This window comes from Hippichthys cyanospilos, chromosome 20 (assembly GCF_059441005.1).
Source record: "Hippichthys cyanospilos isolate Australia breed blue-spotted pipefish chromosome 20, RoL_Hcya_1.0, whole genome shotgun sequence".
NCBI lineage: Eukaryota > Metazoa > Chordata > Actinopteri > Syngnathiformes > Syngnathidae > Hippichthys > Hippichthys cyanospilos.
Window position 1 is genome coordinate 13,639,231 of NC_142388.1, and position 72,089 is coordinate 13,711,319.

General features: G+C 38.1%; 1 protein-coding gene across 3 annotated transcripts; it reads right to left on the reverse strand.

Moving 5' to 3' along the window:
* Positions 1-3,569: 3,569 nt before the first annotated feature.
* Positions 3,570-55,600, reverse strand: cd2ap (CD2-associated protein). Of its 3 annotated transcripts, none has more exons than XM_088403747.1 (19): positions 55,285-55,599; positions 45,016-45,173; positions 39,501-39,669; positions 38,839-38,939; positions 37,564-37,690; positions 34,395-34,531; positions 32,693-32,780; positions 32,501-32,595; positions 29,788-29,886; positions 25,611-25,664; positions 23,745-23,781; positions 21,164-21,226; positions 19,251-19,398; positions 19,017-19,126; positions 15,758-15,873; positions 12,438-12,518; positions 9,744-9,934; positions 9,271-9,334; positions 3,570-6,144 (listed from the first exon to the last, which is right to left on the reverse strand). In XM_088403747.1, exons 1-19 carry the CDS (start codon positions 55,286-55,288, stop codon positions 6,103-6,105), a joined length of 1,884 nt encoding a protein of 627 aa, XP_088259873.1. In that variant the 5' UTR covers positions 55,289-55,599; the 3' UTR covers positions 3,570-6,102. The 3 variants fall into 3 exon arrangements, with proteins under 3 accessions (XP_088259873.1, XP_088259872.1, XP_088259874.1); XM_088403746.1 differs by having other exon boundaries at positions 34,353-34,531; XM_088403748.1 differs by lacking the exon at positions 21,164-21,226 and having other exon boundaries at positions 34,353-34,531; positions 55,285-55,600.
* Positions 55,601-72,089: the final 16,489 nt, after the last annotated feature.

Below are 72,089 nucleotides of genomic sequence, written 5' to 3' on the forward strand. Positions count from 1 at the left end.
TCTCTCTCTCTCTCTCTCTCTCTCTCTCTCTCTCTCTCTCTTTCTCTCGCACACCCGCCACTAAAACAGCAACATACTGTATATCCCATAATTCTGCAAATATAAGACACACCTGTGTATCAAACGCACCCTTAAGTTTGCAAATTTTCCATACCATGCATAAGACACACAAACACTTAAGCAACAATGTAAAAACCATAGCAAAAGAAAATCAATCTCATCTTATGTAAACTCTTCTAATTTTATCGTGTTTATAGTTGTGTTATATATTTGGTTTTTGTTATATTTGTGTTTCATATTTCCCACAATTTGAGCGGTCATTGAACACCTCACCCGTGTATTGCTGAGTTTGTTCAAAGCTGTTGTTCCTTTTCTTGCCACACAGTTTCACTTTACCACAAGTTGCATCTGTTTCACTAAGTTTATGCGCATCTATACTACTGCCATAGAGCCACATCTGGCCTTTGTCCTGCACTCCAGATCTCAGTTTCACCCATCACACTCATGCGGACAAGTCATTTTTCATTTACGATCAGTCTGAAAACGTTTTTTTTTAAAGTTTTCACTCCAGAATAATAACCATTTAAAAATCCAATCAACATTTATAGTTACTAATTTTATATTTTAAATGAGCCCTGCACTTGTTGATATGATTATTACTTGTTCATTTCTGTTAGTGTTTAAAAATTCTATAAATATTAAACTGCCATGTCGAGATATTTTTTTATGTTTCAAATGTAATTAGCAAGCAAGAGTACAATTGCTTCTGTTCAACTGCAACAAAAAAGTAAATTAAAGTCTTAAAAAAAGTGAATAGTCAATTGCAATATTCTATGTCAATTCAATTTTGATATGCATGTTTCAAATTAACCAAACCACACGCTTAAGATAGCTGAAATGAAAACAAAAAAGCAAATGCTAAACACAGAACGGCTCGCTGAAATGTATTTAAATTAATTGCTGTTATATGTAAAGGACGCCAGCCAAGGTTGGCCCCCCTACGTTTTTAACACACCAAATCTGGCCCACTTTGCAAAAAGTTTGGACACCCTTGTATTACATGATCCTCTCCGTTTTAGTATTATTCCTGCATGTGAACAAGGTTGGACTCGGATGGTAATTCGGCCTGCTTGCTTCTTCTATTAAAAATAATGCTGCAACAACCCCAGCTAACATGAGCTGCTGTTAGCTGCAACAGGCACTTTACTGCTTAGAGCCAACTGAGGTCCCCCTCTTCTAGCTCGTCCCAATGTGGTAATTATTCTAAGGATACGGCTGATAAAAAAACGCACACCTTTGTGTCAAAAGCCGCCTTAAGTGACTGCCAGATCAATCTTCCTTGGTGTCGAATTAAAAAAGAAAAAAACATTTCTTTAATTTTTAAGATCGTTTAAACTAGGACGCACCATCCATTTGGCCATCATTATTTGGAAAAAAAAAGTGCGTCTTATATTTGGAGAATCAGTTTAACTTACGCATATATAAATACAGGTGACTCTGTGAATGAATGGTTAGCACATCCGCTTCGCAGTTCAAAGAGTTCAAATCCAGCTCGCTCCGGCCTTCCTGTGTGGAGTTTGCATGTTCTCCCCGAGCTTGTGTGGGTTCTCTCCGGGCGCTCCTGCTTCCTCCCACACTGCAGTAAGCCTAAACACCAGATCTGGTCAATTTCAGCTACCCGTCTTCAGTGTTGGAGGAGTTCAAGATGGCCAGTTGAAATGACGTACAGTAATGAAAAAGTTAGAGGTGCAGGTGTCACAAGATCAGGAGGAATATGGCCAGTCAACACAGCAATGGTTTAAGCAGCAAGCCCTCTAGATATGAAGGAAATAATTTAGAACTCATGCATAGGCAGACAAGGACCAACTTCCAGCAATGGGGTAAAGCAGACCCAAGGCAGAGATTCAAGAAGTTTATTGTGATATGTATAGTATTATTGATGATGTATTTTGCGTTCCTTTCACCATACAGTTTCGTTGCACTGCTAACATAAAACAGGCAGTCTTTATTCGTCCTTTTTCTCTCCTCACAGGTGACTATTCTCGACCTCTCTCAAGTGTGCATGAATTAAATGAGACAACCAACAACAAATATTCATACTGAACAGTAAGCAAATGGTCCACAATCAACACAACACAAAATTTCAGCATGTCCATAAAATGCAATTTACAAAACAAGATCAAAAACGATGTATGCAAAGTCCAAACTAATTCACAAACACGTATTACTCACATACATGTAAATGAATGAAAAACTGTCTAAAAAGTACTTAATATGTTATTGTGATTGATAATGCTCTGATGCGCTCAAGGATGAACAAACTGGCACACGTTTCATGCTTTCCCCATATTCTGAATTTATCTCCTCACTTGAAAAAGTTTATTTTCATATATGATTTGTCATAGATGTACTAAGAAATATTCATATTTTTCATTTGGGCAACAGTTTTTCACATTTTCGTACTGCAATTTGCTTTGAAATGACAATGCCCCTTGTTCTACCTTGATTTTTGTTTCATCTTATTTTTTACAGTAAAGGCTATACAATTTATAGCTACTAGCTTCAAAGAAAAGCAGTTGTCCACAGCATATTTTTGGGGAAAGGACATTGGTTTCCCTCTGTTGGTCCCTCTGACGTTGTATGATTGTTTGAACATCTATAGCAGGAATCAATTTTGATTGAATCAAATCATTTTGAATCAAAATCATTTTGAATTGAAAACTGATTCTGAATCGAATCTGTTGTTGGTTTTTGCTCATGTCTTATAAATGCAGGTTGATGCTTAGACTTAGTCCTTTTTATTGCACAATCTTTGTGACTCCAAATATTTCTCTTGGGACCAAAGGCATTAGTCAACGCAAGTCTCAGGGGACCATCAGTTTCCTGTGGTTAAATGAGCACTGGAGTTTACATCAGTGTTCTTGGCTGCTGTTTACATTCCTCCAACTCCAAAACAGCTCTCGGCAAGTTGAATGACATTAATACCATGCTAGAAACTGCACATCCAGACACTTTTTTCATCATAGCCACCGATTTTAATTAGTGTAACCTAATGACTGGATTCCCCAAATACCACCAGTATGTAGACATTCCCACCCACAATAAAAACACTCTTGATCAGGTCCACACTAACATAAAAAGAACATACAGGGCCGCACCCAGTTTCCCAACCAGAAGCCTTGGATCAAGTCAGGTACGTTATATGCTGTGTGCACGCTCTACTGCTTTTATAATTGGCAATGAGACAGAATACAAAGCTGCAAAGTACGAACTGAGAAAGGCCATCGCAGTACCTAAGGTGAACAAGCTGGATTGCGTCTTTTCCACTGCTGACCCAGGGTGCATCAGTTTGCAGCATTGTGAACAATATATCACAGACAAGAGGATCAGTGCCACAGACGGCCTGCCCGATGACCTAAAAACTTTTTACACATGATTCAAGACCTTTAGCCCCCACACAGAAAGGAGGATAGTAGGCCAACAAACCACTAAGAATCCGCCCCCACAAAGCTGCCGGATGAAATAATACCCCGGTAAGAGTACTCATAGAGTATTAAAAACGAGAATGAAACTGTGCTAATGTTTCATGGTTTATCAATACAGAAGGAATGCAGTTTTTGACAGTAAATATATTTATTTTTTTAAGAATTTCTGCTCATGCAAGGATACAACTGATGTAAACAAATTTATTTTGAAATTAAACTCATAAATGTGCAGATTTCTTCGTTTCTTGGTCACTGGAATGTACAGTATACAAAAGTAAAGCACAGATCATAATACAGCAACAGCAATCCCTGATCCCTCTTTCCCACAATGTGATTATCAAATAAGAGCAGCCGTGTCGTCGAAATTCTAAAAGGGAGAGATTGTACGACATGTCAGGCACCAAGGTCATTATTCAGACACCGCCAACTTTGTCAAGCATTCCAGCATGTCAAGTCGATCAGCAACACAAACACAAAAGCTCACAGATGATATGCAAGTAATTCTGTTAAGACACAGGTGGGATTTATGATTTAAAAAAAAAATGTAGTAATAATAATGACAATTAAACTTGGAAGTTGTGGTACACCTTAGCAGGTGTGGGGCAATGTCTCCTCATCTTTCTGCCAGGTATCATTGGCATATAGCTTACGCTAAATGCTATTTGTGCTAACAAACCTCTTGCTAACATATTCAGCAAGCTGCAGCAAATTGCTGTAGCTAAAATTAGTTATGGCACTATGCCATTTGGAATCCATTCAAACAGGAGTTGTGTGTGAAATTGTCAAAATGGAGGAATGACTTACAGCGTAAAACGGTTAAGGAACTGTACAAAGTTTATTTTGTAGTAATTTTGTAAGCTCATTTTTCTCCCCAGTATGCAATGCATACGCGCTACTGTGGTGACCAGAACAAATAAGCGACTGATTGCTTCTTTTGGAGTCTAGAGCCAGTTATAAAGCATTATATTTAACTAAATGCTACAACAGGCATACAATGTTGATTTAATGAGGATTATAATTTCCTATGGCAAAAGTAAGATTTTTTTTTTCTACTGTGTTCCAGCTCTCTAAACAAACAACTTGGACTGTCAACCTCAACTGGAAATACAAGGAATATTAGGGTTATCATGACAAGAATTTAGTCATATTTGGGGAGTTCTAAAGTGTAAGAAAATAAAGTTTTAGTTATGATCATAATGTTGTAGCCTTGTATGTTCAACTTCAGTTGAGTTTCCCAATACAAATGAAATTAGTTGATGTTTTGGTATATCAAAACAACCATGAAAAAGACCAAAATGAACTTTTTTATATTTAAGACTTATTTCATGGCAGGGCTTAGGCAAAAGATTGTGGCTGTTGTTTTGTTTAGGCTGAAGTCAGTATTTTAAAATTCACTTGTTAAAATTACCTAATTCCCCAAAACTCATGAAAAGATGACATTTTTCCCTCCCTTTTTTTCAAAGTGGCCCTAATAACTGCCGTACACAAAAAAAGACAACAAGAATTGTTGAGCAATGAACAAACTTTTACGCATCACTGCAAAAAAAAACAAAAAACAAACCTGAAACCGGTTCTTTTGTTCACTTCGCAACACAAAAAGGGAATAGATGAGGAAGAGGTAGATGGACCACCTAGTGATTTGATGGGTGGTGACCCATACAGAACACGTAAGCAAGCTGGAGATGATCAAAACGAAGCTGGCTTTCTTACAAACATCCTTAGGCACAAGTCAGAAAAACATTGAAAACGTAAGGATGCAATATATTCTTGCATACTTTTCTTTTTCGTTTTTCTTGCTGGTTGCAGCTCAATTTCAGAGAACATTCCCTAAGTGAAAGTGTAAGAGGCCCTCAAGAGTATATTAGTAGAAATTAAAAAATATAGATACAAAATATCCAGATGCAATATTTTCAGACACCGTTGTGGTAAATGTTAAGATCCCATACAACACTTGTTAACAACTTTTTTTTTTTTTTTTTTTTTTCCCGACAGGCACAGTAGTGTTTCCCTGCTTAGGAATGCTAGAAAATGCATACAAGAAAAGACAAATATGAAGTGAGTTTCCTCTGGAACGCTGCAAGGAATGATCGGATTACAGCTACAGCAGGCGCCATGTTGAGAGCAAAAGGAAATGATTTGTGAGGAGGATTGTAAAGTACAATTAAAAAGATTTTTAAAAGTTGTGCTTGAAAAAAAGAGCATGACAATTTGGTGTAGAAATAGGGATCCCCTGCTTCTTATATAGTCAGTAGTACTGAGAGTGAGGCGTATGAAGAGTGCAGGAGTGAAGGGAGGAGAGTAGGAGACAATGACATGCAACTCAGCACAGTAGTTTGAAGTAAGGCCTCGTTTTTTGCGTTGGCAAAAAATATATATATATATATATCATATACATCTGTAATTTCATTACGTACATTGAGCTTGAAAAAAAAATATATGTGCAAAAATTTAAATCTTACAAATACGGGGAGTTTAATTTGTAGATGTGAAAATGATTGCACCCTCTTTCTGCCCATATAACTGTCTGTTGTCCTCTGCCGCCGTTGCCCAAAACTGGCTCTGGAGTTGGTTGCCAGGCTAGCAGCTGGACCTTGAGCTCCATGCCCAGAACTCAGCTTCACGTTGAGTGGATAGCCATCTTTAGCTTATCTAGTTCCATCTGAGAAGACACATAATGCAAAACATTCAGAGCAAAACTTTGGACATATTTTCGTTTTTTTATCCCCACTGTGGAGTGGAGGTATCCTGCTGTGAAAAGATGAAACATTGAATACAGTGATCCCTCACGACTTCGCGCCTCACCTACAGACGGACGAGTTAACTACAAATGCACTTGCCACGAGAGCTCCTCAGACATCGAACTACTGCAGTACACATATTTACTTGAATGGTAAATTATTAAACCATCTACATTAACTGTACTATTATCTGTTTCCATCTGGCGAATTCCAGCTCGAGTGGCTTTAATCTTGCAGAAAGCCACGCTTATATTAGCAGCGTTCTGAAGTCTAATGACAGTGAAGCTTGTAGCTGACCAAACATGATAACAATTCAAATTCCAATTTATTACAAAAGAAATTTAGGTAAGAGGTTTACAACGCTCTGCAACTCAGCTGCTCCGAGTCACCCTACACCGTGCAAGACTTTGAGGAAGCACGGCTCCTCGAGCATGCCTACAAGACACGAGATTGACTCCCAGCGCTACTATGGGAGTTGCGGCGGGAGTAGATTAATCATTGGTCGATGGCAGGAGGGCAGGGCAGGAGTTGTAATCTACTCCCACCTCAACTCTCATGGTCACAATCACGTGTCTTGTAGGTCTGCCCGAGAACTGTGCTTCCTCAAAGTCACACACATTCTGACAGAGATGCGAATGGAGTAAGCTGCAAGAGCATTGTAAATCTCCTACCGAGATTTTTTTGCAACAAATAGGAATTTCAAGTGTAAGATCTAATTGTAATCACCTTTGTTCAGCGACAGGATTCACTTTAATTAGACTGACAAACTGATTGCACTGCTCTCTGCGGTTATATTATAGCCTGCAGCCAAAGGAAATGGGAACCGGAAAGGATAACAGTACACTTACTGTATACGGTTTAATAAATTAAGTAAATGTGTGTACTGCGGTAATATTTGTCTTAAATATGTTAGTATAAATACTTTTCACATTTAATCACATTTTAAAAAATTCAGGTACCCACATACACATGCATGAAAATTCCGTAGGGGGTGGGGGTGTAGGTGTGTGTGTGTGTGTGTGTGTGTGGGAGGGGGGGTTGGGAGGAAGCACTGTATATGAAATTTTAACAAGATTTAAGTGTATGAGTTAAATATAAAAACATGGAATCGGGTAGCCTTAGATTGGACTTTTACAAAAGTAGACAACAAACTAGGGCTGGGCAATCTATCAAAATTTAAATGGGATTTTGATGTTTATCATTAATAACATTTAAGGCTGCAAACAATGTCTTGCCTCATTTTTCATGCATTTGAGCAATTATATGCATAACTCATTAATCTGTAAAATACTTTGTCAATTAATTGATGAATATATATAGATAAATATATACAGTATATTTCTATCACTTCGTTCAAAAACAGTATTGTTTGCCCAAAATTAATGCAAAAAATGTTTTAAAATTTTATTATGATTCATTTACTGGTATAGTCGTCACCAAATTGGATGGCTCTAATCTTGATTACCTTTTCTAAAATACAGTAGATGTTTGCAAATTTGTCTTATTTTATTCAAAACATTGACAATCAGTTTGTTTGACACAGAGCAGGGGTCCTAGCTGTGGGTGTAAAAGCCAGAGTTGCGGCGGGAGTAGATTACAACTCCACAGGGACGTGCCATATAACTCATTAAACGTGACCCCGGCACACGTTGTTGCCAACAGGCAAAGGAGCAAAGACAACGTTCAACAGACTGTAGGAAATCTCTTACCTAGATGTAAACTCTCCATTGTTATCATGTTCGATCATGTACAGATTTGACTTTAATTCAACGTCCGGGCCGCTGCTAATATGTCTGCAGCTGCGCGAGACTTCGAATGAAAGGGCTAACTGCTCACTTACTGTACATTGTATAATGTTTGATCATTTAAGATTGGAGTAAATATGTGTACTGCAGTAATATGTGTCTTAAATAATATGTATAGCATGAAGACTTTACATATTTAAAAAAATATATATATATATATATTTTTTTTTTGATAAGTGGGGGGCGCTATTTCGCGGGTTTTACTTTTTGCGGGGGGGTTCTGATCCCCATTAACCGCGAAAAACGAGGGATCACTGTAACTACATTACAACAGTGTTCGTTTGGCATAATTTTAAGAGTGCTGGCCATGAGTGTCATCTATAAATTAATTGAAGAAAAAAAAAAAAAAAGTAGTTGATAAGAACTCTTGTCCCTGACACACAACCCAAGAATTTTACATGACAAAAATTCTGGTCCATGGCAGAGAAAGAGAAAAATAATAACTTATCGCGATGAGGAGTTTGAGCGCTACTTTCTAGCCAAACCAGGTGAATCAAGCATGGCTGTGCAGGAAGATGGTCAGCTTACTGGGGATCGCAAATGACGGCAGCCTTGAAAGTATTTTGTCGATTTCCGGCATTCTATTTTTGTGAGGCGCGCTTTTCTGCAATGACCGCAACAAAAACAAAACAATGGAGTCGACTGGATAGAAGCAACACAATTCGGATGCCATTTTCTCCCATCACTCTTGAGATGTTTGTTGCAGAAAAACAAACTTAGGGCTCCCATTAAATTGGCACAAATAATAAGTTCAAATTTTAATGCATACTTCATATTCGTCTGTAAATTATTTTTGGGTAAATAAAATTGTCAAGCACTGACCAGTCCGTGGTGATAAAAACATTGGGGACCACTGACATAGGAAAGAAAACCTGAGAGTATTCGCTGGTGGCAAATTAAACACTCTTTGTGAATTGATTTAATAATTGTTGGATGATGATGAATTGTTGGAGCTCCAAAAATGATGTAAACTATGATTCAAACAACATTAAACAGCACCATGTGTCTAAAAATGCCTGCGGTCTGAATGCCAACTGAACGCACCATGTTGTTTACAACCAATTTTTTCTTTAAAGCGGACTATGTACCTACCGCTGTTATGTTTTGATGTTTTGAATAAATTAGTCAAATATGCTTTAATCATGTATATTGTTTTTAACTATTAAATGCATCAACATCTGTCTTTAACTCGTGGGCACAATAAATGCAGACAATCCAGCATGTTATGGGGATCAATACTACCTGCAGAGCAACACGCTTTTGCCTTTCCTCATCCAGCTCTCCACGAAGCTCTGTTATTTCTTTCCTAGAAATATGCAAATATTTATTAACACAGTGCAATCATAAAATCACATAACATAACATCCATAACATTGTTTATGGATTCAATAAGCAAAGTCATAACGCCTGAATTTTCACAGACATGTCAGGATGAAACGCTTCTTATCAAAATGTGAATCAATTTACGAAACAATATAATACAAATGCTACATGTGGTTGAATTGCGTCCTATGTTTTAAATAACCGTTCTTTGCTAGATAAGGATACACGTTGTACAGTACAGTTAATGAACTTACAACAGAAATTCAATTTCTGGAACAGATATCCATCTCAATAGTCCTCTTAAAGAGACAGTAAATAACGTCTAGAGTTGGCAGTCCTTCATTGACACAAGCTTAGAAGTCTTCGATGCTTTAATACTATGTGATAATTACATTTGCTGCGCCTTGAACAGCTCCACAGACAGCAGGAGATCTTTCATCTGACTTCTAAGCTCTTCCATTTGGGATTTTGGATCGTCTCTTGTCTGAAAAGTGCTGTCTGAGTTTGTGGATACTGGGCTGGGTTTGGCCTCGACACTGGCTTTATGGAATGACGGTGAAGGAGACAGATTGTGTGTGGAAGGCTGTGGAGAGAAGAAGGGGAGGAAGAAAGACAAAAGGGACAAAAGAAATACAAGGATGATTTTTGAAAATAACACATTGTTTCTTGAACTATTCAAAAGAAAGAAGTCAAAGGTTACCCGTTAAATGTTGTACAAAAAACATTTACCATAACGAATGGATCATGAACACATGATCCTTCAAAATCCAGAAACTGCAAAAATAGCACAAAAGGCAAATGGATGAATGCAAGACAAAAGGACTCTAAAGATGTCATTTAAGGAACTGATATTGAAATAAAGGCGGAAACTAGATCATTGACCAAGCATGACCATTTTGAAGTAAAAATCATTCATTATAAATTTTTCATCAAATAAAAACGGTCAAGGTAAGATCTGTATGTTAAAGAAAGACTGAGGACAAGGAGCTCATCTGCATCACGTCTGAACATGGCAGCTGGTGTTTTTTTTGTTGTTTTTTTTGTTGTAAATTGTAAATGGACATTGCACTTGTATAGCGCTTTCCTACCTATCTCAGATATTCAAAGCACTCACACTGACAACTCATTCTCTTTTGGAACACATATTAATAACACGACAAGAACGGCATTTTTTCACCTTCGCAATATAGCTAAAATTCGCCCTATTCTTTCTCCTAGCGATGCTGAAACATTAATTCATGCATTTGTTATGTCGCGCCTAGACTATTGTAATGTTCTGTTTTCTGGGCTTCCTGTCAAAAGCCTGCAGTCTGTACAAAATGCAGCAGCATGACAAGGACGAGAAAGTTTGATCATATTACTCCAATTCTAGCTGACCTGCACTGTCTTCCAATACACATGAGATGTGATTTTAAGGTGTTGTTAATTACTTATAAAATTTTACACGGTTTAGCTCCTTCCTATCTCGTCGACTTAGCTTCACCATATATTCCGTCGCGACAACTTCGGTCACAAAAAGCCGGTTTGCTATCGACCCCACGGGCTAAAAAGAAGTCCGCGGGATCAATGGCATTTTCCATTCGTGCGCCAGTACTATGAAATGCTCTACCTATGGAAGTTCGCGCAGCCACCTCAGTAGAAATCTTTAAATCCTGACTAAAAACACATCTATACTCAAAAGCATTTCGTTAATGGGCCTGTCCGCAGTTTTCTTCTTTTTTTGTTTTCCTGCCCCCTTCTCCCGGCTCGGAGAGGGAGCTAGCTAGATTGCGAAGGTTGACTTGACCGCCCCCATTTGGCCCTGCGCTGATCGACCCTCGCGGGTTAAGAGATGGACCGTCTGCGGTCCACTTGGTTGGACTGTAGGAAGGTTCCTGCCCAATGGCTTTGCATGCTGTCAAGTCATCATTGCACTATATAGCACAATATGTTTTCTGTAATCTATATTGTTTACCTGTATTTGTCTGTAATGTGTATCTTTTTGTCTGTATTTGATACATGCAGCATCCACTTCAACCTGTGGGCCTGGAAGGGGGTTCCTCCCACCTGTGGTCCCTTCTGAAGGTTTCTGATTTTCCCCAAATTGGGGTTTTTGAGTTTTTCCTTCCCTTTCTGGGAGCTTTGACAGGGGATGCTGTTGTGTACTGTACATCGAAAAGATGTCTCTGTATGACTTCTTTTTTCAAAATGACCTCTTTTCATCTGTGAAGCCATTTGAGACTTCGGTGATTTAGGGCTATAAAAATAAATTTTTATTGATTGATTGATTGATTGATTGATTGGAGCAGACTGCTTGAGGCAAGGCTGCCATATTGCGCCTACGGCCCCTCAGACCAACCACTCAAGCCAAGGTGTACTTGGATGGATGGGCAGACAGATGGATTTGATATTGAGTCTCTGGGACCATGTTGCTTCTAAAGTTGCTTAACCATTCGGAAAGTGACAGTGTTAACCACCTTATATTGAAAGTTAAAAATGCACTTTACAAGTGAAAGCCCATTTACTATTTAAAAAGCCATATAAGTAGACACTCACACTTTAAGAGTACAAAAATAATACTACTACAGTATATTATGGACAGTATAACAAGGTACAACATAAATACTGTCGCTTAACACAAGCACTTACCCATAAATTACATTTATATTATTTAAGTATTATTATTTAAGCTTATATAGCGTATATTCGAACTAGTACACTTTTCTCTGTAACAATTTAAAAAGGAAAAGCTGACGTAAACAGATCTGACAACTACCAATGGCCAAGGATGAAAAGACTACAGCTGTTGCTCGCTTTGTCTCCTTCGGGGCCCTCCTGTCACCAGACATGCATGTTTTACATGCAGTGTCACATGTCAAGAAAAATGCCCCTCTAACAAATATGACGGTGACATCAATACCAAAAAATAACTGCGAAGTGGACTGGTCGGTCATGGACTGATAGTGGTCACAATCACAGCCAGGGAACTCAGTGCAGTTACAGAGGAACTTGCATTCATCCATTAAAAAAGGTCTCTGACAAAAAAAAACAAAAAAAAAAAAACACACACAAAAAAAAAAAGCGGTTCCAAAAGTAATCAGAATTACCTTTCTGGGTTCTGGAGGCTTTAGTTTGGCACCATCTTCTTCATCAATCTTGAAGGATTTGTCCACGACATCCTTGTTGGGCTGCAAAAGTTTTTTTTGTTTTTGTTTTTTTTTTAAATGACAACAACATTACTATTAAGACTACTACAACTATTAATACCCTGTTTTCCTAATGTGTAAATTGTATTCATATGTTGTAAGATTTTTCTCAGCTTCTTTTTAAATACGTTCTATCATGTATGGCATTAAATCTACAGGTATAATTTTGTTTTCTTATTAGATCGATTATTTTGTTTGAAATTTCAAAGCGTAGAAAAGTGGCGGGGCATCTGACCTAACAGGAACGTGCCCAGCTTCGAGTATCAGCCACAGATTGTGCAGCAATGTGTTTTGCATGACAATCTTTGGTTGTGTTTGCGTCAATTTGAGCATGCCATGTTGACAGAATTGTGCCAGATAGATCTGAAAACTAAAAATCAAAGTCCACAAATGCCTTGACACAAGCAACAGCACTGAACAACAGATGATTAGGAAGAAGAAACCAGTGGGTGTCCTCACCATGGTGAAAGGCTACCATTAAATGTGTGCTTCACCACATGTGGTAGAGGCTGAACATCAATGTGATAATTGTGGAACCATGTTTAAGCTCAGGCAGACATGTACAACACGAACAAACCACATTCAGTTAATACTTAGATCTATTTATACTATTGTGAAGAGCTGCACAGTTAATCGAATTTTAATCGCAATCACGATATTGGCTGCCACAATTACTTCTTCATCCGACCACCAGGGGGAATGTTTCCCACATGTTTGAATGGAAAAAGCATCAGCTTTTCTCACCCTAATATTTTATTCACCTGTGTGAAATGGCATTGAGCTTGTCACCTGATTCCTAACATATAAAGCGCTAGCTGTCAATTCAGACCCATTTTAAAAAATCTGAATATTTGAATGAATAAATTATGTTTGAAATGATCGAAAATGACATTTTGACTGCTAATTGATTCAAATTTGCTTTTATAGTAAATATTGTGCTTGATTATAAGTAGGCTTATTTTTTTCATTGGTTTGCATTCAGCAAGTAAGTTAGCATGTTGCCCTGTGTGCCAATTTTTGCCTTGTCTTGAGGAGTGAATTTGTTTTAATTATTATTTATTTTATTTAGTTTATCATTACTATTTTTAAGTATCAAGCCCTGAAGCCATGTTTATACACTGCTTGTTTTAAAAAAAAAGGGCACTAAATAGACATGTATGACCAAAGATGATGAATAATTGTGATTAATAATCGTGATTTCAATATTGACCAAAATAATCAGGATTATTCAGTTCTCCTTTTACCTCAGGAAAGCATTGGGTCCCTGAGACTCGCAATACTAATAAAGTAAGGGTCCCGACAGAAATGTATGGAGTCCCAAATATTGCTCAGTAATAAGGACCAAATTAGGAGCGGCAATCTTTGTTTCACGACTTGATTTTGAATTTGGTGTCTCAGATTCAAAATGATTCAATTGAAGCAAATATGATTTCTGCTTCAGTCCATTGATGTGCAAAAAATCATCACACAACTTTGGTCTGCTTTGGTAGACAGAATAAAAAGGGAAAGTGTTTTTTTTTTTTAACTTTAAATTTTGATTAAGATACACGTCCAAAAAAAAACATGTGGACAACCGCTACTCTTTGAAGTTAGCTATAAATTTGATAACTTTTACATTATTAAATAAGATTAAACAAAAATATAAAAAATGTTGACCAAATGAAAATTAATATTTCTCAGTGCATTTATGACAAATGAAATGAAAATAGCCCTTTTCAAGCGAACTTATAAATTGTAGGTGCAAAGCATTCAACGTGTGTTAGTTAGTTTGTTCATCTCTAAGCATATCGGGAAAATTATCATTCACAATTGTCACATATTTCATTATTTGGAATGTTTGTGAGTAGGCATGGGACGATATCAGAATCTGACGTTATGATAACCTTGGAACAAAAATATCCCAGTATTGAAATGACAGCTCTAAAATGTATTAATTCAAAATCTTTTGGTAAATAGCAATTTTTGTAGATTATATAACCTTTGTTTATTATAAAAATGCACACATATGTTTTGAAAGATGACCAATTTTAAATTAACTGCCATCGAGTGATAGTAGTTTATTTCATCTCAATCGTTAGTGTGTATTAATAAATAGCACAAGTGGATTCTGTCATTTCATATCATTTGAGAGTCTTGTTTTTGAAAGCCGAAAAACTCCCAGACAGCCAACTTTTTTAATATTTGGACAGGGGGGGTTTGATTGGTTTGAGTTCTTGACCCACACTTACTGCTGGCATCCTACTTTGAACAATATCAAAAATGCTTTATGAAAGTAGCATTACAGCGGTAACCCAAGCCGACAAACTAGGACGTGAATACAAAGAGTATAAGTCACATCGACAGTAGTCTCCCACTGCTGTTTGAAATTGCATTATGCGAATCAAGTGTTTCATAACTTCCCTACAAAAAATGTACCCAGAAGACGCATGTTGATTTGAAAGTGTGCGTCCCATGGCAAAAATCATGGGTCGCAGACGGAGGGACACAGGCTAAATAGAGAACTGTTACCATACCGGGGCAACATTTGCGCTGTGTTTCAGAGTCATTGTTACATGAACTGAAATGCTTACTGTACATAATCTTGCTCAATGCAGTCATTGTACAGGCCAAAAGTAAAAAGCAATCTTAAGATTTAAATATTGTTGTGGAACTTTTTAGGACTTCGGCGAGAGCAGCAAAATAGTCTGTAAATATATTTTTTTTCTTTTTGTCTTTTTTTTTTTAATGAAGCTTCAAAGACACAAGTCTTAATGGAACAGTCTTGTGGTCTGTAAGATAGTGTGCAAAGACAAGTGAAAGAGAATATTTTTAACCTTTTTCTGGGCAGAGTGGCCGCTTTCGACCGATAGTCTAAACAGGCAGAAATGGCCTTTATTACACACACGTTTTTCTATTTTTAAGCCCTTTCAGGATTTTAGAGGTATGAAAGAATTTAAGCAATGGCTGTTACAGATGCTATCTGCCGTTTTGCCCGGCTAGGGAAGGGATGTTGGAAGTACCGGAAAGGATTACGGAAGTGCTGGTAACATTTTGTTGGTGGACGGACAATTACAATTTGGATAAACTTCCAAAAACAATGGATCAACGAAATGGGCCCGCGTACCGATGGGACTATAAATGACGGATCACCCAAAAAAATGGCAAATGCCCACCTCTGATTTCAACACAAGTTTAAGCAATGCATATGACATAAATAATGGTAAGAATTGGTTGGTGCTCACCGATAGTCCTCCACCAAACTGGGCAGGCAGCCTCCGACCAGTAATCTTCGGTCTGTGAGCAGTGGGATGAGACAGCTTTTCTGTGCTGGATGAAACCTCATCAAAACTAATTAGGGCTGTTAACAAAGTAAGACAAAAGAGAAAAAGATGAGAAAAGTAAAAAACAAAAATTTTGTTAAAAGAATTTTTTAAGCTAACATTAGACATGTACAGAAGGAGAATTTTATTTGCGATATGTCCTTTTTTCCCTAAACTTTTGCAAAAACAATTTGCAGCATGGACTTGTCAGACCACATAGCATTTTTCTACTTTGCATCAGTTCATCTTTGATGAGCTTGGGCCGAGAGATTATGGTGCCGTTTTCGGGTGTTAATGACACAAGTGCAGAGAGAGCAGACCATGAGAAGGAGCATGCATACCAGTAATGCTCAATTATTTTTTTTTACTTCCTCCCACATTCCAACAACATGCATGGAAGGTATATCGGACACTCTTAACCAGGGGTGCCCAAGTACGGTCCTTGAAAGCCCCTATCCAGCCTGTTTTCCATGTAACCCTCATCCAGTACACCTGATTCAAATGTTTAATAAGCAAGTGGCCCTAGTGAGGCTAAACTGCTATAGAAAAAGGATGAATATCTAAAACATTAACACAAGAGCACCAGTATCTTCAACACTTTAACCTGAAGAAAAAGGTACAAAACATTGTGCTTTTTTTTTCTAAAAAAAAAAAAAAAAAAAAAATTCCTGACAGCAATTTTAAAAGTTTATAACTAAAAAGTTTATACCTGGTGGTGTGAGTGTGCAATCAAAATTCACACTGCAAAAGCAAAGCAAAGCTACCCGGGGTCAGACTCTAGGGGGCCCACTATTTGAGAATGATTGATGTATACATAGACTAGATTGCACACAGGTGGACCTACTTTCTCATTTTTTGTTTTAAAAAAAAAAAGCATATCATATCATATACAATTTGGCCTCCTTTATAATTGTGCCCAACTTCGTTTTGATACTTCACAAAAAGTTTCAATTATTATTAATAATTAATAATTATAATGTTTAGTATCTATGTTTCATTTGAAGGCTGAAATGAGGTAAAACATTTTCAAAAAGCTCAAAAGGGGTTAAAACCTCCAGAAGCCCCTACATTCAAATCCTAATGAATATGTCTTAAATGATACTCAAGTGTTTGGACAGTCTAAAATCAGTCAGATGACTAAAATAGACAAATATAACCAAGTTTTAAGGGGGCATTAATTGCTTATGTTTTTTGTTTGTTTGTTTTTTACTCTATGTGTCACATTTAAGTTATAAAAATATCAAGATATATACTGTATTTTTCAGACTATATACTGCAACATTTCCCTCATGATTTGAGCCCTGCAGCTTACAGTGTGCATATTTTTTTTTTCTGCTAGCCCCCAGGAGTCAATCCACCGGTCAAGCAAATCTATGTATCTGTTCATGGTGTCAATTTATGGAACAACCATGAAATAGAACTGAAAAGATGTGAATCAATGGCTGAACTCGAAAAGAGTTTTAAAAATAAATAATTAAAAATATTAAAAAATATGTCTAAATTGAAAAAGATTGTGTATAAAATGTGTAAATTTGATGTAAGGTATATATTGTATTTAAATATATTGTATATATTGTATTTAAATATTTATGATTGTATGTATGAATTATCTGCAATGTGTTTATATGTTCAGTAAAATAATCTAACAATTAAACATTGGGAGAAAGAAGAAGATGCTATCAAAGAATTGATTTTGAGTTATAACTGCTATTTAACTCTGCAGTATTCTGTTGGTGTTATGTTGAAAATAATTCATTCATTTTTGTATAAATATGTTGGAGCGAAATATGAAGGCATGCTGAGCATGTGAAGATGAAGCTGTTGGCAGGCAATTTTTTTTTTAAATAACTATAAAAAATATAAAAACTTCCATACGACATCTTTTTGCGTAAATATCTGATGTTATGACCTGTGGCTTACCCATGACAAAAATTGTTTTTTTGCACACTTTTTACTGCTGCGGCTTATATACCAGTGTGGCTTATTGTCCATAAAATACGGTAATTTATTGCAAGCAAAATTTACTGGCTGGATATATAATACACTTAATTATTTAAAAAAAAAAAAAAATCCATTCCACTCCACAGGTTGAGAAGTTACAAGCGCAAGAAAACAAGAACGAGGAAATGACTCAGTCACATGTGCAAATTGGGTGACTTTTGTGTAACAGGACATTGCACCTACATCACGCTAAACTGCTCTGAGTTAGAAAACAAAGACTGTGATTGAAGAAAAGATTGCATTTTTTTGTATCATGAAAACTTGTCAAAACAGCTCTTGCTGAGCTGAAAGGAGTTGTAGCAGCTTGTTACCCCCACATATGTCATCACAGCTAAACTCTGCAATAGAGGAACAGCAGGCCTGTTCACTGAATCGATCTAGAGTTGTTTTCCTAATTAACCCTGTCTCAACTTAAAAAGAAAGGGGTCTGAAAGAAGAGAAGACAATAACAGAACAGTTTTTGATCATTTAACATGAATAAATTAACAAAAATATCACATTTGGTACTGTAACAACTTAGCCTTAAATGAACCTGAGTAAAATGTTCTGCTTTCAACAAAACAAACTTTAAAAGTGTCGAAAAAAAAAAAAAACTTGCACAAGAAAAATAGCAGTCCAATCACTACCAAAGAGGTTGTCTAATTTAGATTTTTTTTGTAACAAGGAAATTTAAACCTGTCCTACATGAGGTTTTAGACATTCACGTTACATTTCACATTTCAATGAAGGAACATAAGGATATTTCTAATCTACAATTAGCCTACTTTTAGCCCCTTTCTTCTTATAAGTAAAACAATGAAAAATTTTAAAAAATTGTTCTGCGCTTCTTGCTTTGTGTCAAGTCTTTCAACATACATTGCTGCAGACTGTATGTTGCTCAATGTCTGATGCTGCAAACCCCAAAAAACTTATAAATGCCTGATGAAACAGTGCCTCTGTAGTAAACTAGCTGCTCTCTGTTCAAGGTATGTCTACGGTGTAAAAAGTGCACCTTAACAGGCCTTGGAAGCTTGTTTAGAAAATTAAAAAAAAAAAGGAAAAAAAAAAAGATTTACTCAGCCCTGCAAACAAGTGAATGCAGTGTAAGCTGGAGGGTGCTGGGTTTGAGTCCCCTTGTGGGCAAATATGTGAAAATGGCAACTACAGGAATTGTTGGAATGTAAACTTAAATCAAACATACATGGCTCAAAAGATTTCTCCCCTGTGTCCGCTGATGGTGTTTTGGGTTTTGGGGGAAGTACCAGATCCAAGTCAGGCTTTGGACGAGAAATATGCACTTCACCATTATGTCTGAAAGTCAAAATAAAAAAAAAATAAAAAAAGTTACAATACAGAAGACTGGGAATAGCACAAGAAATAATTACATCACAGGTTCAGATCCGGGAGAAAAGGAGGAACACCACATCAGACCTACTTCAAATTTGGTGATGGAGTTAGAGGCTTGTCGGGCCGCTTTGGTGGGAGGCTTCCTTGTTTGCCTTTGCCTGGAGGCGGAACTGGCTTTTTGGGTGGGAGTGGTGCCACAGGCTTGGATGGTTTTGGATCTGGCATCGGCTTGTCAACTAAAAAGGAACAAACAGAAATGAATACTTAAAAATGGAGACACTCATGGAAAGAATGTGATTAACGTAAAGTCTGAATGGAAAGAATTGAAATAACTCGAGGTTAGGGTTGCACAATTAATCGAATTTTAATCATGATCAAGATATTGGCTGCCACAATTAATTAAGCGGATCCTTGGCAATTTTAACATTTAAAAAGTCAAGCACTTTTTTTAATGACAAGTCAAATCAAGCACATCGTCAACTTACCACCAGGGGGCGACATGTTTGACATGTCAAAAACCTCAGCTTTTCTCACCCCTCAATACTTTATACATTTTTTATTCATGATGTTATTTAATTGTATACATGTACAGTATATCACATATGAATTGCACTTATACTATTTTGTTACCAATTGTTAATATGTACTGATTTTAAGTTTAAAAATTTAGTTTTTCATATCATATCATATCATACAATTTTGATGTTTTTCCTGGGGTTTTTCACGTTTTAGCTAATTGCCATTGGTTTCTGGTTGTTAGCCATACGATTTCGCCTTACGATCCCAACTGCGGAACGGATTAATTTCTTAAAGCAGGGATCCACTGTATATACCTGTAATTTGACATAGTATGCATCCGTTTTCACATCACAAAAATCCACTTTCATAAAGCGCCGCCTAATTGCCATGGTTCTTTCTTTTTTCCAGTGGACTTTGACACATTATGAAAATGAGAAGATGGCTTAACTTGTCTTTTTTTATTCTGTGGACATGTGCTTTAACAAGCCATTCAAGACAAAATGCAGGAGCAGTGGCATGCATGGATGTCAGCAGGTGGAGGGAGAAACAAAGCGAAGGGCAACCTGCGCTACGATCTCACCACAGTCGTCATTTGGATAAAAAATAATTGGGAGAATATCCAAAGAAAGATGATTAGCAAATCATTTGATTGATGTTTGATGAGATGACGAGGAGGAAGAAGAGCACGCCCGGAGTTAGTGTGGAGAGTGTGGAGTTACATTCATACATTGAAATTGGAGGAGCTATTTGGCATGTCAGATCGTGCTGAGTTTTAGGGCTTTTAGACAAATTAATATTCAGTTGTGTCAAAAAATAAAGCATTGAAACTTCAAATCATTTTATTGTTGCAAAATCAGTTTCAGCATTTGCATCAATGCACACACGTATGTTGGCTCACTGTCATGCCTCACTTCCGCCCCAACCACACTCCCCATAACCACAACAGTATGTTACTCAATATACAAAGTAGAAATGCCTGTAAAAGACACAGACACCATGTGCAGTCATGATCTATGTAACCATTAAAGTCAGGGGTAGACTTGTACTTGCGTTTTTGTAAACTTCACCCAAATTGCAGTTAAAAAAAAAAAAAGGTGGGGGGGGGGGGTCAACTTATAAGGTTGATTTGTACTCAGAGAAATACAGTATGCCTGTTTGGGACATTTACATCTCAAGGCACCATTGTATACAGCAGTAGCCTTCTTTTACAGATAGCAAAACACATAGTGGTCAGTGTAAAAACATGAAACCCAGCCACAGCACTGATAACTGTCTCCAAATTAGAAGAACAGTGATGCCATACAACACATCATCATTCAACAGTTTTGGATGGGCAAAAATCATTGTCACCATTCATCTTTTCCAGACTATACCATCAAATGAATTTGGTTTCCATAAACAGAGACTTTGGTTTAACAGCAAACTAATCCAATAATCTCCCTCCATATTACTACATACAAGGAAAATGAAGTGATTTGGTACCTCTGTCATCTGGCCTGATGGCATGAGGTTTCTTCTCAATGCTGGGAACCTCTGGTTTGAGGGCTGGATTGTAGAAAAAAATATGCAGAATTGTTTAATCTCCTCACATTATTACAAATCTGCAACAAATTGAGGTTCGACTGTTTTTGAAATAAGCAGTCAAGCTTCGTAGTCGGTTGATCAAGTCTTGATCAAGGTTACTAATAAAAAAAAAAAACAAGTGAGAGGGTTGATAATGAAAAAATGCAATCACTCAACTTTATGACAATTTGAAATATTGCTAGATATTTTATTTAATTGTTAATGGATTTTTTTTTTTTGTTTTTTACAGGTCACATAAAATGATAGGCCTTGGATAATGTAGGCCTCGGCCTTGAGTTTGACACCTGTGCCAAAAATACTGTACAGTAATCCCTCGCTGTATCGCGGTTCATCTTTCACGGGTTCGCTGCTTCACAGATTTTTTACAGTGCGGATATTTTTTACAGTGCATTGTGCTCTGAATCCTGATACGCTCAGGGGCTTTACTGTGTTCTAGAAATAAAATATTGACACTATATTTTATTGGTTTTTCACTTGTCAATTTATTACAAAAGGCAAGAGGATCCAAAAGCTTGCTTTCATCTCTCCTATGTCTCTTCTGTAACCACTCTGTGCGCTCAGCTCCGCACACGCTCACATGTTACCAACATGCTAGTAAGCACATTGATTGACAGCTTGGTCGCTGGGAGCCGATCGCGTGACTCGTAAAAATCTTCTTGCTCAGAAAAAGAAAGAGCGCCAACAACTACCCATAACAATGTGCGGAGTCAGGTCAAAGAGGCACAGCTGGGACCGTGAAATACACGAGTGACAATGTTTCCAACCTTGTATTACTATATTTACTAATTACTTATTACTAATTACTTACTTATTATTTACTAATTACTGATTTTGGGCTTTAAAACTGGTTCTGATTTTTGCTTTTAATCTATAGTTCAGTATTGCATTGTAAAATAATAAAAAAATAAATAAAGCTGACTACTTCACGGATTTCACTTTGCGCGTGTTATTTTTGGAAAGTAACCCCCGCGATAAACGAGGTATTACTGTAAATACCCACAAACCAAACTGAGAAAAAGCATGTGTGTGCTATTAAGAAAGAAAGAAGGAAAAAAAAAGAAAACACTGTACTGAGAATAAATGTGCGTGCGGCATGGTAGGTACTACGTTATGTGAGGAAACCAAAAATTGAAGACAAGAGCACTAACATGAACTTCCTGTGCAAAGAGGAAAAAAACTGACCTAGTTTGAGTTTAAGAGAATTCCATATAACCTTAAAACGTTAAGATAGTTGTCAGCGAGAACAAATGGCAAAATTTGACATTTAAAAAAAATGAATCTTATTGATCATCAGAGTCTGAAAGCATATAATTTAACATTGAGCATGTCAAAACACTTTTCTTGCTCACACCATACAGGAAAAAGCACAAAAGCTAGTAAAAGCTTCTTTAAAGGGGGTACTGGACATAATGAGACAAAATGTATTTTAGGAAGCACTACTGGCAGTACTCAAGTTTATTGCTAGTTGACTCTAATGTGCCAAACTCACTTTATGCAACATGTTGCAACAACATTGCAAAGGATGCAATGAAACATCCAGCATAAAAAGAAGCCGCTAGAGACTTGTTTTTGTTTTATTTTAAAAGGAGAAAACTCCTGCAAGACCAACTTGCTGAAGATAAACACATACAGTACATGGATCCCACTCGGGGGGGAAAAGAAAAAAAAACTAGATACAACACAATGACAACTTGAATAGTCAATCATATATCTCATTGGCTTCTACACCGGTTTTTCAAAATATGCCTTAACATGAAACCGATCCTGTCATCCAGGCACATAAAAAGTTGGGGGCCACTGCCAAAAAGGTGAAATGAGATGACAGCTAGCAACCAGTCAGCCCTAACCCTAAATCGGTGGATAAAGATGGTCTTCATTTGCCACAAAAGGGAAGTCACCACAAACTAATGCTACTACCTCCTATTATTATCTATTATTTTTATTTACAGTATGTATTTTTCCTCATGGGGCCAGTATGTCTCTGCCGTTTAAAAAAAAAATCCCCAATGCAATTGAATGGGTATTTTTATAAATTTTCAATTTTCTCTATTCTATCACTCGTGAATAGCTGGTCTACAATTACCACACTGGTTTAAAGTAAAAGCGGGTTCCCGTATAGAGGGAAAATGAAAAAACAATAAAAAGCATGCAAGTACAATGGAACGTAAAAGCCACTGGGGGCGTGGCATCTGCACACATGAATGATCATAAAGTGAGTGTGTCCAAAATGTGTGTGCTTGGAAAAGGTGAACTTGAATAGTGAAACATCTTGCTAATTACTTGTTCTAAATAAAGCCTTGACTGGAATGGAAACTAGCAACATAATAAATGTCAGCAACAAGCAACAAATGCCAACTCTAAGCTCCGTAAAAAAACAAATTATGCACACTTCAAAACCTATGTTTTGGTCCCTTCCTTCACACAACCGACATGATCAAATGTAATGTTATGGAATAAATGACGTATCTGAGGTTCTTACCTATGTGTTTTGATGGAGGAGGCGGCTTCTTTGGCTTCTGAAAAAGGAAATTGAAGCAGTTGAAAAAGTAAGCCAGAGAAAGTAAGGTATACTGTTACTCAATAAGATACAGATTCATTTCATGAAGTAAATAAAAAACAGAATCCTATCACAGAAATACAGTCAATAGGAACACGAAATTCTATTTGGCCTAAATAAGGACATTCTTATTGGATATTTTAGAGTTACTGTACAGCAAAGACAGGTAATCATGTGGCCCAGTTACAAGATGTAAGTACACTATTCACCCCTTAGTTGCACATCTTAATGTCTGCTATCATCAGCTCATATACAACAGAGAAGAAAAATACTAGAAGAGCCATTTCATATACCATGCTGAAATGCCTGGGGATGATTTTCCTTGACTTAGCTTGAAGTTTAACAGAACTAACTAGCTGGGAATTTACTGCATACACAAGTCAGTTACAGTTTCGTTATAAACGTACAGTCTTAGCTGTATTGCAAATGCCTGAGTGACTTGGACAAGTGACTGCTAGCAAACTTGGCAAATGAGAGACCCAAAGGTTTTGTTTGGATCCTTTACACAGCAGAGCAAACTGCCCAATACTTTAATTGTCTGTCCAGCTCATGAGGCTATAAATGGCTGTTTAGATTAATGCAGTGGTTCACTTAAAAGCAAGATTGGAACAGATCCCATCACGTAGACTAGTTTCCCTGAGATCTTTAATTCTAATTATTTAAATCAGAATGTCAAAAACTGTCCATGTAAACGCAGCTTTTGACAATAATTATGTCTGAGGATGAGAACTTTAAATGCACCTTTGGTGCTCAGAAGGAAAAACAGTACAGTATATTACTTTACTTACTTTGAACAAAAACTTTGTGTTAAGTGAGGGTTGCCCTTTGTCACGATTCTGTTCATTGCCTTCATGGACAGAATTTCTAGGTGAAGCCAAAGCATAAAGGGGGTCCAGTTTAGTGGTCTCTGCATTGCATCTGCTTTTTGCAGATAATGTGGTGCTGTTGGCTTCTTCGAGCTGTGATCTCTTACTCTCACTGTAGTGGTTTGCAGAAGAGTGTGAGGCAGTTGGGATGAACATTAGCATCTCCAAATCTGAGACCATGTTCCTTAGTCAGAAAAGGAGTTCCCTCCTCCAGGTCGGAGATGAGGCCCTGCCTAAAGTGGAGAAGGTTACGTATCTTGGGGTCTTTTTCACAGAATGGAATGGGAAATCGGTGCAGCATTCACTGTGATGTATACTCTATACCGATCTGTCGTAGTAAAGAGAGAGCTGAGCTGGAAGGCAAAGCTCTCTATTTACCAGTTGATCTACGTTTCTGCCCTCATATATACCGAAAGAACGAGATCCTGGATACAAGCGGCCGAAATGAGTTTTCTCCACAGGGTGTCCAGGCTCTTCTTTAGAGATAGGGCAAGAAGCTCGGTCATTCGGGAGAGACTCAGTGTCGAGCCGGTTGAGATGGTTCGGCATCAGTTTAAGATCCCTCCGGGAGGAGGCACTGGGGACAACCCAGGACAAGCAGGAGATGACGATGTCTCTCGGTTGTGTGGATGTTGTTGTTGCAAATAATTTTAGCAAGCTGTTTTCAGCTTGCTTTAATATAACAAGCATACCAAATACAAACATGTTTGGATGCAGTTTTGAAAAAGACACCCGCGTGCACCCCTCTTCCAATTCTGAGAACCACAAATACACTGATATACACTGATAACAGTGATAATTATTTTACAATTTTACTTTTAAAAAAAGAATGCTTCCCCAAACATCAGTTATACAATCTTAGGTCTACATTAACATGCTTTCAAAAAGCATATTCTTCTGAAGGACATTGCTGATATCTTACCTCTTCAGAGTCTTGCTTCAGTGAGGACTTGCGTGACCCTCTAGAAATGAAGGCCTGAAATAGATTTTTGGAAAATCAGTGGAGTATACAGTGATCCCTCATTTTGAGACCGGAACCCCCCCCCGCGATATATATATATATATATATATATATATATATATATATATATATATATATATATATATATATATATATATATATATATATATATATATATATATATATATATATATATATAATTTCTTTTTTTTTTTCGTAAATGTGAAAAGTCTTTATTCTATGCACATTATTTAAGACAAATATTACTGCAGTACTGTACACATATTTACTTAAATCTTAAATGATTAAATCTTATACACTAACTGAACAGTAGCTACCACTTTCCATCTTTTGAACTCTTGCGAGCAGCTGCCTGGACATTGAATTAAAGTGAAGCCTCTTATATCATAACAATACACTTGAAATTTCAATGTATTACAAAAGAAATCTAGGTAAAAGTCAGATTTCCAAAGCTGTGCATTTCTCCGTTGCTCTCTATGTAGACACCAAGACGGGAGTGTGCGTTTGCTCTCGGCACGCCTACGAGTTACGTGATCGGCTCCCAGAGACCAAGCTGTCAGTCAATGTGATTACTAGCACGTTCGTAACGTGCGCGTGTATGCTGAGTTTAGCGCACACAGGCGGTTACAGGAGAGACACAGGAGAGACGAAAGCAAGCTTTTGGATCCTCTTGCCTTTTGTAATAAATAGGAATTTAAAGTGTAAACTCTGCGTTTTAATCATGTTTGGTAAGCTTCTTATTACTTGCTCTAGTCGGACGTCCGAGGAAGTGCTAAACGTATAGGCACGTGACTAGACATGGAAGACACGGAAAAGAGAGGGCATACCAGTACATTTAGTGTATAAGGTTTAATCATTTAAGATTAAAGTAAATATGTGTACTGCAGTAGTAGTTCGACTTCCAAGGAGTGCCAGTGACAAGTGCATTTACAGATACCTTGCCTATCTGGCACTTCTCTCCGCAACATAAACCCCCCCCCCCAAAAAAAAATTCGCGATGCACTGAGGGTGCGATAGGCGAGGCGCGAAGTAGCATGGGATCACTGTAATACAAAATTGCAACCACTGAGAATTTGCTTTCTTGGCAATCACTGGGTTCTATGTTTAAGGTAGCCCGGGGCCAATACGTCACTATTTGGTCACCAAATGTTCACATGATGGCCGGGGACAAATTTCATAAATACTGTTATATATGCAACAACAACAACAACAACAAAAATCAGTGTTCTTGTTTTTTTGTTTTTTTTTTAATATGACATTTCCAAGATTTTAAATTAAATTAGTCATTTAAATTGATTAATCACCTTTGATATTTCCACTGCGCATTGACATTTTTTGCATGTGGTATTTCCATAAAGACTTGGCTTGAACAAAATTAAAGGCCCAAAATGTCAGTTGCTTAATACTACAAAGTACTGGAAACAAAAATAACTATTCAGAAGCAATATTTTCTTATAGTCTAAAAAATAGTATAAACAGTATAAAGATGCTAAGTATGATATAATCACAGAAGGTATACGTTGAAAAAAAAGATCCATAATGATTTGATTATATCTAATTTTGGTATTAATATTATCATTGTATTCTTTTAATATAAAAACTTAAACTCATTGCTATTTTGAATTTTTTTGGAAATTACAATTGAAGTGACGGAGCATCATTGAACGGCCGTCACCTCTTGCCTGGCATTTGCTGTTCAGCTGAAGGAGGTAGCTGTTGCTAAAGTGCGCTGTGCCAAGGTGCCACGCTTCACTAAACTGCTCCCCATGGATGCCAAACAGGGAAAATGGAAGCCCAACTCTCCTCCCTTTCATGTATGCCTTGACAATTAATAGAAACTCTAATTACCACTTACAGTAAATGGTTTGCTTGGAGGGAGAAATTAAGGGATGTTTCAAGGGGGCTTCAAAATTCATTTGGGAGTGGTAGAGTGCTCAGCCTAGTGACAACAAGGGTGGTTGGCTGACTCATAAAAGTATGTGAGTTTTATTGTATACTATTTAGAGTTCAGAGTGGCTCTGTGATGCAGTGTGTTAGTACATCTTCCTCACAGTTCAGGGACCCGAGTTCAAAATCCACCTCGCTCTGGCTTTCCTGTGTGGAGTTTACATGTTCTCCCCAAGCCAGCCTGGGTTCTGTCCATGTACCACACTCCAAAACATGTGTGGCAGGTGTACTGAACACACTAAATTGTCCTTAGGAGTGATGGGGTGTATGAATGGTTGTTTTCCTCTGTGTCCCCTGCAATTGGGCGGCAATCAGTTCATTGTCCCCTGCCTACTGGTCATAGTCGGCTGGGATAGGCACCAGGCCTGCAACCCCAGTGAGGATAAGCAGCTCTAGAAAATGGATGAATGGATACTTAACGAGTTCTCTTGCAAATACTTTGGTTTATTTTCACATTCTTTTGTCACTTTGAGTCTTGTTCACTTTCTGCTTGAATTGTGGTGAAATAATACACTATTACGCACTATACGCATTTTTTTCAAATCTGCCATAATTTTTCTACAGTTTTTAAACAAACCCATGACAAAATGTTTCTGGTATTTTAAAATACCCTATGTTCAAATGATCTGTAGACATTTCGCGATAACAGGGAGCTTATGGAGTATAGCAAGCATAATTACTGGCCATTAATTAATATGAACTACACTTCTCTAACCTCCGCACATTTGCTGAATCAAAGGAACAAAAAATGCATTTAAAGATGCCCAGTTTTGATTAGCGCAGTAAGAGGTATTCATGTTGCTATGATTATTATTGTGGTTGGAATTTGCAGTTTGAACTTTTCACACAAGAGGATTTTGTATTATTTTGCCCCCACAGTAGCTGAATAAGAAAAACGAACACCAAAAGGGTGTTGCGGTGCAAACTACGACCATTAATAATAATAACTGCTGAGCTGTAAATAAAGTCAAAATGAAATACAAGATTGATTATTTGTAAGACAACATGGATGCGAGCCGAATGCCTGATAATGGCCAAGATGGTGACCCCCGCTCATTGTGCATGTCTTCAGGGCAAACGAAATATTTTACCTTCGCTGAGCAGAAGCACAACAAAGGCAGATGCTAATGCTAAGGTGAATGCTAATGAAATGTTTTGCTTTCTGTCACTGAAGTGATCAGCAAGTTATTTCGCATAAGCATGGCAACTGCTCTGCTTGTATATTGTAGTGCTCCTCGGGGCATTGTGTTTAAAAGTAAGAAATTATGTTTATTGGTGTAGAATCCCTGGTGTAGAATTACCATAATGAGATTGAATACAAAATTGATATATGGCTATGCTGATTACTAAGATTGATTGATTTTGTTGTATACCTGCTCTACAATGTACTATATTAGAGTACTGAAGTTAAATATACATACTGTTTGAGTGCAGTTTTTTTTTTTTTAAATTGAAAAAAGAGGGGTAGATTTATTCATTTCATATGACCAGTACCCCCACACCTCAACTTAAAATCTCACTATAATTCATTGTTCACAATACAGTTTGTTAGGGACATTGTGAGAGACTGTGAACGTCATACACACGGTAATTTGTTTTGACTTCAGAGATTTTAGGACAACGAGGCAATTGTAATCGGGTGAGACACATTTTGTGTTTTCCACGAAATGGTCTCACTGTGTACAGCGTGCCTGCACTCGTGCAAATAATAAAATCCCTAGCTTATCGTGAGCAATAACTTTTATTTGTGTTGTTTGCTCTCATCCCAGGAAGATGATCTTGCTGCTGACTTGTCATTTTCTGTCATTTTCTAATTCAAAAAGGTTCTGAATCCCAACCACAAACATACCTCACAGTCTAAACAGTCAGTATTAACCAACTCACTAATGGGAATTAGTTGCATGGGAATACACAATACAGAAACATATCTATATTTTTATGACTTTCTTCACTCTGACAGTGTCACTTAAAATTGAGCAAAATTATCTGTGAAAAGAGAGAAATTTAATTTAAAAATTATTAGATTGTAGCGTGTTTAATTTTTCACAGTTCTTAAAAAAAAAAAAACTACAATTCTCTTTACGATTACTTGTAGAGTTACTGAAACTATTAAAAGGAACATTTTCTTATTTCAGCCAATGAACCATTTTTAAGAAACAACACAATTTACCTCTCTTTCGGTCTCAGACAGCAGAATTACAAAGTTGTCAGGAAAGACGCCTTCTTTGCCTCCAACTTCCCCTCGCCACCACCCGGGCTCTCCTGTGTCCTGTCAGAAACCAGCAGAGAGGGGATGGAATAGTCAAAACACTCACATCGGTGCGAGAAGGGCAGAAATCTGAAAGCACTGAGAAACTAAAGTTTTTGCCATCGTGCAGAAGTTCGCATTCAGGGTGCTACCAATCGTATAACACAAGAAATCTTTGTTGAATGCTACAATCCTATTTCTTTGAAGTGCCATAGGACAAAAGGCATGGCGCACCCTAACTTATGAAGCCAACTAAAATGATACCAAAGTCTTACAAATATAGCATTCTCTAAAATGTTTGATGAAATGAACCCACCGTCAAAATCTAACTGAAATGAAAAACACTGCTGAGGACATTTATAACATTTAAAGCTAAGGGGTTGATACAAAATAATATTTATTTTAAATACCACCACCCCCAGTTCTAAGTATAGCATTCTAAAGCATTCATAGTAACATATGTGCATGTGATAAGTGTAAGAATAATGCTGAACGTGGACTTTGAAATGTTTAAAAAAAAAAAGGGGGGGGGGTGTTTCAAGCTGGAAGACACAACACTGATCTTAAACGAAAAAAAATAAAAAACAGGCACAAATAATGTGTCTTTGCACAGTATGCTGAAATGAATGCCACTTGGTGGCAGCATCTTTCCACAGTGATCTTCGTAGCTATAACTATAGCTATAGCTATAACAGACAGAGGAGCTGCTTCAGTGACAGATTGCTGTCACTGTCCTGCTCCACGGACAGGCTGAGGAGATCATTCCTCCCCCATGCCATGAGGCTCTTCAACTCCACCCGGGGCAGTATCAATCAATCAATCAATCAAATTTTATTTATATAGCCCTAAATCACCGAAGTCTCAAAGGGCTTCACAGAATGAAAAGAGGTCGTACAAAGACATCTTTTCAGTATAGGGTACACAACAGCATCCCCTGTCAAAGCTCCCAGAAGGGGAAGGAAAAACTCAAAAACCCCAAATTAGGGGAAAATCAGAAACCTCAAGTAAAAGCTCACATTAAACTCTAAACCTCATACTCTGCACTGCACTATTCACTTTATACAAGCACCTTAATTATACTTGCACTAGACTCCAACGATTCACACTATTCTGTTTACACTGTTAACAAGCACCTTAAGTATACTTCTGTACTGGACTTATGTGTATCTTGTGTATTTTATTTCTCATATTTTATATCTCGACTTGAGGATACTGCTGGAAATGTGAATTTCCCTACGGGGATGAATAAAGTATCTATCTATCTATCTATCTATCTATCTATCTATCTATCTATCTATCTATCTATCTATCTATCTATCTATCTATCTATCTATCTATCTATCTATCTATCTATCTATCTATCTATCTATCTATCTATCTATCTATCTATCTATCTATCTATCTATCTATCTATCTATCTATCTATCTATCTATCTATCTATCTATCTATCTATCTATCTATCTATCTATCTATCTATCTATCTATCTATCTATCTATCTATCTATCTATCTATCTATCTATCTATCTATCTATCTATCTATCTATCTATCTATCTATCTATCTATCTATCTATCTATCTATCTATCTATCTATCTATCTATCTATCTATCTATCTATCTATCTATCTATCTATCTATCTATCTATCTATCTATCTATCTATCTATCTATCTATCTATCTATCTATCTATCTATCTATCTATCTATCTATCTATCTATCTATCTATCTATCTATCTATCTATCTATCTATCTATCTATCTATCTATCTATCTATCTATCTATCTATCTATCTATCTATCTATCTATCTATCTATCTATCTATCTATCTATCTATCTATCTATCTATCTATCTATCTATCTATCTATCTATCTATCTATCTATCTATCTATCTATCTATCTATCTATCTATCTATCTATCTATCTATCTATCTATCTATCTATCTATCTATCTATCTATCTATCTATCTATCTATCTATCTATCTATCTATCTATCTATCTATCTATCTATCTATCTATCTATCTATCTATCTATCTATCTATCTATCTATCTATCTATCTATCTATCTATCTATCTATCTATCTATCTATCTATCTATCTATCTATCTATCTATCTATCTATCTATCTATCTATCTATCTATCTATCTATCTATCTATCTATCTATCTATCTATCTATCTATCTATCTATCTATCTATCTATCTATCTATCTATCTATCTATCTATCTATCTATCTATCTATCTATCTATCTATCTATCTATCTATCTATCTACTGTACATTGTTCTTGCAGGCAAGTGCAACAAAACATTCAAAGAAAAAAATGTCTACATAATGTCAGAAAATTGAGATAGCTTAAAACATCAAGACTTAATGGTTGTTAGGGTTTTCTGAAGGTATGAGACAATACACAATAATTTTGAGAAGTCACAAATTTGAGCAATACAAAGGCATAAGAATAAGTCTAAACATGGAAATATTTTTTGGGACAAATAAAATGGTGTGAAGGCAATTTAGAGGGGCTGAAAAGCCGCATGTGACATATTACTGGCAAATAGTACGTCATACCTGTTTTAATTACAACTTCATGAAGTGCTTTGTATTCTTGTTTAATCAGACATGGTCCTACAGCTTACCTTGCTTATGATAGAGATGATGTCATCCTCATGCAAGGTCAGTTCATCCTCATTTGTAGCCTCAAAAGCGAAGGTGACCTTACAGAATTCTTTAGCTTTGGATACAGAGATTGTGGATCTTCAGAATGGGAAGTATAGAATGCAAATGCACTATTTATATATATATGTACAAAAGGCAGAGGTGTATTTTACCTTTGGAGTTGCTATCTCCATCACCCTTCTGCATTTCTGTGTTGTTTGAAAAGGCAGGCTTTGCAACAGATGGTAATGAAGGGATTGGCTAAAATGGAGCGAAAAAAATATGAAAGATGGGAAATGGTTTATAGGCCATAAATGGACTTCATATGGACAAGTAATAAACTCAAAGAAATTAGCCAACAGAACAGATCATGTTTTTGTGAAAGGTTGTGTTAATTATAGTTATAAAATAGTGTTATACAGAAATACAGTATCTTTCTAAGACCAGGGAACCCAAGTTATGGTCCTTGAGAACACCTACTGTGCCTATTTTGTTTGCCTTCAAGAAACACACCAGATTCAAATGATCCGGATCGTTATCAGGCTTCTGGAAAGCTTTCTGGTGAAGATATTATTTGAATCAAGTGTGTTGGTTGAAGGAAAGATTGAAAACAGGTTGGATAGGGCTCTCGAAGATCAGAATTGCAGACCCATGTTCTTCAGTGAGGCAACTTGAGGCATCCTCAAACAGCTACATATCATGTTTGAATCTATTACATCAGTGACTCATATCAATGAAGTCGAACATACTCTAAATGGTTACATAAGTAAAATAAATCCAAGAAAAATTCACTTATTATCTTGAGTAGCCCATAATAGGATGGCCATTGTCACTGAGAGGCGCTCAGAGGAATAATGAGTGTGTCAGCTGGTACAATATAGGCTCCAGCTTAAAGACCTGAGAGGGATAGTTATTATCAAAAAATGGATGGATGAACTTATGCAAACATAGTTGACACTGATGCAAAGTTTCCTTCTGATCTCACCAAAAGGAAACCTTTAATTGCACTCAGAATATTACTGAGTGGAAAGCCAAGTGAGCAGTAATATGTGAATCATGTGAAGTATTCAATGCCAAATGGAAGTATCAAACTAAGTAGAAAAGAAAGGTTCGAGCAATGTGTGATGGTAGGGTTGAAGTTAAGAGCAGTGTGTTAGTAGTAGAGAGTTAGAGAAGCTGATTTGTGGTGGTAAACATGCAGGCATGTTCAGTGTGACAAAGATAGGATGTTGCTGTAAGAAAAAAAAAGGTTTGAAAAGAAAAAAAAAAATCGCTTCCATACATCAACTTTCAGCGTAAATATCAGTTGTTATGACCTGCTGCTTTATTGACCAGAGCGGCTTCTCCGTGACATTTTATATTATATATATATATATATATATATATATATATATATATATATATATATATATATATATATATATATATATATATATATATATTATATATATATATATATATATATATATATATATATATATTTTTTTTTTTTTTTTGCTCAATTTTTGCGGCTGCGGCTTATATGCCAGTGTGGTTCATTGTCCAACAGTATGGTAATTAATTCAATTAATTTCACGACCATAATATTATTCAGAATGCTGTATTTAGACTAGTGAGGTCGCATAAAACATATTATGGTAAAGAACATTTTGGGGGTGATTTATCCTTTCAAGCAGACATTTTACATTTTATACATCGACTTTTGTGTTGTGTGAATACTAAAATCTGGCATCATGGAATTATTCTGCAGTCAAATTTGTTTTCCTCTTTGTGTGGTTTCTTTTTATGTACCATATAAACAAAAAGAATATTTAGTACTGTAATCAAACTCACATTTTCCTTTTTTTCTTGTGTGTCCAGATTAGGAATACGGACCTTTGATTTTACGGAGCCTTCTTTGAAAATATCACCAAAACCAATACGCTGGATTTTTTTGGGTTGGACAATAGCTCCATTGCCTGAAGCAGATTGGGGCACTGATGGAGTCACTGTGTTCTCCACACCATGTCCATCTGTGGGAGAGATGCAAAGAAAACAGGTAATGTAATCAACAAGTGCAGAACTGCAAGTGTAGAACTGCAAGTGCAGAATGGTGTTTTTTCAATTCAAAATTGCAAAAAATATTTTTTGCCCCTATTATATTGTAGGCTGGTTGCAAATAAACATATTGATTCTTCCACCAGACATGAAACACTAAATAAATAATACATTTACAGTGCCATTTAGTGTAGTTCTTATTCAGCTGCAGCCTATGACATTTCACTTAATATGCTCTGCTTTTATGATGTTCTGTTTTATGATGTTCTGTGGCCAATTCCACAAATTTCACCATGGACCACTTCTAAATCTTATTACTTTGTGATTGCTGGGGCAGTTTTTTCTGTTTTTTTTTTTAGCCTAAGCTACTCATACTTCAAACCTTGCAACTAATTTATGCTTCCACTGCAACTTCAACGTTATCTTTTGCATCTTTCTTTATAACTTCCACTTCATTTATTACATTTAAAATAAAGTTTGACCGACATGCTTTTGTCAGGACCAATACCGATTATCAGTCGTCAAAGAGGAAGCTGACCGATATTATTAATTTGAAGGAATCAAGAAATCTTTATTGTAGTTGAAAAAAACAAACAAAAAAAGTTATTATTATTATTATTATTATTATTATTATTGATCAGCTTAACTGTAGAACAGAGATATCATGCTCCTCTACAAGAAACTGTCAAGATGGCTTCAGGATACACGTCTTCATATCATATAATTTTCTGCTGCTCGGGATCTCTGAATCAACACATAAGCAGGCACAGTAAAAAAACTGTTGAAATAATAGAAAAATAACTTTGTTATAATCATAGTAATAATAACTTGTTTAAACAGACAATATTGCAACAGACTGTTGTCATTTTCTGCAGCTTTTGTGGCTTATGCGCACGCCCCCCACTCCAACACACACACGCGTACAGGAACACTTCTCTCCTCTCAAAGTGCTTAGTACTGTACTGTACTCAACCTCTGTGAAAATGCAGGCAATCACATTGCCTGCTGGGTGTTAGCCTGCATACAGCTTAAGTACTCATTGTTTACTAGCGTAGGTTAGTCTAAAAGACAAGGCAATAAAAGGCAAAGCAACTTTATTTTGACGGCACCTATAATACACATTCAATGTGATTTTCATGGTTAACCCTTCGGAAGAGTCACTTAGCTGGAACTTAAATTTCAGCTTTGAAACATGTTAACTCTGGAGAGCACAGAACTAAATCAGAGTCTGGCTGTGTGGACCACTGTGGAGAACCCATATATGGCTTTCAATAATGATTAGCCATGACTTTTGCAAGGCCAATCAGATGCTGCTAAAGGCACCGCACATATGCGCACACAGAGAAGGCTGCATAACAAAGACATGAACATGTAGTTTATCTGCCATAAGATTATTTTTTTAAAAAAGGAGGGGATGCCAATTTGCACCAATATGGTGATTATCCGTTGATCCCTAGTTAAAAATATTACTATGTATTATACGCTATGCTGCAAATTACTATGTTACTATAATTGTCAAAATAATAAAAGTACATTGTGTACCTTGAGTTATGCCAGTGCTTCTCAAATAGTGTGGCGCAAAGTGATGCCAGGGGGGGGGGCACGGATGAGCCCAGGGAAAAGGATATGTTTTTGCCATGAAGTGTAATTGTGATAAAATACAGTGGTATGAAAAGGTTTGAGCACCTCTGATCATTTTCAAGGTTTTCCTTTATAAATCATTGGTGGTTCGGATCATCAATTTCAGTCAAATATATCATGTAGCACATAAACAGTGATATTTGATAAGTGAAATTAAGTACATAGGATTTACAGAAAGTGCGCAATAATTACTTTAACAAAAATAGGCAGGTGCATAAAATTGGGCACCCTTGTTGTTTTATTAATTTGAATACCTTTAGTGCTAATATTGCCTATATTCATGCAGAGGAAAATTTGTGGTGTGATTTAAAGCAGGAAGTCAATGTTCAGAAACCATCAAACCTGACAGAACAGGAGATGTTTTGTAAAGAAGAAAATACCTTTAGCCAGAATCCAGAGTGCAGACCCTCATTGGAAGCCATAGGAAGCATTTAGAGGCTGGTATTGCTGCAAAAATTGCTACTAAATAATGATGTCATTGATGTATACTAAATATTAATGTCATTTTTATGTTGGGGTGCCCAAATGTATCCTTCCTACTTTTGTTTATATATTTATTGCACACTTTCTGTAAATCCTATGAACTTCATTTCACTTCTCAAATATCACAATGTTTATCTGATATATCATATAGTTTACTGAAATTGCTGATCTGTACCATCAATGATTTATAAAGGAAAATCTTGAAAATGATCACTGGTGTGCAAACCTTTTCATACCACTGTAAGGATTGGCATTTTGTCTGGCATTTTGATGCACTTGGGTTTTTTTTTTCTGCTTAGACAATCCTTTAACCTGTATAACTTTAACCATAACCCTAAACAGTTGTTGAAAGTTGGTTTGTATTTTTTTTATTTTTTGTCAATGTTAAAATGGATACAGGTATACGCATATATTTTTTATAGATAATAATCTTATTTATGGTCGGCGTGGATGGTGGGGGGCACTCAATGTTTTCTCTTTCCTGGGCGGGTGGCTTTGCCAAATATACAATAATTAAGAAGCACTGGTTTATGCAAAAGCATGCCTGTTTTTGAGGATTCAATTAAAACGGGAACAATTGTATAATTTTAGTCTGCATTTTTCTGGGATAATTTTGGTTCAGGAAATGGAAGCAATATTTGCGCCATCCTCCTTATTAAGATGTCATCTTAGCAGATGTCCAAAGTACAGCCTTTAAACCAAAATTGTCTTTTAAAAGAGACAAATAAATAAATACAAAACCTGTGAAAAATGTCAAATGCGCCATTAGATTCAATAGGGCCCCTAAATGTTTGAAAATTTAGTCAGACCTGCTTCTGTGACTGTGTACATTTAAGGGAGTGGCTTAGCCAAAATGTCTCTTAGTTTGCTTTGTGCCTCATACCAGCCTCATCTGGTGTAGAGTCGTTTGAGTCCCCATCTTCTTTCGTGACATCAAGTTCTTTAACAAAGTTGGAAGGAAAGAGTCCTGACTTGCCGTTGACAACACCACTCCACCAACCCTCTTCAACCTGCACACACAGGTAGCCAAATTAAAACTCCAGCTCGCTAGTTCGGCTCAACTATTGAAATTGTTTCTTCATAACCTGTTACTTTGCATATAACTTATAAATAATAAATTGTAAACCCGCGTTCAAATAGAGCGCGTCGTTTACACTCTATGTGAGGCGTTTAGTCGAGAGTTCAAGATGAAGTTCACTTTTCATGCAACAGTGTCACGCGAGGGGAGGGGAGTGAGCTTGCTGTGCTCTTTACAGTGTATCCGGAAAGGAGAGCATTGTTGAGAACTTTCACTTTTCCGCGATGTGGTAGAGCCAATATTTTCACTGACAGCACCTTTATTCTTCTTTTTATAAACTGCGTGTCCCTCGATTTACAGCAATACTTGTCTGCCAAAAAAAAAAAAAAAGTTTGAATGTCGCAATCAAGTGGCCGATACCGTGCTAAATACTGTGCTGTGTGCTGTCAGTGCAGCACTATCGTTAGCTTAGCACAGTAACTACGGTTCAACAGCTGTTAAAAACGGAAGCAAACGCTGCACATACCAGCTGTCCCAAATTCTCCCTTTCTACAAGCTAGGTGAGTGCTCTTGCTTGGTTCCGTTTTGTATTGAAAGATCATCTGGCCGTGTTGGGTAGCTTCTGTGACTGCAAAGCAGCCGCCATGATTCATTCGTGTCCCGTTTGAGCCATTGAACGTTCCCAAAGTAGATAGGCTGATGCGACACGCGACAAAAGTTCAATTTTTTTAACTTCTTGCGTCATGCATAATTACGGGCTGCGCGTCCATCGCATCGCTCGACGCGTCATCGCACTTGTCGCGCGAACTCCACTGACTACAATACAAAACCGCCCGCTCTTCGCGCTTCATCTGAACGCGGCATAAGAAACTTGTTTACTTGTGTGCTAAAACATGACACTGGTTATATGCAAATATCAACATGCTAGCTGTCTGATTTGAACTGTATGTTTCTTTCACCATGTTAACAAGGTTCGTAATAGCCTTATACAACATATTACAAGACAAACAGTTAAGCCATTTAAGAAATGAAGCAGGACTTTGGCATTGTTTTTCCCTTTTAGCATCATCACAAACAACAGACATTTTTGATACAACCCAGTTGCACCTTAGAAATTATGTATAAAGATAAAAAAAATACCTCTTCAGTGATGTCTACAATATCTCCAACTTTTAATTCCAGCTCATCGTCATTCTGTGGCTGATACTCAAACAACACTTTGCACTGTCTCTTCTTCAGCTCTGAGGAAAAAAGGTAGGGACATAGTCAACAAACCGGCTGTGTAACTTCATTAGTTTTTTTACGTGTTCCTACATGCAAAGCCTCTGGGATTTAAAAAGAAAAAAAAAAGGGGGCGGTCTAAGAAACACAACTAAGAAAATGGTGAGAATAATTATGTTTCAGGGCAATTTATTGATCAAACATTGCAGCAAAGACAATTTTTCAAAATGTTGGTAGCCAATCCTACAAGTTACAGTATATGTTTGAAAATCTCTAGCCACCATAAATGAATTAACTGGCCAAGGACAAAGCTATGCAACTGATACAACATGGGTGTGTGAAACCTGTACTAACCTGATCTTTTTTTTTTAAATGATAAATGACTTTCACTTTGTGCCTAAATGATCTTTCCCTGCATAATAGTTGAACACAAGACAGTGGAAGACAATTACATTCAACAAAGTTGCACGAAAATGTCTATCCTATATAGCAGTACAGTCATGATTGCAACCTGTTTGTTTATTCATTAACATTTATATGTTTTAGCCTTGTGCTAAAAAGCTAGAATATGTATTTCTTACTCTTTGTGGCAGCTGATGGTCGTGGCTGGAAACCACCTGTTGGGATACCAATGGTACTCATCCTCTGAACCAAGTTGGCAACATTCCCTATTGACTTCTCTCTCTTCAGAGGCTGAGCAGATTCCTCTTTGGGTTCATGTCTCAGTTCCTTGCCCTCCTGCTTTATTTCCTTTGAGAACCGAATGTACAGAACATGTATAATAAATATAAAATATATTATAAGGAAGAACATTGCATTTGGAAATCCATTAACATAGGTCGGCACATCATCAGCACTGATGGACTGTCCGTCAGTCCATCGCCGACAAACGTCGACGGAAAAATGATGGGAATGCTAAAAAACTGTGAATTAAAATGTCACAATTGCAATTTTCATTCGTCTTTGTAATCATCAGGATAGAGATTACGTCAGATGTCCATCAAACGTCCGTTATATGTCCGTCAGCCCACCACGCCCCTTTCTGCTTACTGACATTATGTTATATTGCTGCATCTTTATATTAAAAACTATAATCAGCCTGCAGTCAGTGTGGCAATAGTCATGTTACAGCACAACCAAGCAGTGGAAAAATAGGTTCAGTTGGTTCAATTTGCTACTTGTCATTCACAGCAATAACACAGCCGACTTTACTGGATGTTTATTTGTAGTTGCCCCCTTTCTTTGTCCTGGCTTCATAAACCAAAACTCATACTGTATACAATCTCACCGACCAAAAGTTTAAAAAAATGTTTAGAGTTAACCGTAATGAGATGTTTTTGTTATTTTGCTTTTTAAATATGTTTTACATAAAGAAATTGCTTGCTGATAAGAACATTGTAGGATGTGTTTCACCTGCAATGTGGTCACTCTTTCAAGTAACCAAAGGGTGCAGAATAAATTTCCCTTTTTTCTCTGATTGACTCTTGGCCATATAATGCAAGACAAACGTTTTTTTAAATACCCTAATTAAAGACTTTTTTATGGTAAATTCAACCTCAGCGATTCTTTGTTTTACTTGTAGTGTGTGTAATACTTGTAGTGTGTGTAATATGTGATATACTGTATGTGTATCAGGCCACTTGGACACAGGCCGAGATTTGAGCACCTCGGTCAGGTCGCCTAGAGGAGGGTGTCTTTTGCAAGACTCAACACACCCGATGACTCTAGGATACAACACTGATGATGTTTCCAAGTCTGTGCCTTAGATGTATTGTTACTGAAACATCTGGGTGCAGAATGACAGTGACACCCAGGAATAGACAGAGAGGGTGGGAAGATGAGCACCCCAACAAGACAAGGAACGATGACCCAGGACAACGGAATTACGATGACGACAGTACAATGCATCTGCGGTAAGACCTGCAAGAATCAGAGGGGTTTAATACACCAGGGCATGAAGAAATGCTTGTCAGTGGCAACGACAACACAATGCACAGAAGTCACTTCTGGTCAGACGCAGGAGGTGTTAGGCCTGGAGGAAACCCACAGTGCCTCAAGCCGCCTAGTGACGTCTACAACCACGGCCAACAGTTCAAATGCCCCCCTAAGCCCCCAAGAAGCAGCATCTCTCAACAACACATAGAGCCTCCAAAGTCAGCAAGCGACAACTGGGATAACTGGCCCAGCGCCTTCAGCCAGACGGAGGATACAGTGGCCCCAATCCTCAAAGAGAATTGTGGCAGCAGTTCAATGAGGATGTAGATTGGGTCTTGGAAGTGACAGCCAAAGGGGACGTGCACCGATGGCTGGAAACAATGACTACCCTCATTGTACACATCGCAGCTGAGTGCTTTGTAACTGAGGTACCTAAGTACACGACATTGACCTATGCTCCAAATCGTGGAGCAGGGAAAATCCAGACTCTCAAGGAAGAGCACAAGCTGCTGAAGAGGCAATACAAGACAGCAGGGGAAGTGGTGAGAGCTGGCTTAGCGAATCTGAGAGCGATACTCAATAAACAACTCATGACTCTGCGGAGGGCAGAGTTTCACAGGAGGAGGCGGAAAGAGAGGGCCAGGAAGAGAACAGCCTTCCTGGCCAATACCTTCAAGTTGACCAAGCAGCTTCTTAGCCAAAAGAGGTATGGCCACCTCACCTGCTCTAAGGATGCCATCAAAAACTACCTCAAGGCCACGTACAGTGACCCTATCAGAGAGCATCCAATGGGTCAATGCAAAGCACTAACAGTACCACCAGAGCCTATATTGGAGTTCAACCTAAAGGAGCCCGGCCTGAGTTAAGTGGAGGAAGTGGTGCGGAGAGCACGGGCAAGTTCAGCACAAAGCCCAAGCAGGAGGAGCCCAAGCATACAAGGTCTACAAGAATTGCCCAAAGCTTAGACATCGGCTTTGGAGGGCTCTGAAGGTGATCTGGTGGAGAGGGCAGATTGCCAAGTCATGAAGGTATGCCAAGGGACGAAGAAGTCTTAGAACATCGACTAGTTTCGTGTCATTTCCTTGCTAAATTTGAGAGCAAAATCTTCCTTCAGCATTGTAGCCAAGAGACTCTCCAACTTCCTGCTGAGCAACAATCAGATTTACACGTCAGTGTAGAAAGGAGGAATACCAGGAGTTCCTGGTTGGCTGGAACACACAGGTGTGGTAACGCAACTCATCAGGGAAGCGAGAGAGGGCAAAGGGGATTAGGTGGTGCTGTGGCTGGATCTCACTACACGCTGGTGGAAGCTGCACTGGAACGACATCATGTCCCCCAGAAGGTGAAACACTTCATCCAGAACTATTACAGCAAGTTCAGCTTTATAGTCTCGTATGGTGAGTTGACATCAAACTGGCACCAGCTGGAAGATAGAATAATCACTGGCTGCACAATCTCAGTGACCCTCTTCACGCCGGCTTGAACTTGTTGGTCAAGGCAGCCAAACCAGAATGTAGAGGTCCCCTGAGCAAGTCATGAGTAAGATAGCCGACCATCAGAGCCTTCATGGATGACCTCACAGTGACAGACAATTGTACCAGGAGCCAGGTGGATCCTCCAGGGTTTGGAGCACATCATGAAGTGGGCACGGATGAGCTTCAAACCGGCAAAGTCCAGGTTCTTGCTAATGAATAAGGGGAGAGTCACAGACAGATTCCACTTCAGTCTGGGGAAAGATCAAATCTCATTAGTCAATGAGAGGCCAGTGAAGAGCCTTGGATAGGTCTTCAAATGCAGTCTGAAGGATGCGGAATCTATCTTGTAAACCATTGCTGACCTAGGCAGCTGGTTAAGGACAGAGGATCAAAGGTAGCAGACATATCCAAGCTACAGCTAAGGCCATTTGCTTTGTCTGCTTACTTGTTTGTACATGTCACATCAATTCCATCCAAAATTCAAGCTGTGAAACCACAGTGTCAGTTTAGGAACATTCTATAAAGCTAAACAAAGCCATCTGCTTCCTGGTTCACACACGCTGACTTTGCACTTCCATTTAATAGGAAGTTCAGTTTGTTTACGCCTGTGTGCGTGCACAAGTGTGTTTGCCAACTTTGTTACTGTACTTTTATAACACAAAAGAACTTTGATCCGCATGGACCTCATAGAGTCAACTCAAAGAGTCTGTTGCAATGTAGCGTACATATGTGAATGAAAAAGTGGCAAGTAAATCATTAATCAACTCAGTTCTTAAAGATGCTTTTTGATTGCTACGTTGTACACCTGTCCTCAGTAGCATAGTGGGATCATGAATCATGATCCAAACAAAAGAACCACTGTCACGTTACCTGAGGAAGAAGATGAATATCAACTAATCCTTATCATAGCAAAGCAAGGTGTAATCTCTTACCAATTCATCCCAATGCAAGACCAGTGCCCCTATGCCCTTCAGCAATAAAACAAATTAAAAAGGCAACAGAAGGTGAAGAACAGTCTCTCAGATGGCAGTAGCATTGCAAAAGTTCAAGAACCAGTAGGTACTGCTTTTTAGACGATTATCTATCCCTGTGCAGAGACACACTCAGTCTTCTTAGCAGATTACCTGTTTTGGTATTAAGGATTTGCAGAGAGTGAACATGCACAGGTAGACAACACCAACATGGTGCACTACCTGGGAGAAAATCTTGGCACCAGGTGACTGGTGATAAAATCATAAAATTTCCACACCCAAGAAGTAATTTGTAGACATTAGAAATGTGCCTGGAAAGATTGAAAAGACATTAAAATAGCCAACATAAAATAAAACAAAGCAGCAGCTGCAGTGTTTCCCCATGCACACATATACCTGTAGTGGGCTGCCACAAATTAATTTTGGTCATTACTAAAACTTTTGGAGTTATCTGTTGTACAATTTTCACCGCTGCAAAAAAAAAAAAAAAGGAGCACTCTGTTGCTCAATACCAGCCCCGATTTCCTTTGTGTTACGACATTCCAAATTAGGGCTGGGAAATAAAACAAATTCATTTGATCAATTGATCATTTTAAAAATCAAAGATTTGAAAATTTTGTACTTGCCAGAATGCTGCTGCTGGCTGCTCTAAAAACCAGATCCTTCTCACCATGTATGTAATACCAACAGCGGCCAGAAGCGGCGCCAAAAACACAAAGATCAAGCACAATCGTATTAACTGTTAAACTAAATAATTTCCAAAATATTATTTTGGGTGCAGCCCACGAGGCCCGGTGCCAGTTGATCCATAGACCGGTACCGGTCCACGGACCGGTACGCAGATCGGTGGTTGGGGACCGCTGGTTTATAGGACACACCCATACTTTTGTCTTAACTCAGCACTTATTTTTGCAACATTCATGCGGGCGGCAAAGTGAGAATTCTATTGTATGGAGAAACTTGTTTTTACATCGTGCACATGACAATAAGCACTTTGACTTATCTTTTGGCCTTCATTTTGGGGAAAAAAGTAAATCTTATATTTGGGAAATTACAGTCAGAATTATTCATTTTCAATTCATAAATCCACAATAAATAATTTTGAAAAGGTTCATAGTAAAAGTTTATAATAGACTACATTGTTTAGTTTACTTAAAATGTTACAATCTGGGTCACTTTACTCTTCACTGCATGAGAGGAGAAGTGATGAGTACTGCAAGCTGAGCAAGTCAGACTCGATCTTTGCAGTTGTACCAATCTACAAACATGAGTGACTTAGCCCAGATGTGTTATTTCACTCATATGGTTTAATAAACTATGATATTACAAAACAACCACAGTAAAAGAGGAGCTATTTTTTTTCTAACGCTGAGCTGCATTTGCCATCCACCACTGGTTATTGTTTACCAAAAAAAAATATAATAAAAAAGAGCCCATCTCGGTAGATCCTGGTTGTTGATCCTGATAGAACCTGGGGTGGTTGGCTGCTGGAATATTCACGCTTGGGGCAAAAAATGTGGGCACCTCTGCAATACAACCTAGCTGATGGCTATAATTTTGTATATTTATATGTTAATGTTCATCAATGTACACTGTCCTCTTTTAAATAAAACAAATTCTAAAAAAAAAAAAAAAAAAAAACGTTAAAATGTAGTGAATAAATGTTATTTAAGTCGACACCTTGCTCCAAACAAAAATGCACATACTACTCTCACCTTAACAAAGTTGTCAGGAAAGAGTCCTCTTTTCCCGTTGAGATCTCCTTCCATCCAGCCATCCTCTTGTATGGAGCACACATTCTTTATGAGATCCCCCTTTCGTAAGGTCAGCTCATCCTCATGGAGTGCTTCGTAGTCAAACTCCACCACAACTTCTGCACCGGACACCACAAGAGGGACAAAGATCACCGAGTTGAAAACAAAAGAAGAGGTGATGCAGGGAGTTAGAGTAAGAAGGGAGGAAGCCATAACTCATCGGACATTGAGGAGTCGGATTAAAAATCTGGCACACATAAAGAAATACAAAGTAGAGGCCAGGTTCAAAATAAGCATTTTTGCTTTGATAGTCGCACTTTGCACCTCATGTTAAACATATGAAATCACTAAACTGAGATGTAAACGCCTGCTGGAGATCGTTTTTCAACAGTTTTGACTTCATTCGCATTCAAGAGCTTGGACCATCAAGAGCCAGCTTTTTTACTTCCAGGGGAAAAAAAAAAAACTTCTTAACACTTAGAATGAGAATGTTTACTCTAAGATATAACTGATTCCAAGTACCCACCCTGCAATGTCCGTATCCCTACATGGGAAGAAATGCATTAGCTCATATATATATATATATATATATATATATATATATATATATATATATATATATATATATATATATATATAAAAAACAATCGTTAATAATTCTATTAATATAGCTTAGGACAAAAAAAATCAAGTTTCAGGTTAACCTGCTCCTCAAATTACAGTAAAACTCCTCTACAGTGAAACCTGCATGTGCAAAAAAATCCCCCAGTGTGGAAAAAAAAAATTCATGCATTGAAGCCTTTCCTACTTTCTTAATTCCTCATACAAGGAAAAATCCCCCTGTTGCATTACACGAAGTGTTTTTTTTTTCTGCATTTGCGTTGCACTGACATTCACTACGGCGAAAACAAGCCTGCTGTAAAAGTCTAATTTGAGCGAGGTGGATTTGAACTCGGAAAATAAATAAATAAAAAAATGTATAGTTTACAAATTGAAACCACAATTTAAATGTTGGTCTGTGGTTTTGATGATATTTAGACCTTTCGAGTTCAATGAAGGCCTTCAAGACCCAGATGGCACACTACTAAGATATACAGACCTGTCTTAAAAACTATGTCTTTTTTTGTAGTTTTTCAGGAAAGTTTATGCATCAAAGGTACTATATATATGGGTACTCATAATCAGTATAGGTGACTATAAGAATTGAGTACTTGTACTGGTATCTGGCTGAAAAAATGTGGTATGGAACATCCCTAATTCTTGTATTCAATAACTTTCATGTTTTCTTAATCCTCTGCTTTGCGTACTGTCAAGAATGGGCTGATAGTACAAAATCAGTACAACTTCTCTTAATCCTCTGCCGAGCGTACTCTCAAGAATGAGCTGATAGTACAAAATCAGTACAACTTCACCAGCCTGACATAATGTCCGTACAGGAGGAATAGAATGCATGTAGATCACCTGGACATACTCTAATAAGGTAAACATGGATGGCAACATGTTGTCAGCTGCAGAATGCTCTGGCAAATGGATGATGAAATGCAGTCAGATGGCCTCTCCACAGCTTTTGGCAGTGGGCTGTGACTGTCTGCACAAGCCCTGTTGCCTGCTCTGCTCTGGACAGCTGGACTCCAGCTCCAGCCGCACTCTCATTAAGAAGTCGCGTTGGAGTACGTGTTGTGTGGTGTGGCACGGTGAATAAAAAGAAGTAAGCAATGTGCTAAAGCATCCCTTCTGGTGTGATGTTGTAGTTCTACATTACAACTTGTGGTATTTATTTTTACTTGAATTTTATAGCTAACCCAAAAGTAAAATGACATCTATACTCCTACTCATAGCCATCATGCATTTACATCTACTGTCTTTTTCGTTTCGTAATGAGATAAAATAAATAAATAAATAAATGATGTGAAAGAACAACACTCTGTATTGGAAGCATTCCTGCACCTACCTGAAAAACCAGTCCTCTGGTATTACACTGTTATCAATTACATGAGCTACTCAATGACTGAGCCCAATTTATGGACAATAATTTCAGACGAATGTGACCAGAGGAGGCATAACCATCTTGAGGAAACAGACAAATGATGCAAAACTGACATCATTTGCAATCACAAAGATTACTGTATAGTGCCTGCATAAACATACCCTGCCTGAGAATGTCTATTACATTGCAAATCGCAATGATATACCAGTACTTCTTGCAGTCATATTTTCACTATGCATCATGCAAAGAAATCAAATTTCAGTTTTTTTTTTTGATAAGTCTCGCCTTTGTCCATGTGTAATACCATCATTTTTGAACTACCATACACACATGGTTCAGAGCCGCAACGGCTAAATGTATTCATAAAAACAAATATGTACATATCCTGGCACTTCATGTTATAGCATATAACATGGGACATTTGCAAAGAAAATTACACAAATATAAAATCTTAAATCTTTTATTGACTTACTCAAAGTGACTACCCATTTACTGATCAGTATGAAGATACAGGCTATTGCATTAGACAATGGAAAAGAATACTAAAAATAGCAACAGGAATTATTTAAGGACAGATGAAATAAGGGTTTAAGTCTGTTTGCCCGCAGGTGGCTGGGAAAGTCAGAGGATTGTGTCACAAGTGTTGGCAGCAGTCCCAGAAAACAAGTGCAAGTTTCAGACAAAAATCAATCCACTCATCAGTCAATCAATCAATCAACCACCCCACCAATCAGAAGTCAGGTTTGAAAGTTTACTTCCTCCTGAATGTTAATTTATTGTTTTACCAAGGTATTTGACAGAAATCTGCTTCTAAATTAGGAGGGTAAGGAAGGGATCACCTCTTTGCAAACTTGAACATGATAAGCAGTAGGCATGGGACGAGATACAAATCCAACAAGACGAGATATCTCATGAGAATGAGCCCACAAGAACAAGATATGAGATTTTTTGCAATTTTTTAAAATAAAAAAATACGGCTAATATAAACTTTCTAATTTTGAAAATGTTAGAATTTTATTGAGCAGGCTGCAATAAACTACCCATCTCTTTCTTTTTTTTTTTCAGTTTATTACAAACAACAGTTAGGTGCATACCACCGCCTACTGTACAAGAGTGTAGCATGCAACCCTATCCATCAGCCCAGTTACCCTCCATTGTACATATGGCTCAATAAGCCATACGCTCCAAAAAAGTGAAAAGGAAATTAATCTCGTGGCATGCCGGTGCAAGAAATCTTGTGGTGTTCGATTTCACGAGATCTTGTCTCACAAGATCTTGTCCCATGCAAAACGCGTGGCGGCACGTATAAGTATAAACCAAGTTTAACTTTTCCTGCAGGCTTGTTTTTGCCGTAGTGAGTTTCAGTGTACAAGTTATAAGTGGACAACAGCAGCTATAATGTGATTTACTGCAGTAGCCAAAGAGGACTCACATATGATACACAATGAGAGGAGACTCCCACTGCAAACTGCAGTTGATCGCTAAGGCAGATGACATAGGAGGGAAAAGAACTTACCAATTTTGAAAAATCGGGATGTTTTAAAAAAAACATAACTTTTAAAATCATGATATACTGCCAATCCAATTATCAGCACATGCCTATTCAAGGCTTAATTTACTGATATCAACAAGGAACGATAATTAGCGGTCCAAACATTATTTTTCTTTCCTAATAAAACTTCTGGTCTGTTTGTTCCCTCACAGTCTTTACCTTCCCTTGCAAGCAGGGAATGTGATTTTTTTTTGTTTGTTTTTTTTAAATGTTCCATGTCATCCTTCGGGACTCACCCTTAATAAATTCACTTCTTGTTAAGGTATACTTGTGTACTTAATATGACGGAGTCATACAGTATTTTGTGGAAGGAAGAAGGAAAAGCTCGGGGGAAAAGTTAAAACCCACACGAGTCAATCATTGTGCTCCCTTTCCTCTCCACTTGAACACATAATGATTAACATGGAAACTAGCAACCAAATTTGTTCCTGCTGAGAGACGCCGCTGATGTGCAAGGTGATGTGTGAGAATCAAGCCAAAACAAGACATGAGAAAATGCACACCTGCTTTTATTGTATGAAACCTGGAAGTCTCTGGCTTGCATTGGTTTTCACACATTGCTGTCTACAAGGATGTGGACAGTATCAGTTACTTTTTTACTTGAAGCAACGTATTAAATATGTATGACATTTTACAAACCCTAATAGAAGCAACAAATAGTAACATCAAGAAACCCAAAATTTTCAGCACAGAAAAAACAAAAAAACAACAATGGTCTGAGCATTGAGATATGGGGGAAACCATGCCATTACATCTTGCTTCTTAAACACTAAAATATTTCGTTTTTCTGCCATCGCCAATTTTTTTTCTTTAAGTCTACCCTGTCAGTGCAATTAATGATGCAGCAATCACAAACACCATTATCAAAGTTACAGTAGTGTGACAAAGCAACATTAGGTACTCGCATCCATCTCATACAGTAGGTGGGCTTGTCAGGGCCAGCAAGGCCTTCACTGCTAGCCTAACATTACCTGATCATTACTATAAGTATAATAAACTATAATAATTATAATAACTATAATGACAATCAATTTCTTTTTAAATTTATTTTTACTAAATATATATATTTTTTTTTTTTTTAATTTATAGAAGTGGATACATACATACATACATACATACATACTGTACATGCATGCATGTATGTGGCTTTGGTTCATGTTCTTAGTTCATGTTTAAGTTTCCCTTTCTTCTCGGTGTCAGATTAGTCAACGACGAGGCTGTGTGGATAATTTTGTATATACACACGTGGACAAAATTGTTGGTACCCCTCAGTTAAAGAAGGAAAAACCCACAATTCTCACTGAAATCACTTGAAACTTACAAAAGTAACAATAAATAAAAAATTATTGAAAATTAAATAATCAAAATCAGCCATCACTTTTGAATTGCTGATTAACATAATTATTAAAAAAAAAACAATCTAATGAAACAGGCCTGGACAAAAATGATGGTACCCATAACTTAATATTTTGTTGCACAACCTTTTGAGGCAATCACTGCAATTAAGCGATTTCTGTATTTGTCAATGAGCGTTCTGCAGCTGTCAACAGGTATTTTGGCCCACTCCTCATGAGCAAACTGCTCCAGTTGTCTCAGGTTTGATGGGTGTCTTCTCCAAATGGCATGGTTCAGCTCCTTCCACAGATGTCCAATGGGATTCAGATCCGGGTTCAAGGAAGGCTACTTTAGAATAGTCCAACGCTTTTCTCTCAGCCATTCTTGGGTGTTTTTGTCTGTGTGTTTTGGATCGTTGTCCTGTTGGAAGACCCATGATCTGTGACTGAGACCAAACTTTCTGACACCAGGCAGCACATTTCTCTCCAGAATGCCTTGATAGTCTACAGATTTAATTTTACTTTGCACACATTCAAGACACCCTGTGCCAGATGCAGCAAAACAGCCCCAAAACATTACTGAGCCTACTCCATGTTTCACCGTAGGGACAGTGTTCTTTTCTTCGTATGCTTGGTTTTTGAGTCTATGAACATAGAGTTGATGTGCCTTACTAAAAAGCTCCAGTTTGGTCTCATCTGTCCAAAGGACATTCTCCTAGAAGCTTTGTGGCTTGTCAACATGCATTTTTGCAAATTCCAGTCTCGCTTTTTTATGATTTTTTTTTCAACAGTGGTGTCCTCCTTGGTCGTCTCCCCGAAGAAAAGAACACTGATTTCAGTGAGAATTGTGGGTTTTTCCTTCTTTAACTGAGGGATACCAACAATTTTGTCCACGTGTGTGTGTGTGTGTGTATATATATATATATATATATATATATATATATATATATATATATATATATATATATTTGTCATATTTGCCTTTGTTGTCAAAGGCGAGGCTGCGTGGATAATTTTGTATGTATGTGTATATATATATACATACATATACATATATACACACACACACACACACATATATATACACACACATATATATACATATAGATATATATATATATATATATATATATATATATATATATATATTATATATACATACATATACATATATACACACACACATATATATATACATATATATATATATATATATATATATATACACACATACAAAATTATCCACGCAGCCTCGCCTTTGACAACAAAGAGGCAATGAGGCAAAAGTGCAGAATTAAAAGGATGTACTGTGTGTGTATATATATATATATATATATATATATATATATATATATATATATACACACAAAATTATCCACCCAGCCTTGCCTTTGACAACAAAGAGGCAATGAGGCAAAAGTGCGGAATTAAAAGGATATATATATATATATATATATATATATATATATAAGATTGCCGAGCGGTTACGGCCATACTCACGAGCAAGGTTAACTATGCGTGCGCCTCCTTCGTATTTTTTTATTATCTCCTGCTTCGTTTCTATTGTCATCATCCACTTACTTCTTCCTGTACCGCCACTTGCAATTTTAGAAGCCAAGTCTAACAGATAAGTCTTCACAACACACCGACCAGCTCGTGCCATCAAGCTAGATGAAGGCGTTTGGCCAATAGCATACATTTCTGTGATTGGCGTGACGCCGGCCAATAGCATATCCGCATCGCCGTGAGTGAGACCGGGACTGAGACCTTAATCGACCAAGAGCATATCGGCATCTCCGTGACTGACTCCGTGACTGACACCGTGACTGAGACAGTGACTGTGACATTGTAAGAGCAATAGCGTTCAGCGTTACCGTGACAAGCGTCAACATTTGATTTCGTTGATGCAGCAAAGCGAAAGTAATTGTACGAACACATTGACAGGCATGTCGGATTGTTCGTAAGACGAAAGGTTTGTGCGTAAGTGGGGGACAAAAAACTCCGCGGTCCACGCTCGAAGTCAAAATGTTCGTAAAAGAGGGAGTTCGCAAACCGGGGGGCGACTGTGTGTATGTGTGTATATATATATATATATATATATATATATATATATATATATATATATATATATATATATATATATATATATATATATATATATTCTATGAGACGAGATATCTCGCAAAATTGAGTTTGTGAGAACAAAATATGGGATTTTTTCTAAATTACAAAAAAAAAGGCAACCACAATATACACTTTCCAATTCCAAAATGATTTATTCTTCTTGAGTAGGCTGAAATTGTCATGTTTGGTTGGGTTTGTTGTTTTTCTCGGGTCGTGTGGCTTTGGTTCATGTTTAAGTTTCCCTCGCGTCTGCCTTTCCTCGCGTCGGCCTTTCCTCTCCGTGTCGCAAAAGTTAATCCCATCCACGCCTGTTCCTCATGTCATCCACGTGTTCCAGCCCCCGTTTCTCTACCAATCCGCTTCCCCCGCCTCTGGTCTTCCTTCCAGGTGTTTTGCGTTTTCTTAATTATTTTTGCGTCTGTTTAAAGTCCCTGTCTGTGTCCAGCCAGTTTATTTTCTATTCCTCGTTCATCTGCTACCTTGTCCAGTTTTTGTCATTTTTGTTCCTACGTCATTTCATTATTAAACCATCTACTTGAGTAAAACCACCCTGTTATCCTGCAGTTCTGGTTCCACCTTCCCGCACCTCGGCACGCCGACATGCCACATCATGACAGAAATTAGCAATCTAGTTTTTCCAAATGCTGCTGCAAAAACAAAGGATGCAGCTGAGACCTCTCGAAATAGTTGAACATGAACAAAATAAAAATAAATCAAAGTGTCAAATGAGTAAACAATAATGCAAATAGTAACTACAATGAGTATTTTCTGGGGACAAAAACAAGCCATCCATGGTGCATACTGCCAGCTATTCTATTAGTTAGCACTCACGCCTATCCATCAACCTCGATGCCCTCCATGACACTTCTGGCTCAATAAGGCCATACCCCCCAAAAATTTGAAAAGGAAATGGAACTTGACAACACAAACACAGCAAACTGCTACTGTGAAATAAGGATGTTGAACTAATTTTAAAGAATGTTGAAAAAAATAATAATAATTAGAGCTGGGGGTTTTCTTTGCCGTTGTGCAGTACTTACTAAACATATTTTTCCATGAATTATTTTTAGACCACAGAAAACACACGAAGCACAGTAATCTTTTAAAAATACCATTTGCCAACCATGTCAGGTTTAGAACCTGTTTTGCAACATAGCAAAGTTACTGAACTGCACACAACCACATGCACATCTCCAAAACACACATACAGGCCACAAGAGATGCGGCAGCAAAGTTGCATAAGTCTGTGCAGAAGACTTTCAAGAAAAGGGGCCATGTTAGCGGCGAGGACATGAAAACGTAACCAATTGCCAGGTCAATCTTAATAAAGATTAAAGATTGGCAATCCTAATTTTTACAGATCCTGATTTTTTTTTTAAGCCTTCAATGTTTGAATCTGGTATTGTAAAACACCGAATATTTGTGAAAAAATAATACAGAGGGGTTTTTTTAAGCATACAACATAAATACATGAATGCCCAGCATAAATCAGGCAGCAAAAGAGAACAGTGGCTGACTTTTTCAGAACTCTGTGTAGGGTGATGACATTGGTGGACAAAATCAGTTGTATTTTAAGGCTGGGCAGTCAAACTCAGTTTTGTCATGGGCCACACAGTACAGTTCTGGTTTCCCTGGGAGGGCCATTCTGAATGTAAAACCAAATGTACCACCTCTAATTGTTACATACACAATAGACAACAATTTCATGGATAGCTCATTTTGAAATTAGAAGACAAGAACTACTATTGTTCAAGGTATTGAAATAAAATGTTTTGGCAAAAAGAAAATCCTTGCAACATATATATTATTGCAGGAATTTGGTACGTTGGATTTTACCAGGCATCATGGAAGCGGACCTGTTTGATTAGCTTTCATGGGCCAGATAAAATGTTGTAGTGTCAAACTCATTTTTGCTGGGGGCCATTTTATAACTACAACGTCCTTTGTTGGGCTGATATGATGGGGAAACCAAGTCCATTTTAAATCGTCTTATTGTATTGTTGTCGTACACAACAAATTGATGGCATAGTAGTTTTGAAATCAGAATGATAACAGTTTGTTGATGTATAGTTGACATTACTGTAAGAAAACAAATTCCAAAATATTGCAAAATCTCATCTTCTTAATTTATTTAACATGACAAGTTAACATTTTGCAACTGGCTTTAGCAAGGATCATGGAATTTTACATCATTTGCTTTTGCGGGCCACATAAAATGATGTGGTGGGCCAGATTTGGCCACCAAGTCTTGAGTTTGACACGTGCAATGTAGTGGGCTAGATCTGGCCTTGGTTTTTTAATTTGACGCCGCATTAAAAGGGATCAGCCAGTCATTGATTCTTCAAAATGAAGGAAATTGGTGTCAATCCTGATCCCGCCAAATGCACCCCGAATTACAAACACTCACACACACATGCACACTTCTTTGGAAAGGCCAGGATGTCTTATTGACTATGCTCGGGCTTAGTAGCATAGCTCAAATGAGTTTAAAGATATAGCTCAAATAAAAAATGTGCACTACCTTTGAACACAAATAAATAGGCTGGGTCTCAGAAGGATATACATATTATGATCAGTGCGTTTTCTGTTGTAACAACTCTATTCAGGAAGAATATTGATCATTCAGTCCTACTTTGTAACATTAAAATCATTAATCAAATTGACAAGAAGAGTTGCTTGCTTACATGTAAATGGTCACACCAAAATACACCATTTGATTAAAAGGGGTAGAGAAAGCACAACTTATGCACAAAATTGAAATTAAAAAAAAGAACAAGATCGGTGAAAGTAAGATCAGTTCAATCCGGATATTGACCAACTAAATTAACTTAAGTTTGCTTGACTTCACTTTGCTCAAGTCACAGCTAACTTGAGCATCACTTAGTTTATCATTGGAAGATGTTTTGTTCTTCCGTGGTTTAACTGGAGTGCGTGATTTAGAGACAATTGCAGCAGGTTTTCAATTGTTTACGCCAACCTTGAGAGAAATGCAGACAGGAGGGAGGCGTTCTTTCTGTTGACTTTGCTAGCTTTGCTATTCTCCTGGGCTAAGCTAACCTAAGTGGATTGCTTACTTTAACCGCCGTTCGTCAAACGCTCACAGCATGAATTAAGACACCGACAGTAAGCTTGGATCCTTTGACGGGGCTTTACTTGTATAAGTTGAGGTGAAAAGAAACGCTCGGCATTTAAAACACACAAACAACACGAGCGCCACATCATGGAAAACTCACCCATTCCTGTCCTTCGCACCGCCTTTGCTCTCAAACGTTGCCAATCGCTTATTCGGCAAGCTCGCGGCTAACTAGCGAGCTACAATCCAGGTAGATGGGCGTATAAACGATTAACTACGATGTGGTTGTAATTAGGGGGGAAAAAGAGAGCCGAATATCCATTCGTCCTTGTCCAAGCAGCAGCCTCCCTTCTTCTCTCCTGGCGGCGTTTCAAGAGTATTGTGCAGGAAGTTGAGCAGGAGTCTCCACCTTTCTTGGACTTGTCTCCATTGGGTTGCTAGCAGCAGCGGACTGCCACCCAAAAAAAAAAAAAAAAAATACAAAACAGCACTAAACTTCGCGATGATACAAAGCCGAGGGAAAGTCCCGCGAGAGGAATGGTGGAATTTGGATACTAGGAGCCCCGCTCAGCAAATCCATCAATCTATTTATTCTTGCGCGTCCGGTATCTCTGAAACATTATTACAGTGTTAAATTGAAACAAAATTATGAGACTAAACCTTTCAAACACAGTATGCCTATGTAGCCCATAATAAGGGTTATAACAAAAAACGATTTCAATCAGAAAATCACTTTTGTTTTAAAACACGGCATTACGTTGTCGTACCAGGGATTCGCAAATATTTTGGAGTCGGGGATCCCTTTTAGAAGGCAAAATGTCCCAACTAAGCCATTTGAAATGTTTGTGGAAACGAAACAAAACAAAACAAAAAACATTTAACCTTGGCATTCAATAGTTTGAAAACAACAACATATTTGCTACTTTTCACCCCATACTTAAATTTTCAAAATAATAGTAGCAAATTGCACGTCTCCTCATAACAAACTGAGTCGATTTTCCGAAACAGGTTGCTCTCAATTACTTAGTCAAATATAGCATTATAAATATATATATATATATATATATATATATATATATATATATATTATACAATGCCGCTTTAGCTTTGCTGGCTTCATCGCCTCGTTAGGAAGCGGTTGTAGGCACGAAACATATTTCAAAACAAATTTCAAAATTCTCTCTCTCTCTCTCTCTCTCTCTCTCTCTCTCTCTCTCTCTCTCTCTCTCTATATATATATATATATATATATATATATATATATATATATATATATATATTTTTTTTTTTTTTTTTTTTTTTTTTTACATATAATCATTGATAGTTTAATTTAAATTTAATTCCATATTTAATATATTAAGGAAACATTTAAATAATGACAAATTGATTTAATTCATGATACAGCTATTTAACCAATAAAACATTTAATTAATAATGACACTTTTATTTAATTATTTAATTAAACTTTTACTCACTTAATTTTGGCACTCCTCCATACTACGGATAAGACCAGTGATACAAATGATCATTCCGTTTTTTCAACAAAATAAACCAATTTCTGTGTTGCAAAATAACTAAAGCTGTTTATTAAATTATATGGCCCTTAACCTGGCAAAATACACGGTTGATAACGATATGTTTCACAATTAAACGTGATTAATTTGGCGAAAAGACTGACATTTACACTGTATTAAGGAAAAAACGAATATGTTGTTTTTAATTTAATTTGTATTTTTTTTTTCAAAAATAAAAGCTCACAGGGGGCGTTTGTATTGCAATGAATTGTAATTGCTGAAGTGGTTATCTGTCCAATTCCTGTATAGTTTCAACTTCATAAAGACGTAACCTTTGATGATGCAGTACTCCTGTAATGGCAGAATTTTACCAGTAGAGGCCAGAGTTACCCAATTCCACCATTTTCTGCACTGTTAACCACTCGAGAGTTGGAGGACATTGCAGTCAGTTTAACTAATCTTTTATTCATTCATTTATTTATTCAATTTAGCTTAGCTTCTTGGCAAGGAAATATAGTCTGGTGCTGTAAACAATGTGAATTTCAGAAATAAAAACTGATGATTAAAAAAAAAAAAAAGTTTGCTATATTATGTTGATTAATAAAACCCCATCACCCTGAAAACATCCATCCATCCATTCATCCATTTTCTATAGCTGGCAGGGTCGCTGGCATGCTGGTGGCTATCCGAGCTGTCTTCAGGCAGTAGACAGAGGGACACCCTCACCTGATTGCCAGCCAATCGCAGGCCACACAGAGAAGGAGAACCATTCACACACCTAATCACAAAGAAGGACAATTTCAAGTGTCCAATACACCTGCCATGCATGTTTTTGGGATGGGGGGTGGGGGGTACCAGGAGGGAACCCACGCAGGCTCGGGTAGAACATGCAAACTCCACACGGGATGGCCGGAGTGAGCTGGATTTGATCTCGGGACTCTGAACTGTGAGGCAGATGTGCTAACCGCTCTTCCACCGAGCACCTCCCTAAAAACAGAGTGGTCAGATTTATTAGATGCAGTTTGTAGTTATGTGTCCGACCCAGGGCCACCTCACCCATACTCAGGGTGCCGGTCACCAGGGTACAGTGGTCGGTGGGAGCAAAGACGCCACAACTACAAAAGTGAGGCAAAAAACAAACAGTGACAGCAACAACAAACAACACTAAGATTCAACAAGAATTGAAAGGAACGAGGAAACTAAATACAGTACACTCCAAATTGATGATACAACAATGAACACCTAGACAAGACACAATATATGCAGGTAGCTGATTGGCTGACAAAAGGATTGACAAGGACAAGTGGACACAATAAACTTAACAAGTTAAAACTTAGGCAAAACTTTCTTCTCTGACAAGCGTACCAAAGCCAAAGCAAGTCACATGTTGAATGCACTTGATAAAAAATACAATGTTAACTGTTAATGTTAAAAGTATATATAAATCGCAAGAATCTAAATATAAAAATTGCATTGAAAATTTTCAGAGGGAATACAATAAAGGTATTTAGATAGGTAAGTCCTTTATTGTCATTACACCCAAGCTGCGACGAAATTAGTGGGTATTCCCATAGCAGCAACATTTATAAATAGAATATAATATTTACAGATGAAAAAAAGTCTAAAATTACATTGTAATATTTACAGAACAATATAATACGAAGGTGATATATAAGTAGAAAAATGTAATATGAAATATAATACAGTGGACCCTCAGGTCACAGCGTCCCTGGCTGAGTTTTTTCATCCCCTCCTTAAGGCAATCATCCCGCTTTAAGATTAACATCAACTACTGTCATGAACTGTGGCGTTGGTTGTGTTTGTTGTTTTGCCTCCCTCTTGAGGCGTTTTTTAGGTAATTGCTCTTATTTTCTGTTGGCGCCAAACTGCCTCCGCTGCAACACGTCACTACAATGCTGGTCTACTATTGGTCGGCGTCTCGATTTCCTAAGATACTGGTCTAACATTGGTCAGCGTGATGGGGTCACGAACATGCTGGTCTGCTATTGGTCGGCGCATGGGGTCACAAAGATGGCTGCCTAAAGAATTGATCTCGTGTGAGAGTGCTTTCAATATCGTATTTATTATGCATTGTAGTGCTTAATTCAAACTTGAATTGGTTATCCATGAGTCCCAAGATTGCTAGTGATGTTATAGAGAGAAGAAGATGATTTACCGTATTTTCCGGACTATAAGCCGCACCCTTATATAAGCCGCAACAGCAAAAATTGATCAAAAAATGGATAAGCTGCACTGGACAATAAACCGCAGGTCATAACAAAAGATATTTATCCGAAAAGATGGTATATGAAAGTTAAAAAAAAAAAAAAAAAAAATATATATATATATATATATATATATATATATATATATATATATATATATATATATATATATATATATATATATATATATATACATATTTTTTTAAATCGTCTATCAACTGCAACGTCCTCTCTTTAACAGCATTCTGTCTCCCATTGTTTATTTGACTGATTCATTTATTGAACATTGCACACACTGCACATAAATAACATACACAATCATAATATTATAAATACAATAATATATACTATAGGCTATACTGTATATCAAACACTAACTTTTATACAAGATCTTTATGCCGTCCTCACTCCGAAGCGTCGGGTTTTTTGCCAACTAGACGGCTGGATAACGATGTTTCAAACAAGCAGACTGTCTTTCGTTTTGCTCTGCTTTATTTAAACAATGGCAATTGACCATTACCCTCTTTAGGTCGCCGTAAAAATAGAAAAATAAAACACGTAATCAGCTAATGATACATAGCACGTCTCGAGCTAACAAACAAGTTGCACAACGAAAAAATACTCCTATTTCCAATGTCTAACGAACAATTCTCGTCCAAGGCAAAACAAAATAAGATCAGCAATCCTCGAACATGAACGTGTCGTCTTTACGTGTTGCCACATAGGAGAACTGACGTCTACTGAGAAAAACAATATTTTGAAGTAACCAGAAGAGGGTACTCTAAGTCTATGTATAAATCTAGTACAACACCGGTGTTACTATGTCATTAAAGGGCAAAATAATCTTATTCAATGTAGACATATATTTTAAATATTTTTGACAATATATTTTAAAACTCCTTTTGAGCACAGCCATTGAATCACATCTTTGCAGTTCTATTTCATAGTTGTTCCATAAACTGACTCCTTGAGCAGATACACACATTTGCTTGAATGGTGGAAAAAACAGCGGATAAGTCGCACTGGACTATAGGGCTCAAATCATGAGGAAAAAGTTGCGGCTTATAGTCCGAAAAATACAGTATATGGAAACAAAGCTGAAGATAATCAAGAAATACGAAAAAAGCTAAGGTGGGCATAACAAGCGTCACTCAATGGTAAATAAATCCCTTATATATATATATATATATATATATATATATATATATATATATATATATATATATATATATATATATATATATATATATATATATATATATATATATATATATATATATATGTGTGTTTTTTTCATGATGTTATTTACAGTAATTGTATGTATGTTATATAAAAGCAGCACTTACTACACTATTTATAAAATTATAAAAATGAGGTGGCTGGTGTGCAAGAATAAGGTACAGTGGAGGTAGGAGGAGTTTGACAGGATTGTGGTAGTTTGGGGTGTGTGGGGTGGGGAGTGTACATGTGTGTGTGCGTGTGTGTCTGTGAGCATTTGCAGTCCTTATGGCCCAGGGGAAGAAGCTGTTGGACAGTCTTTTGGTGTGGGATCTTATGGACCTGTACAGTCTTACAAACGGCAGCAGGTCGAACAGGGAGTGGGCTGGATGTAAGGGGTCTGCTGTGATGGCCTTTGTCCTCCTCAGACAGCAGGATAGGGCCATTTCTTCCAGGGTGGGCAGAGCAGTATTAAGCCTGTTTACAAACTAATACTGCAGAGTAAAAGCTTCAGGGGAAAAAAAAAACTTTTTTTGATGAGCACTTTAATATAAAATATTTTATCATTTACCTAATTATTATATTCATATTTTTAGTATCTAGTCAACATTTAGACATAATATGTAAAATTGGAATTGATTTAACCTGGGTGTCCAGGGATTTTACACTAGCCTGTCCTTATTATCACTCAACTTGGGTTGACTCTGAAAGGGTCGTAACATCATCAAATAACCGTAACCCTTCCAGAAAATCCACTTGATAATCTTTATCAGCTCCAAGGTAAATAAAGTTGTTTTTTTGTTTTTTTTCCGATTGACGTTCTTTTTTTTTTTTTTTTTTTTTTTTTTTTGGCTTTTGACTTACTTCAACTGCGATTTCATACCGGTCTACCACGATCGCATCAGGCACCCCTCTGTTTGCAGGAAAGAATGTTTATGATCCCACTAATAAATAATTAATGAATAGCAAAACTGAAACAAAAAAAAAGACGCCACTTACAATGCTAAAAAAACCTTGGTAGCAAAATAAGAGTCATAATAAGGGCTTGAGTAGAAAAAAAGGGGAGGGGGCTCAGGCAATTAGCGATCCATTTAACTTGACACAAGTCTGGGTAATCACGTTAAAGTGGAGAATATTCAGTTTTGAACAGCAAAGTAGCAGGGTCATGTCTGGATTACATTTCAACAAGAAAGAACGGTCTTCTGTGCTGTTGAAAACTTACCAGTTAGAAAGCTGATCGGGAGCAGCTTGCATGCACTTGTTGATCAAGCCAGTGATGTTGGTGGATTCCACATGTGGGTAAATCAACTTTCAAATGTAAGCATTTTTATCCATTTTCCAGGATTTTATCCACTACAGATTGGTGTTGATGGCAACAAATGCAATCATCAGTTTGTGGCATCTGATCCTTCATCTCCGCACTGCCCTGCCTCTCCAACGCAACGTGGCATTTTGTTCATCTAACAAATCAGTCTTGCCTTTTTCATTGTCGGATTCGGAATCAGAAGTGCTGTCTGGCTCAAATAAATATCCAATTTGGCACATTTCCTCAATTTTAACAATGACAACAACGATCTGGTGTATCACTCAGTGGAGCAAGGAATTGCCCTCTCAATGACTTCCCGTGACATTTGTTCCCAAAATGTCCATCCTTGAGACTAAATACAGTGGGCCCCTGTGTTACGAACTTAATCCGTTCAGCGGCTACGCTCGTAACTTGAACTGCTCGTATGACGGGCAATCCAAACCTATGTTAATTAGTGACCTTATTTACCTTAGGTAAAAACATCACGACTTTATACACATATTAAAATGAGTAACATAATCTACTGTACAGTTAAATTAAATAACATATACAAAGGAAAAATGACATTTACCTTTGGGGCGACGTGACTTGAGCTGGGTGGAGGCGGAGGGGAGCAGAGACCAACCCGCAGAATTTATTGATTTATTTTCTTAAACGTGAACTTTTCTCAAACTAGAACATATCACCGGTGATTTTCTTCTCTTTAATCCATAATAGAAAAAGCCTCTCAATTTTGTTGTTGATCGAGGTCCGTCCCCCGGCAAGGAAAGTCTTGCCCTAAGAAGATTGCCGAGCGATTACGGCCATACTCACGAGCAAGGTTAACCATGCGTGCGCCTCCTTCGTTTTTTTTTTTTTATTATCTCCTGCTTGGTTTCTATTGTCAACATCCTCTTACTTCTTCCTTTACCACCACTAGCAATTTTAGAAGCCATGTCTAACAGATAAAGTTTGCAAAGTCTTCACAACATTCCTTCCTTCCGTTGTTCACTCATTTTCTCTCCTTCCTTCCGTCCCGACCAGCTGTGCCATCAAGCTAGATGAAAGCATTCGACCAATAGCATATCGGCATCTCCGTGACTGACACCGTGACTGCAACAGTGACTGTGACATTGTAAGAGCAATAGCATATCAGCATTTCCGTGTCATGTGTGAGCAGATGAATTCGTTGAAGTAGTAAAACGATGTCAATTGTACGTTCACATTGACTGGCAACGCGTGGTTAAATCAGAGATAAAACCATCACGTATTTAAACTCACATTTAAAATTAGTACCATAACCTACTGTGTAGTTAACTTAAATAACATGGATACACAAAGGATAAATGACATTTTCCTCTGGGGCGACGTGATTTGAGCTGAGTGGAGACGGAGGTGAGCAGAGACCAACCCGCAGAATTTATTGATTTATTTTCTTAAACAAGAACTTTTCTCAAACTAAAACATATCACCGGCGATTTCCTTCTCTTTAATCCTTAATAGAAGAAGCCTCTCCATTTTGTTGTCAAGCGAGGTCCGTCTCCGGGCAAGGAAAGTCTTGCACTTAGAAGATTGCTGAGCGGTTCCGTCCATACTCACGAGCAAGGTTAACTATGCATGCGCCTCCTTTGTATTTTTTTTTTTTAATTATCTCCTGCTTGGTTTCTATTTTCATCATCATCTTACTTCTTCCTTTACCGCCACTTGCAATTTTAGAAGCCATGTCTAACAGATAAAGTTTGCAAAGTCTTCACAGCATTCCTTCCTTCCGTTTTTAACTGATTTTTGACCAGCTTTGCCATCAAGCTAGATAAAGGCGTTCGGCCAATAGCATATCGGCATTTCTGTGATTGACGTGACGCCAGCCAATAGCATCTCAGTGAGTGAGACCGACCGTGACCTTAATCGACCAATAGCATATCGGCATCTCCGTGACTGACTCCGTGACTGACACCGTGACTGAGACAGTGTCTGTGACATTGTAAGAGCAATAGCATTCAAAGTTGCCGTGACCAGCGTCGTCCACTGATTTTGTTGACGCAGCATTGCGAAAATATCTGAATTAATACAATGGCCGGCATGTCAGAGTGTTCGTAAGACGAAAGGTTTGCACGTAAGTGGGGGACAAAAAACTCCGTGGTCCACGCTCGTAAGTCGAAATGTTTGTAAAAGAGGGTGTTCGTAAACCGGGGGCCGACTGTAGAATGATTCTGGGCAAGCTGATTTGGTAAATACAGCACGCAACACAAAAATTATAACACCAGCTTTTTACCAATATTGCTCCTTTTACCCATCAAGACATCAATTTGGGATCTCCATAGGTACACTTTTATTTGAATGTGAGTGCAGTAGTGTGCAGTAGAACTGCATGTTGGCTAACAAGTGAAATTTGCTTTCATGATGAACATAAAAAAAATCTCTAAAAACCACATTATCCTTCTCACTACGCCTCAGATTTATATTGATTAAATTGCGGAGGGGGGGGGGGGGGGGCTGGCTACTCTAAAAACTACATCACAAAACGTATGGATTGTCTACGGGCACACCGAACGCCGAATCTTTCCCCGAATCGCTACGCTCATTCGCGGGACTTTCTGTTGCTGTTGTACTTTTTGTCCACTTTTTTGTCGCGCGAGGAGAGGGGAGGGGAGTGGAGCGAGCTTGCTGTGCACTTAACGGTAAATCCGGAAAAAACAGCATTGCTGAGAACTTTCACTTTTCTGGGATGTGACTGAGCCAATATTTTCACCAACAGCACCTTTATTCTTTGCGGCAATACTCACCTGCCAAAAAATAAAACTTTCAATGTCGCAATCAAGTGGCCGAGACCGTGCTAAATATTGTGCTGATAATGCTGCGCTATCGTTCGCTTAGCACAGTAACTTTGGTTAAACAGCTGTTAAGTGAAGCAAATGCTGCACACACCAGTTGTCCCAAATTCCCGCTTCCACCTTTCGACAAGCCAGGTGAGTGCTCTTGCTTGGCTCTGTTTCATTTTGAAAGCTCAGCTGGCCGTGTTGGATCACTGCCGGTGACCACAAAGTGGCCGCCATGATTTATTCTTGCCCCCTGCGTGAGCCGTTGAATGTTCCTGAAGTTGATTGGCTGTGGCGACGTGAAACGCAGAAAAAGTTAAAAAAAAAAAAAAACCTTCACTCGAAAGGCAAAATTTCGCTTCTTGTGACCGCGTGCGGCCATTTACTTCGCTCCATTCGCGTCCATCGCGTCGCCCGACGTGCATTTGCGCCCAGTCACGCGAACTCCATTGACTGCAATACAAAACACACCGCTTTTCGCCTCGTTCGCGTTCGGCGCGCGCGTACCATTAAACAAAATCATCTCCAAATCATTATTTCAGGTACAGCCCACGCGGCCCGGTACCAGTTGATCCGGGGGGTTGGAGGGGGTTTGGGTTGGGGACCACTGTTTTAGATGACAGTGATGTTCATGTTCGTCCTGAGCAGCTAAAGCCAAAGCATTCTTACATTGAAGAGGAAGAGAAGGAGGAAGAGAAACCAGAGACCCTCCCAAATTGAGGAGCAGCAGCACGTCAAGTCAAAGTGTTTATTGTCATGTGCACAGTGTAGAAACAAGTTTCTCTGTACAGTGAAACTTGCTTTGTCTCGCCTGGCCACATAGATATCTATCAATAAACGCCAGTACTTTTTGTGCAAAATCTTGCCTATTAAAATGCAAATAATTGAAGGAATGAAATGTACAGTATTAATACCAAAGTGATAATGATAATGGTAATGTTTATAACAAAAGAGCTCCGAGCTTCATATATGCCTTGCTTACACGCCTCTAACACTCCCGCATTTTTAGCTGGCAGCTAAGATAGGCCAGTGACCAAGAACAGTGACTTTGAACGCAGTGGTCTGGGCTCAATCCCTCATCGGAGTCAAAGGCAATGATGAATTCCTAAGGTACGATCATTCATAGACTACTGGAACAAGAATGTCAAGCAATCATTGTAAAAGATGTGTTTTCAACAAATTGAATTTGCTGAATTTAGATGAGTGCTTTGAGACGGGAGGCCTGCTAAAAGTATATAGTTGAAAAGGACCATCTGCACTGACAATCGTTTGGTCCATGATATTTTTGTGGGCTTTCATCGTGGAGAGCTTGCCGGAGGAGAAAGTGTTCGGCTAGGATGGGCGCGCACCATCTGGGCAAAGTACAAAACAAATCACTAAGTACAAAACAAGGAGAGAGAAAAGTGTCTAGGAATACGAATCCAACTGGAAAGCATGGCAACGAGGGAGCGGAGTCTGCAGGAGAACGACTAGAACACAAAGTAACAACAGAAATCATAAGCGAACAAAAATTCCAAATATTAAGTACAAACCAAAATTGTCTCAGGAAAGGAGGACGTGGAACAGTATTGTTGGGTGCGTCACGGGACTGCAATGAGCATGATGAAGGAATAACCCGGTGTCATTCTCCCTCACAGACCGCCCTTAAAAAACCCATGGTGGCGACTTGGTGACAGGTGTGAAGCCGATGACTCTGTTCCCACATGGCGGAAGGAGAACCCCGTCTAGAAACAGACCATAGTCAGCGGGGATATGACAGTGGCAGGTTTCTGATCTACGTGAGATCGACAGACGGATCGGTGCGGCGTCTGCTGTCATGCAGGCTCTGCACCATTCTGTCGTGGTGAAGAAAGAGCTGAGCCGAAAGGCGAAGCTCTCTGTTTACCACTTGATCTACATTCCTGCCCTCACCTATGGCCACGAGCTGTGGGTCGTGACCGAAAGAACAAGATCCCGGATACAAGCGGCCAAAATGAGTTTCCTCCGCAGGGTGTCTGGGCTATCCCTTACAGATAGGGTGAGAAGCTCCGTCATCCGGGAGGGGCTCAGCGTCGAGCCGCTGCTCCTCCGCCTTGAGAGGAGCCAGCTGAGGTGGTTCGGGCATCTGGTTAGGATGCCCCCAGGACGCGTCCCCGGTGAGGTGTTTCGGGCATGTCCCACTGGAAGGAGGCCCCAGGGACAACCCAGGACACGCTGGAGGGACTATGTCTCTCGGCTGACCTAGGAGCGCCTGGGGATCCTTCCGGAAGAGCTGGATGAAGTGGCCGGGGAGAGGGAAGTCTGGGCTTCCTTGCTCAAGCTGCTGCCCCCGCGACCCGACCCCGGAAGACAGTGGTAGAATATGGATGGATGGAGGTTTCTGAACCCAGGACATAAGTCTGCTTTGGTTGGATGTGGGCCACTGCAGTTGGTCCGTGATCAGTGTGTTGTTTTTGGGGCTAACCCTCCATGAAGAAGAACATGCCTGGAGGCTACACCAAAGCACTGGCTGAAGGCAGGCTCCAGTGAGCATTTCCATCCACGACTCAGCTCTGTGTGTACTTGTATTAGGAGGGACTAGGTCGTAGGACATTTACAACCAGTGTGCTTCAACTACGAGAAGTAGACAGAGGGCGAATTTGCTCATGGACTTGTCTGCCCGTGCCTGTCAATGGGCTATTCTGTGCCCCCCATGTTTACAATGAAAAGCTATGAAAAAAATGGTCTGAGCACCAACTATAGCAGGTATCTGATCCAGATGTAAATCTGCTTCAGTCGGTGTTCTGTCTGTGTATTTATAAAATACGTTTTTGAACTCTGTGTCACTAAAGTGCTCGCTCATGGTGTGCCTTCTGTCAGGGACTCGTGTTTTCGTTCAGTTGAAGCAAATTGCCATTGGATGTCCTCTTTCTAGTAAATACTCAGTAGAATCGGTTCCAGAGAACCCATCCACCTATCAATTTTCTCTCCTTACCTTATTTGGCCACAGTGAAAATGAAGCGTAATGGTGGCTGCTGATACCTAAACAAATCACCCTCAAGTTCAAGTTCTCTGGATACCCTACACAAAATATTCATTTGTGGCCAGGATGGAGATGTCGACAGTTGGGTCAGCAAAATTAGATCTCCCTCTTTAATAAAACATTAGGTGGAGCGAGATGCCAAATTAGTGGACAAGGATACGTTTGGATAGCTGAATTTTATTTTAGGTTGGTGATATCAATATTAATTTTCTCCTTTGCGGGAGAGGGGCCGGGAAAAGAATTTGCTCTTGTTTGCAGGGTTTATATTGACAAAATCAACATTAATTATTGGAGTCTTCTATGATAAGTTTATAAAGGTCATTCCAGAATTGGGGGATAGTATCCCGTCCCTTGAATGTTACATGATCCACATAAGTGAATACCAAAGCATGGACTTTCTGATAAGATGTACATGAAACCAAATCTTAAAAAAAACTGAGATAAGAAAGCTTGAAAATACTTTCTAAAAATAGGTCTTATACATCCCCCCAAATTACATATTTTCTCTTGCCGCTGTAATGACCAAATTGAGTCTCAAATGAAATGGCTCAAATTGGATTTATTTATGTTTTATGTATTTCATTGCTGTCTCTTGCAACTGTGGGAACATTTTATTCAATAAAAAACAACATTGCAAACAATAAAGTATGTAAGAGTAGGGAATAGAGGCTTTTTTTTAATTAAATCTTACAATAAAAATGGTGCCATTTATCTAAACTGAGTTAATCGAGCCTACAATTCTTACTTATTTATGTTTAATACCTATTGAGGTTTATGTTGCAGAAAATAAGAAAAGTACAAGTTTAGTTTTTCATGAATTTTGATGTTCAAATATCCTCCAATTCTGGAATGACACATAAGTCCCTCAAAGTTTTGATCAGGTGTCAGAATGACTTAAAAAAAATCACTTCTGTGTGGCACAATTCCTTTGAAACATGAGAAATAAATTCATTGAACAATTTCTTTTTATCATCTTTAAAATGTTTGAATAATAACCCTGGAATTTTCCAACTGTGACCTCAAACGCACACACTTATTGGTTAGAAGTGGTCCTCAGCCTTGCACAATGAGACCACCATTCACCAAATTCTCTTGTACCTTCTTTCCTGTGAGTTAAAGCAAGTTAATTCATGGTTCTAAGCACACTTGTGTACTTCCTTCCCTGAACAAAGCTTTGCATTTTACTCCAATAAAAAGCTTTGGAAGGTAAGTTGGTTTGGCTATTCTCAATGACTTCAGTGCTGCCTTAGACCTCATTCCTTTTTTCTTTTTCAAGTTTCAGTCAGTAAACTCTGTGGCTGTTTCTTTATTTTGTCAGTGATGGACCACCATAGGCAATATCTGTATATTTTAACACTAGTCTATTTCTCAGAGGAGTCAAGTTTTTTTCCCCTCATTTTCACCACCCATTTAAGGTGGGTCGAGTTAGAACAGCATAAATCAAACAAGACCAGTTTTCTCCACATATCTGTGTTTGAATAACATTAATTCAAATGTGAAATAAATCATGTCATTTATAAGGCTTTGCCAGATTATTATGTAAAATAATGAGCAGATAAGCACTGCAAGAGCATATAATTTTCAAAGTAACATCTGACCAACCATTACTGTTGTGCAACATTAAGAACAACTAGCGGTTTTCGTTTTAGTGCACCCAAAGTGAAACAGTTTCTTTGGATAAGATTTTGAAATTCACAATCTGGATTACGAAATGGATGTGCCGCATTTCTCAGAGTACAAGTCAAGTTTTTTTCCTCTTTTCAACATTGACTTTAACCGTGTAACAAAAAACAGACCAATTTTTTTCCACATATCTGTGTTTTAATACCATTAATTCGAATGTGAAATATGTAATAGTATGTCATTTGCAAGACTTCAATGATTACGTAGCATTTGTCTCTGCAAGTAGATTCCTGTTTTTCTCAAGACCTGTGTCCCAGGTTTTCTGTGGTGAGTATTTCTGGTTTTCTTTGTTGTTCTGGTTGTTCTTTGTTTCTTTGTTACTTTGTGTGCTTGTTTGGACTTTGTTTGCCTTTTACACAGTGGACTCTTGCTACTTCGTGGTTTCACTATTGCAGATTCACCACATCGCAGATTTTTTTTCCATTTCGCGGATTCACCAGCTCGCGGATTTTTTTATATTACGCGGATACACGACTTCAAGGATTTTGTTTTCAGTCCATATTAAACTTTTGCATTAGCTCCCAAACGTGCTGCTCTCGCGGGGCTTGAACTGAACCTAAACGCCAACAAAAAATGGTGACAATTGCTGAGAAGGTGACACTTCTCGAAGGGAGAAGTTACGGGGCGTGGCACGCCATATGGGGGTGAATGAATCCACCATTCGCTACATGAAAGACGAGGCGAATATTAGAAGATGGCTGCCATCACCTTTGGCAATTCTGCGAAGCCAGTTGTTATGGCTCATAATAAAACGATCTTCCGTATGGAAGCTGCTTTAGCAATCCGGACTGCCGACAGAAGAAGCCCTTTCTTTTGAAGTCTCGCCAGCTGTGGTCATATTAGTAGCGGCCTGGATGTTGAATTAAAATCTAATCTGGACATGATCAAAGATGATTACCATGGAGAGTTTACACTTGGAATACCATTTTATTATAAAAGAAATCCAGGGAAGAGGTTTCCAGCGGTTTGGTGAACGTCATCTTTCCTCCTCTTGTCTCTGCTTCCTGCCTGTCTGTTGACAACAACAGTGCCGGGGTGCGCTTCATGAGTTATACGGCGCATGTCTGTGGAGTTTCAATCTACTCCTGCCCTAAAGGCACATTATTGCCGGTCATGAAGCATACCCACAGCAAAAGGCACACAAGCACACACATTGTAAGGGCAGAGAGAGATACTAAGGAACAGACGTTCGCCAGACCATTGGAAATGTCTTACCTAGATTTCTTGTATAATAAAATGGGATTTCAAGAAGAAACCCTCCATTGTAATAATCTTTAATCATATAAAGATTAGACATTAATTCAACATCCGGGCAGCTGCTAATATGACCCCAACTGCGCGAGACTTCAAAGGAAAAGGGCAACAGTGCCTTGTAAATTTCTTGTTGCCGCTGGGTTTATGTGCATGATGTTGGATTGCATCTGTGCATGTGTAAGCAGGAGTAGGTCCTTTGTGCACTCTGGTTGGAGCGGGCATGTTACAAGACAGCTAATCGGAGTCCTTTGACGTTGAGCCGGAGGATTGTTTACATTGTATTTGTGGGCAATGACAGCGTGAGTTCTCTCGAAGTATTCACAGTTGAAGAAAAAGTGTGCATGAATAGAAATACGGTTCCGTTTATTGTTTTGATGTTTCCCCGTTCAGTTGGGAAAACCCTCGCTTATTGCGGTAGATATGTTCCGGAACCGGCTGCGATATCTGAAAATTCGTGAAGTAGTGCCCCCACTTTTCACATTAAAAATATAAAAATTAAAAAATGATATACATACCGGGTGTTCCAACATAGTTGAACCCATTCTAAATGCCCATATCTTGGAAAACTACTTGATGGATCTTTTTGAAACTAAACATATTTTATGTTGAAGGTCATTAGTTTTATTGGTTAAATTTACAAAGAAAAAGTACAAATATTTGTTGGTTCTATGACAGATTTTCATAAATGTTCAATATGATTCATGCGATTTAATGCGATTAAGGTATGCCTAAGCAGCCCTTTTCTTGAAATTATGGAGCCAAGTCCGAATTTGTTTTGTCGTTGGTGCCTTCTTTGCAAAATTTGTGAAGAAGGCACGCTGCACTGCCTTTGGTGACTGAGTCCAAGCGTACTCCATTCCTTAACCTGATAAGATAGAACTGCCAGACGTTACACTACACACAAAAACATGAAACGTTTCTTCACAAGCGGTGAAAATTTGACGTTGTTTCAATGAAAATTGTCAAAATTATTGGCCTACGAAATGGTGTCAAACATTTTGGAACACCCTGTATACAAAATGTGAGCGTCTGCTCACAAAAATTAAAGGAACATTTGTTATTGGGCCTGGTATGAATTGAATTAAACCTGTCTGATAATTTTCTGGTTGGTTAAGCAGCTGAGGGCCTGGTTAATCAATTTCAGCTGTATTGGTGTTCATGGAATTAACAGCAGGTGCAGTTCAGCGGCAACAATGAGAAAACCCTCAAAACAGGACTGGTTTTACATGTAAAGGTCATTTCAAGTTTCTCCCTGGACCTTTTTTGGCTGGTTTTCCACTCGTGCTGATTTTGGCTTGCATAATCATTTCTACTGGCAGTATGAGGCGATTCCTTAACCCTACAGAAGTTGCACAGGTTGTACAACTTCTCCAGGATGTTACATTCACACGTGCTGCAGCAAGAAGGTTTAATATGTCTCCCAGTAGAATCTCCAGAACATGGAGGAGAATTCAGGAGACTGGTGGTTCTTCTCGGAGAGCTGGACAGGGCCGTAGAAGGGGCTAAATCCTTCAGCAGGACCGACACCTGCTCCTTTGTGCAAGGAGGAACTGGCTGAGCACTGCTCGTGCCCTACAGAATGACCTCCAGAGGGCCACAAGTGTGGATGTCTCGACCCAAACAATCAGGAACAGACATCATGAAGGTAACCTGAGGGCCCGACATCCTTATGTGGGCCCTGTGTTCTCTACCCAGCACCGTGGAGCTCAACTGGCATTTGTTCAACAACACCAGAATTGGCAAGTCCGCCACTGGCGCCATGTACTTTTTACAGACGAGAGCAGATTCACCCTGACACCATCCGTTGTCTTATTTGGAGCATGCCGCAACGTTGTCAAGCATGCATACAAGCTCATGGGGGCCACACAAGATACTGAAAAGCATTTTGAGTTGCAGAAATTAAAACTAGCCTGCCACATCGTCATTTCATGCTGGTTATATGGTGTCTACACAATTGAGCCCTCTGAAG

Coding starts and splice junctions, on each gene's coding strand:
- cd2ap (XM_088403746.1), bottom strand. Junction 32,596..32,692: donor TGGAGATAGCAACTCCAAAG/GTAAAATACACC, acceptor CTGTATCCAAAG/CTAAAGAATTCTGTAAGGTC. Junction 15,874..19,016: donor GGAGAAATCTTTTGAGCCAT/GTATGTTTGATT, acceptor CTTTGTTAACAG/CCCTAATTAGTTTTGATGAG.